The sequence below is a fragment of the Heteronotia binoei genome, chromosome 21 (genome assembly GCF_032191835.1).
Source record: "Heteronotia binoei isolate CCM8104 ecotype False Entrance Well chromosome 21, APGP_CSIRO_Hbin_v1, whole genome shotgun sequence".
Lineage (NCBI taxonomy): Eukaryota > Metazoa > Chordata > Lepidosauria > Squamata > Gekkonidae > Heteronotia > Heteronotia binoei.
The window spans coordinates 16,150,819-16,222,907 of NC_083243.1; the positions used below are offsets into that span (position 1 = coordinate 16,150,819).

A 72,089-nucleotide genomic window follows, 5' to 3' on the forward strand; every position below is an offset into this window, starting at 1 on the left:
AAGTGGAGGAGTGGGGAATCAAACCTGGTTCTCCCAGATAAGAGTCCGCGCACTTAAGCGCTACACCAAGCTGGCTCTCAAGTTCTGTTGACATGCAGTGACATGCCCACATCACTGCCCATGTGACCTAGAATCATAGCTTAAAGCAGGGGTGTCAAACATGTAGTCCAGGGGCCATATCAGGCCCCTTGAGGGCTCCTATCAGGTCCCCGAGTAACTGTCCGTCATCTGCTTTCCTCTCTCTCTTGCTTCCTTCTGCATCACAGCTTGCTTTGCCAGGCTTGCTCTATCGCACAGGAGCTACAGAGAAAAGCCTCTACTTTCTCTATTGGCTAAGGCTCCTCCCTTGGGGAGGAAGGGGGGGAGGGAGAGCTTGCTTCAAAGGAAGCTCTGGCTCTTTCCTTCCTTCCCCAGGAGACAAGGAGGGAGAGGAGCCTCAGCTAATAGAAGGAAGAGAGGCTTGGCTGAGTAGCTCTGCTGTACAACTCGGAGAGCCTGGATTGCGGGGTGACATGATAGAGGTTTACAAGATAATGCATGGGATGGAGAAAGTAGAGAAAGAAGTACTTTTCTCCCTTTCTCACAATACAAGAACTCGTGGGCATTCAATGAAATTGCTGAGCAGACAGGTTAAAACGGATAAAAGGAAGTACTTCTTCACCCAAAGGATGATTGGCATGTGGAATTCACTGCCACAGGAGGTGGTGGCGGCCTCAAGCATAGCTACTTTCAAGAGGGGGTTAGATAAAAATATGGAGCAGAGGTCCATCAGTGGCTATTAGCCACAAAAAAAATTTGCCACTGTGTGACACAGAGTGTTGGACTGGATGGGCCATTGGCCTGATCTAACATGGCTTCTCTTATGTTCTTATGCATGGAAGAGATACAAAGAAAGCACCTTTAAGATCAACAAGTGCTAATCGTTTAAGTTTCTAAAAAGTCTTTGTGTTTGTCTGTGTCCTTTATAAAATTTATATCTCTGCTACCTGGCATTATATTTTATGACATACATGGCCCGGCCTGACAAGGTCTTATTTATGTCAGATCTGGCCTTCATAACAAATTAATTCGACACCCATGGCTTAATGGGTTTCAGGAGCATTTTACCAAAACCCTTTCAAGTATGTCATAATTTTTGTTAAGGATTCATTGCGATTGTGCAAATTTCCTTGGGATAGATGCTTAATCACAAGCACGCACAACCCTATGCGTCAGCTTGTCCAAAGCGACGAACGGTTCAAAACCTTAACTAGAGATTTTAACACATCTTTAAAATAAGGTTTGGGGAGGAAGCTGCGGAACAGGTTTTCGGAGACATGAGATCCGAAGTTGTTTGAATAAAAACACCAAAACGTAGGCCATCTGTTTAGATAAAAATACCACTTGTTTGGCACTTTGTTATCGCCCACTGGTTATCTGCATGCTGGCACGGGGAAGGAAATTAGATCGAGTGAGAAAAGTCACCTTCACGTTGCTAGAGGTTGCTGTTTTTAGCTTTCCATAGCCGTGTTCTGACACATAGACCAAAATCATATACAGTTATTACTCCAATAACACGGCCTAAGATTGTGCCGTTAACCACAGAAGTGGTCACACACCTTCCCCTTTACGGTACAGAGAAAGGTAGAGTCACCAATACCCAGGTGGGCAATCAACAAACAAAGGAGACCTGAGGTAAAATACGTGGCTGTAAAATACAAGATTAAAAAAGGGTTCTTTTCTTATGTTCAGAGTAAGAAAAAGAGCAAGGACATGGTAGGCCCACTGCGAGGGCAAGAAAGTGAAATTGTAACAGGTAACGAAGAGAGGGCGGAACTGCTCAATTCCTACTTTTCCTCTGTCTTCTGTTCTGAGGGAAACGGTGCTCAACATGGCAAAAACAGAACATATAAGGAGGATATGAAGTTCCAACCTAGGATCAGCATAGGGGTAGTACCTAGTTTCTTTAAATGAAACTAAGTCCTCAGGGCCAGATGAATTGCATCCAAGGGTTCTAAAAGAGCTTGCGAATGTAATTTCTGAGCTTCTGGCTATTATTTTTGAGAATTCTTGGAGGTGGGCGAATGTTGTCCCTATGTTCAAGAAGGAGGAAAAAAGAGGATCCGGGTAACTACCGACCTGTCAGCTTGACATCTATACCCGGAAAGGTTTTAGAACAAATCATCAAACAGTCGGTCCTGAAACATTTAGAAAGAATGGATGTGATTACTAAGAGCCAGCATGGTTTTCTCAAGAACAAGTCATGTCAGGCTAACCTGATCTCTTTTTTTGAGAAAGTGACTATCTTGCTGGATCAGGGGAATGCTGTAGACATTGTTTATCTTGATTTCAGTAAGGCTTTTGATAAGCTTCCACATACTATCCTTGTTGACAAGTTGGTAAAATGTGGTTTGGATCCTGTTACTGTTAGGTGGAACTGTAACTGGTTGACAGATCGCGCCCAAAGAGTGCTTGTGAATGGTTCCTCATCCTCTTGGAGAGGAGTAACAAGTGGAGTGCCTCAAGGATCTGTTTTGTTCAACATCTTTATCAATGATTTGGATGAAGGAATAGAGGGAATGCTTATTAAAGTTGCCGATGATACTAAATTGGGAGGGGTTGCAAACACAGAAGAAGACAGAAACAGGATACAGGATGACCTTGACAGGCTGGAAAACTGGGCTAAAACCAATAAAATGAATTTTAACAGGGATAAATGTAAAGTTCTGCATTTAGCTAGGAAAAATCCAATGCATGGTTATAAAATGGGGTAGACTTGTCTTAGCAGTGGTATGTGCGAAAAGGATCTAGGGGTCTTAGTGGATCATACACTGAACATGAGTTAACAGTGTGATGCGGTGGCTAAAAAGGCAAATGCAATTTTGGGCTGTATCAACAGAAGCATAGTGACCAGATCACGTGATGTGATCTGGACACTATACTCTGCTCTGGTAAGACCTCACCTGGAGTATTGTGTTCAGTTTTGGGCACCACATTTTAAGAAGGATATAGACAAGCTGGAATGGGTCCAGACAAAGATGGTGAGGGGCCTGGAGACCAAATCGTAGGAGGAAAGGTTGAAGGAGCTGGGGATGTTTAGGCTGGAGAGGAGGCGGCTGAGAGGTGATATGATCACCATCTTCAAGTACTTGAAGGGCTGTCGTCTAGAGGATGGTGTGGAATTGTTTTCTGTGACCCCGAAAGGTAGGACCAGAATCAATGGATTGAAATTAAATCAAAAGAGTTTCCGGCTCAACATTAGGAAGAACTTCCTGACACAGCGATTCCTCAGTGGAACAGGCTTCCTCAGGAGGTGTTGGGCTCTCCTTCCTTGGAGGTTTTGAAACAGAGGCTAGGTGGCCATCTGACAGCAATGAAGATCCTGTGAATTTAGGGGGAGGTGTTTGTGAGTTTCCTGCATTGTGCAGGGGGTTGGACTAGATGACCCTAGAAAAGCCCCACAGTAACACCAGACTTAAATACTTAAGAACACTTAAAAGAATTAAACATGTATATAAGAACAATATGTGAAATAGCAAAGCCCACTCTAACAAGGGGAAATTCTACTTACATATAATACAACAAAGTAATACAATATAACACAGTGCAATAATCAATACAAAAGCAGGTTGCTCTTGAGAAGTAAATATCAAGCCTGTCCAAAAGTGTGGCTCAGCCAACAATGTTCTTCTCTGGCCACTTGAGACTTGACCACTTAAAGAAGCAAAGCTGTACCGGAGATCGATAATATCCGGTTTCGGGTAGCCTTAAACGTCAGTTTGCATAAATCACAGAGCAATGTCCCCGTTCCTGAAACACATTCCAAAAGGGGGGCGGGGAATGTATTCTAGCTGTAGGGACGTCTATTGCCTTCCTCTGGATTGAAATACGATCCTTCTATTCCTAGGCTCAGCGTCCTTCAGACACTTTTGGACTGGCTTGAAATTCACTTCTCAAGAGCAACCTGCTTTTGTATTGATTATTGCACTGTGTTAGATTGTATTACTTTGTTGTATTATTTGGAAGTAGAATTTCCCCTTGTTAGAGTGGGCTTTGCTATTTCACATATCGTTCTCAATTATACATGTTTAATACTTTTAAGTGTGGTTAAGTATTTAAGTCCGGTGTTACCCTGGGGCTTTTCTTGTATTTAATCCCAGGCGGGGGCAGGGGATTCCCTGGTTTGGGGGCCCTCCTGCTTCAGAGTCATCAGAAAGGGGGGGGGGGAGGAAATGTCTCCATTATTCCCTATGGAGACAGATTCCCATAGCATAGGGTATAATGGAGAATTGATTCAGGAGTATCTGGAGCTGTGGGAGGGGGGCTGTTTTTTGAGGTAGAGATACCAAATTTGCAGCATAGCATCTGGTGCCTTTGCTCAAAACACCCGCCACATTTCAAAAAGATTGGACCAGGGGGTCCAATTCTAGGAGCCCCAAAAGAAGGTGCCCCTATTCTTTAATATTTCCAATGGAAGGAAGGCATTTAAAAGGAGTGCGGTCCCTTTAAATGTGATGGCCAGAACTCCCTTTGGAGTTCAGTTATGCTTGTCACGCCCTTGTTCCTGGCTCCACCCCCAATGTCTCCTGGCTCCGCCCCCAAAGTCCCCAGATATTTCTTGAATTGCACTTGGCAACCCTAGAGAAAGGTGTTCCATGTAGGGGGGGGGGCTAATTTGCGTAATTCTGCCCCCTCTAGAATGGGGACAAAAGATCACAGAGACTGGCCATGTGCTTGATCTGTGGGAAAAGGGGTCATTTCACAGAGAGCCAGTTTGGTGTAGTGGTTAAGTGCGTGGACTCTTATCTGGGAGAACCGGGTTTGATTCCTCACTCCTCCACTTGCACCTACTGAGATGGCCTTGGGTCAGCTATAGCTATCACAGGAGTTGTCCTTAAAAGTGCAGCTGCTGGGAGAGCCCTCTTAGCCCCACCCACCTCACTGTTGTGGGGGGAGAAGATATAGGAGATTGTGAGCCGCTCTGAGTCTCTGATTCAGAGAGAAGGGTGGGGTATAAATCTGCAGTCTGAAATTCAGCTTCTTTTTGTTGTTGTTCAGTCGCACAGTCGAATCCGACTTTGCGACCCCATGGACCAAGTCACGCCAGGCCCTCCTGTCTTCCCCCATCCTCTGAAGTCCGCTCACATTCGTGTTAGTTACATCAGTAATGTTGTCCAGCCATCTCATCTTACTCAGTGTTTTTTCCTAGCTTCGCCAACCTCCAGGCGGAGCCTGGAGATCTCCCAGAATCAGACCTGACCTGCAGGCAACAGAGCGCAAGTTCTCTGGAAAAAATGGGTGCTTTGGAGGGTGGAGTCTATGGCATTGTACACGCACATGAAGTCATGTGAAGCAGCCTTCTACTGAATCAGACCCTTGGCCCAACAAGGTCAGTATTCTTCCCTATGAAGAAAGGTTGGGGCCATAGCTCTCAAGTGCTTGGAGCTCTTTAGCTTGGAGAAACATCGACCGAGGGGTGACATGATAGAGCAGGGGTGGCCAACGGTAGCTCTCCAGATGTTTTTTGCCTACAACTCCCATCAGCCCCAGCCATTGGCCATGCTGGTTGGGGCTGATGGGAGTTGTAGGCAAAAAACATCTGGAGAGCTACCGTTGGCCACCCCTGTGATAGAGGTTTACAAGCTTATGCACGGGACAAAGAAGATAGCAAAAGAAGTAGTTATCCCTTTTTCACAATCCAAGAACTCGTAGACATTCAATGAAATTGCTGAGCAGTCTGGTTAAAGGTAAAAAAGGTAGTCCCCTGTGCAAGCCCCAGTCATTTTCGACTCTGGGGCGACGTTGCTTTCACGTTTTCACGGCAGACTTTTTACGGGGTGGTTTTGCCATTGCCTTCCCCAGTCATCTACACTCCCCCCCCCCCCCCCAGAAAGCTGGGTACTCATTTTACCAACCTCGGAAGGAAGGAAAGCTGAGTCAACCTGGAGCCAGCTACCTGAATCCAGCTTCTGCTGGGATCGAACTCAGGCCGTGAGCAGAGACAGCGCCGACTGCAGTACCGCAGCTTTACCACTCTGCGCCACGGGGCTCTTGAGCAGTCGGGGTTAGAACGGATCAAAGGAAGTCCTTCTTCACCCAAAGGATGATTAACCCTTGGGATTCACTGCCACAGGTGGTGGCGGCTGCAAGCATGGACAGTTCCAAGAGGGCATTGTGGCAACATATGGAGCAGAGGCCCATCAGTGGCTATTAGGAAGAAGGTTTTCAGCTTACAGGTAGATGTGTAAAAACCTTTTCACTGTCAAGCCACAACCGACTTGAACTTGGGAAGGTTCAGTCTGGAGCAGAGAAGGTTGAGGGGTCACGGGACTGCTCTCTTGACGTCTTTGTAGGACCTTCACTAGAAGGAAGGCCGGGAGCTGTTCCTGTGACCAGCAGAGGAGAGGACTCATAATAATGGGTTTAAATTAAGGGCGGGAAGGTACCGGCTGGATAGTAGGAAAAACTTACAGTTAAGCGTTGTTCAACAGTGGGCTCAGCTGTCGAGGGAGGTAGCGACTCAGTTCCCCCTCCCTGGCAATCTTGGAGCAGTAGCTGGATGAACTCGTCACGGATGCTCTATGCCACGAGTGTCAAACGTGCGACCTGGGGGCTGAATCAGGCCCCCAGAGGGCTCCTAACAGGCACCCGAGCAACTGGTTGTTGTCTGCCTCCTTCCCTCTCTCTTGCTTCCTTCTGCGTAACAGCTTGCTTTGCCAGGCTTGCTCAATCGCACAGGAGCTACAGAGCCTCTATTTTATCCATTGGCTGAGGAGCCTTTGGGGAGGAAGGGGGGGGGGAAGAGAGCTTGCTTTGTCAGGCTCTCTCAGTTGCACAGTGGAGCTACTGAGCCAAGCTTTTCTTCCTTCTGTTGGCTGTAGCTCCTCCCCCTCCTGGTCCCCTGGTTAAGGGAAGGAAAGAGCCAGAGCTTCCTTTGCCCAGTTCCCTGGATCCCAGGGGAGAAATACAAAGAAAGCACCTTTAAAACCAACAAGTGCTAATGTTTTAAACATGTTTTAAGTTTTGTTTTTTTAAAATATTTAATTGTGTTTGTCTGTGTCCTTTATAAAGTATTCTATATCTGCTAAAGGTAAAGGTAGTCCCGTGCAAGGACCAGTCGTTTTCGACTCTGGGGTGACGTTACTTTCACGACGTCTTCATGGCAGACTTTTTATGGGGTGGTTTGCCATTGCCTTCCCCAGTCATCTATGCTTCCGCCCCAGCAAGCTGGGGACTCATTTTACTGACCTCGGAAGGGTGGAAGGCTGAGTCAACCTGGAGCCGGCTACCTGAACCCAGCTTCCGCCGGGGATCGAACTCAGGTCGTGAGCAGAGGGCTCCAACTGCAGTACTGCAGCTTTACCACTCTGCACCACGGGGCTCTTTCTATATCTACCTTGTAAGGAAAGCCCCCTACTTTTCATACATATGGACATCGTGATCACCAGTATGGTTGCCAGGGTGCCTGGAGTTTTGACTCTCACACATCTGCTCTAAGAAGTGGACTTTGCTTACAGTTTCTAAGGCTTATGTGGATACTATAAGCCTCAGCTTTGCAGCAGCATTCTACAAATGAGCTGCCAGCTACTCCTTGTGTGTCCAGTCTTGGCCACTGCAGTGGCAGAAGCCACACCACCATGAACTGTACAGGCAAGCAGTTTCTAGCCTGTTTTCCATGAACCAAGGGCTAACACCACTCGTAGCCATCTTCCTGCCAGACTGGACTTCATTCCTTCATAGTGGAAGGCTCACGTACACACCCTGTGTCACCCTTGGCTCGCAAGCAACCCATCTGCCCCATGAATGGATTAACAGCTCAACTAATGTTCCTGATTGCCGGGCAATACCCTAAACAATAACTCCTGCCCAGAAGATGATGAGAAAAGAGGAAGAACTTCTCCTGTCACAATCAAGTCCTTTTGTTTCCACCGGGGATACCTAGATCAATATTTGATTCCCTATTGTCACCTTCCCAGATAAGCCCACTTAATCCCAAGTACCTAGCCATTTCCATACTGACACCTTTGGAGCCGCCCCAGGCCCTGTCGCAACCTGGAAGTTTCCAGGGTGCCCAGGACGAAGGTGAAGTTAATTGGTCAAAGCAAACACCCAATTGGATGTCACCAAAGGACTCACCATTGGCTCTGCTGATGTCCAGCCCTCATGGTCATCACAGAGCCTCCCATCCCCCAAGGGCACAGATGAGGCCTTATAACCTGTGGACTAGCTACCCACAGGTGTGCTTCTATTCAGCAACCCACCTCCCGCTGCATAGATCCATCCCCAATTCCTGATCAGTTTCGGGTCCTCCCCCATTCCCTCAACTGTCGCCTTCCTTGAAGTCTGCGAGAGGTAAATATTACCCTGTCTGTCTACCCTTATATGTTCCCCTATCAATCTATCTGTGTTTCTTAGACCTGTGTGAATGTGTGATTGTTTTGTATTTTTATCTTGTGTGGAAGAACTATTATTCTAAATAAATTACAATTGGTTTTTATTAAATTAGAGTCCTTTTATTGAGCAATTACCCTCTGGATGGTTGAGCCTGGTATAAATTGGTAAAAAGATTCCTAGTGAGCCAGGTGCCCACCTAACTAATTCCCCAACCTCGTTTTGAGGGCATTTTGGCTAACAACCTAATCTTAAATGGGAACACACACGGCCCAGCCTGACACGACCAGGCCCGATAAGGTCTCACTTGTGTCAGATCTGGCCCTCATAACAAATGAGTTTGACACCCCTGCTCTAGGCTGATCCTGCATTGAGCAGGGGGTTGGACTAGATGGCCTCTATGGCCCCTTCCAGCTCGGTGATTCTATGCTTCTAAGACTTACAGCAACCCCTGCGAGGTTGTGGAGAAATGCCATTTTGGGCTAGGGTTGTCTGCGAGTTGGCAGGAGAGGCTGTCAAAGTTGAAGAAGGCTTCACGCGGCCTACTCTCTTCCTCCTCCTCCCCCCTACCCTCCAGTCTGGAAACAGCAATTCTGAGGAGGCCCCCTAGAGAGACAGGAAGTCTTTCAGGCTGGTCTCCCAGAAGGCGGGGCGGGAACTGCATTTTATATAGATTTGGGGCAGGAAAACAGTCAGTTAAAGTTAGCAGTCAGGCAGTTAGTATGGAAACAGTCTGAGGAAGGTACGGTCAAGCTTGCAACCGTCTAAAGCAGGGGTGTCAAACACGCAGCCTGGGGGTCAGATCACGCCCCCGAGCAACCGCTGTCCTCTGCTTCCTTCTTCCTTTCTCTTGCTTCCTTCTGCATCACAGCTTGCCTAGCCAGGCTTGCTCAATAGTACAAGAGCTACAGAGCAAAAACTCTATTTCTCCATTGGCTGAGGCTCCTCCCTTCAGGAAGGGGGAAGGGAGAGCTTGCTTTGCCAGGCTCCCTCAATTGCACAGCAGAGCTACTGACCCAAGCCTCTCTTCCATCTACTGGCTGAGGCTACTCTCCCTCCTGGTCCCCTGGGGATGGAAGGAAAGAGCCAGAGCTTCCTTTGTCCAATTCCCTGGATCGCACAGGAGAGGTACAAAGGCGGCACCTTTAAGACCAACAGGTGTAATGTTTTAAGCATGTTTCATTTTTTAAAAAAAATCTTTGTGTTCGTGTTCTTTACAAAGTTTTATCTCTGCTCCCTGGCATTACATTTTATAGCGCTCATTTTTGTCAGATCCGGCCCTCGTAACAAATGAGTGAGACACCCCTGGTCTAAAGGGCTTGCCTTGCATGTCATCCAGTTAGGGCAAGTATCAGAACAGGGAGAGAAGGCACATTTTCTCCCTACTTGGTTTCTTCTGTTCGCTTTTTTAAAATGCCTGTAAATAGCTGTATATTTTAAAGAAATGTTGCCGGTGTAAAGTGAAAGTCCCTCTGTGCCACCTAGTTCCCCCAAACACTTGGAGTGGGTTGGGGAACCCTGAGGGTGGAGAGATGTGGCACAGCAGCTGGCTGCCAAATCTCCAGGGGAGCCCCAAAGATTCCCTAGGAAGCCCCAAGAAGGGTTTTTAGCGAGTCCAGAGGGAGGTTAGGAGGCTGTCCCGCCTAACCAGAGCCCAGAGAGGGACAGTGGGGGCAGCAAAGTGGAACAGCCCTTTCAGGTCAGGATACCAGGAAGGGCTGGGCAGGGCCGGGGCCATCTAGCAGACGCAGGACTGGTCCGCCACAGAGGTCTTCAAGGTAAGATACATTCAGAAGTGGCTTGCCACTGCCTGCCTCTGCCTAGCAACCCCAGGCACTCTTTGGCGGCCTCCCATCTAAATACTGCTCACCTTTTGCACACCCACCCCTCCAGTTCGGTGTAGTGGTGAAGTGTGCGGACCCTTATCTGGGAGAACCGGGTTTGATTCCCCACTCCTCCGCTTGCAGCTGCTGGAATGGCCTCGGGTCAGCCATAGCTCTCGCAGAGCTGTCCTTGAAAGGGCAGCTTCTGGGAGAGCTCTCTCAGCCCCACCCACCTCACAGGGTGTCTGTTGTGGGGGAGTTAGAGAAAGGAGACCTTGAGCCGCTTCGAGACTCTAAAATTCGGAGTGGAGGGTGGGATATAAATCCAATGTCCAATCCAACTTGTTTTAATGATGTATTTTTGTGTTGGTTTTAACGGCTCTTGAGATGAAAATCTATGTTTCCTTAGCCACTTTGGTGACTAGGGCGGCGGGGAGGGGGACACAGAAAGGTAGGGTAAAAAAAACCCCTTGCTATTAAACACCATAAACAACCCAGTGTTACCCCAAACACTGCATATTCTCAGAATTCACCAATACTACTCAGAAATTTAATGCTGTCAAAAGATGAAGATATACAAAGCAGCATGCATATAGAAAGTTAAAAAAACAAAAAAAAACACCACAGATGTACAAAACAGTAACACCCTCCAAGTTAATGTGGGACCATCGTATTACTTTATTTCATCAGCACACAGGAAACCGCGCCTCCCCCTCCAGTTCAAGAAATAAATAGCACACAATTCTCCAAAGCTTTGCTGCGTTTGCCCCTGAGGTGTTCCAACGTTTTTAGCATTTTTTCTAAAGTTGCAAAAAAAGAAAAAGTGCTTCCCCCCCCCTTTTTTTTGCACTTATGAACGAGGGTGAGACCCCCCCTCCCTTGCTAGAATATGTGATGCACTGAATACATGGATTTAATCTCATTTTGGTATACATAAAATAGCAGTGTTAAGAAGCAGGCGTAACTGACCACAGTGCATTGACCACTTTAAAGTGCCCAAGGTAAGGTAAGGGAAATCTACAAATGCTGAGCCTTCTTGTAGCTCACAACCCTTTAACAGCACTAGTAGTGTGTGTGTGTGTATATAGAATACAGAGGGTTCACTTTGTAGCAGCTCCTTTGCACATTAGGCCTAACCCCCCCCTCCCCCCCGATGCAGCCAAACCTCCAAGAGCATACAGTAGGCCGTAAGAACAGCCTTGTAAGCTCTTGGAGGATTGGCTACATCAGGGGTGTGTGGCCTAATATGCAAAGGAGCTCCTGCTACAAAGTGGGCCCTGAGTATATATATACACATTATATATTTCAGGGGGGGGGCAACGGTAGCTCTCCAGATGTTTTTTTGCCTACAACTCCCATCAGCCCCAGCCAGCATGGCCAATGGCTGGGCTGATAGGAGTTGTAGGCAAACAACATCTGGAGAGCTACCGTTGGCCACCTCTGATATATATATATATATATATATATATATATATATATAGTAGTAATAGTAACTATACATGTATATATATTTAAGGGTGCACCTGTAGCAAGTTTAAAGTACGTGCTATGTCATTATGACACTTACAATTATTGTTTAACATATGGCTTTCTTCTACAATTTTTTTTTTAAGATTCCAAAACTTAAGTTTTCCACCCCGTTTTGCAGTTTTTAGAACTACCACCTACTACTTTCAGATAGGAAAAAAAATTAAGTTTTCTTTCCAGTGCTAAAAGCCGGTTCAGCCTTCCCATATAGCATTTCCTACGGAGCGTTTCAAATGTACGTCTTAATTCATTGCTCGTGAAGCTATGATTGACAGCTCTCTAGTTTGAACTCAGTGAAATGGTTTGTTTCAAGAATTTATTCGCAGATCCAGTGAGGGATTGGTTGCTTAACCCCCAAATTGATAATGCTTTACAAACAGTACTTTTACATTTATGTTCTGAACGGGGGTGGGGGGTGGGTGGGTTACAAACCGAATACAATGATCATTGGGTCAAGCACCCTACTCAAACGAGGAATAAAATAATGTGTTTGCTGGTATAACGCTACCCTTAAATTGAGCAAATTTCTTAGGTTACTGTTTCACTGTTCAGCAATCCCTAATTCTGCAATGAGTTTTAAGGCTATATATACACACCAATGTATATTTCAAAGTTAAGAGGGAAAGACAAATATAGAAAAAAATGCATTATACATCGCTTCCTATAAAAAGGTACATTTTACACCTTTTTACAAAATTTTCTAGCTACATTGCTACAACTTATTCATACTGTGTTGATTTTCCTTTTTTCATCGGGGGGGGGGCCATCCGCTGACTGAACGTCGAGAAAGCTACATATCATACAATATCTTCAACTTTAAAAAAAAAAAAGACACAATACAAGGTGTATGAAATAGTAATCCTGCAATCGTCGGACCAATCCGAAAAGTTACTTTCGTATGTTCTGTAGAAGAAAAGTCAAAATTACTTGTATTATTTCACGGGGGAGGGGGGGGGTTTAAACGTCAATTAAATCTGAACACTTAAATACTCTGAACATGCTGCATTTCAAATGACACATATTGTTAAATCACTAGGCGAGGGGATTTTTTTTGTTCTAAGTCAAAAGGGGAAATATAAAACATACTGTAAAAGGGCAAAACGGTCAGGTTCTGACAAATGAATTTTCATTAATATAAACTCCAGGAGATTATCTCGAAATTAAAAAATCAGGAAAAAAAACCCCCTCATGTCAATAAGATTATTCCATTTTCTCAAGCCATACTACCTACTAACTGGTGGGGGAGGAAGGGGGAAAGAGTTCACCTGCGCCTAGGGCAACAGTTGAGAGTTCTTCCCATTTCAGAAATGGGCAACGATTCAATAAAAAATAATTATCCACAATATGACATCTCATTTACAACTATTTCAGAAGGGAGGCGGGGGGGGGGGAAGGAATTACACATACATAGTTAAATCTTTCGTTGGTTAAATCAAGCTTTATTGATAAAATTGGAATTCAAAACGTTTTACTCAGAACAGCAGCCAACCCAGCCGATCGGGAGAAAAAAAGCAGGGCGGGCGCCCACCGGATACAGAAAGATGCAGCCTTTTATGAACTGAAAAAATTAACTGAGGGTAAAGGGCTGCAAACCCTTGCTGATCTGCTGCGCTCACGGCAGCTCGGCTCTGTGATACAGATCCTGCACCAGGGGAGAGTTCTGCCGTTAGCGGAGCGACAGGATACAACCGAAATGATTTGTTCTTTTAAAAAGGTGCGCATTAGCAAGGCATTTTCAGTCTTCCCCACTCCACTGTCCTCACCCCACCCCGATTTGCAGCTATCACAGCAACGCTGGCAAACCCGTCCCTATTTCTGCTCCAGACCCCGCGCTCCCCCACTACACGTTTCAGTGGGCGCTTCAGGCTCCCCCAGACAAATTCAAGAGGGAGACCATTTTAAAAGTCTGACGGAGAATGAACTGCATTCCAGTTATCTTCCACACTCGAGTTAACAGTGATTTTAGCTTAGGTGTTCCGTTTTTATATAAAATATCCCCCTTTTGAAAAATCTTTCTGTGCGCCTCCTGAGCATTTGAACGCTGGCTAGGCTGCTGTTCCCTGCAATCCAGAAGCACAAATAGGAACGGAAGGGGGAGAGGGGAGGGAGGGGCCGGGTATTTGTTGCGTCGCACAACCAACGTTTCATCTAACCTCGAGCGACATAAAGCCGTTCATTATTAAATAAGCATTTTGTACAACCACAATTGCACTTTACAAAAAAAAAAAAGGAAAGAAAAAAAAAGAAAAAAGAAAAGAAAAGCAAAACAGAAATCATACAACATAAAATGGTTTTCAGAGTCCAATTTACAACATTATGGGTTTTTTTGAGATCACTTTTACAGAAGATCTGGGTTGGGTGGTGGTTGGGGTTTTTTTTTTTTTGCAAAATAAGATCGTCAGTTCTGGGCTACGTCGGTGGCGGGGCTGCTGTTTCCTGGAGAGTCGCCGCCTTCCCCAACACATCTCCTCCCCCCCGCCCTCTTTCAAGTAATCCGGAGGATGGACGTTACGAAGGGTCACTGTTGAGCTGGGTGCGGTTTTCTTTTTTCCATACGGGGAGGGTGGATGTAAACTCCACACAGCTTAGACGGCAGTCTTACCACATTTCATCCGTTGACGCCGAGTCCTTAAAGAAAAGAGAAGGAACCCCTTTAAAGTCTGGAGCGCCCAAAGTTACGGCAGTTTCTGGATAATCCAGACTGGAAAGGGAAGAAACGTGGATAATTTTAGGATTTCGATTTTCCTTTTTTCTTCTTTTTTAAAATGAGCTTTTCTCTGGGGATAAAGTTTTTTTTTCTCTCTCGAGCATTTGGCAAGAGAACGAAGGCACAAGGCTGTTCTCAGTTTGGACCTCGCCTTTAAATGATTAACTTCAAAGCAGGCCATTTTGCAGATGTCAGAGTTAACTTGGCTAATGATTCAACCAAGAAGTTACTCGCACATGTGCCGTCTCAGCTTTTCTGCAGCGGAAGGCTTCAGCGGGCTTCAAAGCGTTTCAGGGACATCAACGGGACAGGCTGGAAAGTTTCAATGCTAGCCCTGTTTAGCTGCTGAGAAGTTCGTTTTAAAATTCATTTTAAAGATACGACACCTTTCCTCTTGACTGCTGCTCCACCCCTTGCTAGCTCCCATTCAATCAACCAGAAGCAGTCAAACCCATATTGCAGATTCGGCTATAAGAAGATGATATTGGTTTTATATCCTGCCCTCCACTCCGAAGAGTCTCAGAGTGGCTCACAATCTCCTTTCTCTTCCTCCCCCACAACAGACACCCTGTGAGGTGGGTGGGGCCGAGAGAGCTCTGACAGAAGGTGCCCTTTTAAGGACAACTCCTACGAGAGCTATGGCTGACCCAAGGCCATTCCAGCAGGTGCAAGTGGAGGAGTGGGGAATCAAACCCGGTTCTCCCAGATAAGAGTCCGCACACTTAACCACTACACCAAACTGGCTCTTCTTCTTATAGCCGAATCTGCAATATGGGTCCGACTGCTTCTGGTTGATAGAATGGGACCTAGCAATGGGGGTGGAGTGGGGGGCAGCAATCAAGAGGAAAGGCGTCGAATCTTTAAAATGAATTTTAAAATGACCTTCTCAGCAGCTATAGCAGAGGGCAGTTGCACTACATTGATGCAACATGCAAGCCCTAAGCCACATGCGGAGAGCCAGTTTGGTGTAGTGGTTAAGTGTGCGGACTCTTATCTGGGAGAACCGGGTTTGATTCCTCACTCCTCCACTTGCAGCTGCTGGAATGGCCTTGGGTCAGCCTGAGCTCTGGCAGAGGTCGTCCTTGAAAGGGCAGCTGCTGTGAGAGCCCTCTCCAGCCCCACCCACCTCACAGGGTGTCTGTTGTGGGGGAGGAAGGGAAAGGAGATTGTAGGCCGCTCTGAGACTCTGTCCTTTGAAGAGCACCTGCTGGGAGAGCCCTCTCAGCCCCACCCACCTCACAGGGCGTCTGTTGTGGGGGAGGAAGGGAAAGGAGATTGCAGGCCACTCTGAGACTCTGTCCTTGAAAAGGCAGCTGCTGTGAGAGCCCTCTCAGTCCCACCCACCTCACAGGGTGTCTGTTGTGGGGGAGGAAGGGAAAGGAGATTGTAGGCCGCTCTGAGACTCTGTCCTTGAAAAGGCAGCTGCTGTGAGAGCCCTCTCAGCCCCACCCACCTCACAGGGTGTCTGTTGTGGGGGAGGAAGGGAAAGGAGATTGTAGGCCGCTCTGAGACTCTGTCCTTGAAAGGGCAGCTGCTGTGAGAGCCCTCTCAGCCCCGCCCACCTCACAGGGTGTCTGTTGTGGGGGAGGAAGGGAAAGGAGATTGCAGGCCACTCTGAGACTCTGTCCTTGAAAGGGCAGCTGCTGTGAGAGCCCTCTCAGCCCCGCCCACCTCACAGGGTGTCTGTTGTGGGGGAGGAAGGGAAAGGAGATTGTAGGCCGCTCTGAGACTCTGTCCTTGAAAAGGCAGCTGCTGTGAGAGCCCTCTCAGTCCCACCCACCTCACAGGGTGTCTGTTGTGGGGGAGGAAGGGAAAGGAGATTGTAGGCCGCTTTGAGACTCTTTGGAGTGGAGGGCGGGATATAAATCCAATATCATCATCATCATCCAAAGAGGGTACGTGGTTACTTATTCGACATTAGAAGCATGCTTGTTTGATTACAAATTCAGAAGTTCTCCAGAGCCAAGACATATGGTCACAAATTAGGGTTACCAACCCCCAGGTGGAGGCTGGAGATATCCTGGGATTACAACTGATCTCCAGGCAACAAAGATTGCCTGGAGAAAAAGGCCACTTGGAAGGTGGAGTCTATGGCGTTATACCCTACTGAGGTGTCCCCCCCCCAGTATTTCCCAACTAAGAGCTGGCAAGCCCTAAGCCACACGCGTAAAAGACAAGCAGGGAGGAAAGGACAAATTTGGAATACTCGAGGGGGAGGATTTTCAGTCATTATGAATAGAGCAGAGCTTTCCTGTACTCCTCCCTTGAACTCCTAAAGAACAGAAAAGAAGCTTTTTTCAAAAAGCAGAAAGAGAGAGATGTGAATGAAAATAAGAAAATGTGAAGAGAGAAAAAGAAAACAGAACAGCTAAATGGACAAATGGTCAGTGGTGAGCTGTTCAGAAGAGCACAACGCCTGGCTCGCGTCTTGACGAGTGACAAGTGCAGTTAGTGAAACTAGGAAATTGTGACCAGTGAATTATGCTCTATGAATGCATGAGGCAAGTGTCAGTTTTTTTTTTTTAAAAGGAGCTGGCATAAGCTAATGTGTACCTAATAAGTTCAGCCAAGAACCTGACTTCTGCTCAACCACTCTATGGCACGACACAGCGGATATTATGTATGCAGCAGCCAAAGACGTTTTCCTACAAACAGTGAATTTTCTTTTTCATGCCCAAAGCCCTGAAGGGATAGTTACATTTTTTTGGTCAAGAGTTTTATGGAAAGCCATGCCTGCATTTTCAGGACAAGTCTGTTGCGGGTGGGGTAAATTTTAAGTCTGGAAAAACAACCCAAAGGGTGATTAACACATGACATTCACTGCCACAGGAGGTGGCGGTGGCTACAAGCATAGACAGCTTCAAGAGCGAATTGAATCAACACATGGAGCAGAGGTTCATCAGTGGCTAACAGCCACAGTGTATTGTTGGAACTCTCCGTCTGAGGCAGTGATGCTCTGACTTCTTGGTGCTTGGGGGGAGGCAACAAGGGGAGGGCTTCTAGTATCCTGGCCCCACTGATAGACCTCCTGATGGCACCTGGGTTTTTTAGCCACTGTGTGACACAGTGTTGGACTGGATGGGCCATTGGCCTGATCCAACATGGCTTCTCTTATGTTCTTATGTCTGGGGCAAGTGATGCTTTGTTTTCTTGGTGCTTTTGCGGGGGGGGGGGCACAGTGGAAGGGCTTCTAGTGTCCTGGACCCACTGGTGGACCTCCTGATGGCACCTGGGTTTTTTGGCCACTGTGTGACACAGAGTGTTGGACTGGATGGGCCATTGGCCTGATCCAACATGACTTCTCTTATGTTCTTAACCCCCACCTTCAAATCAAAGTTAAAACAAGCAGAAAGGACCACCCGGGAATAGAAGCAATACTCACAGTCTCATCATTTCTATAAGGAACCAGTCTGTTATAAACTGCTTCAATCAAACCCCGTCTACAGCAAGGCAAAGGAAAAAGGAAAAGGAAGCTTTAAAGGAAGTCAACATTTCTCAAAAGGCGAACCATAATTTAAGATCCTTAAAACAGAGATACTTTGTTCCCGTATGTTACAATTTCATACCTTTATCAATAGGTTGGATCCTACCAATAGTGAATGCAAAGAGAAAGGATTTTAGAAGCAGCCTTCCCCTATCACAGTTCAGGGGGCTGCATCCGGAAGAACTTCCTTGCGGGGCGTGGGGAACAATATTCCCTCTAAGCTGCTGTCTTGTGGGCAAAAATTCTACTTTGTGAGCTCCTGGCATTAAGATTGTGAGCTACTGCATGAATTGTGCTCTGGAGCCATCCTTCCTGAGCTAAGACAAAAATGTGTGAGCCGGAGGCTAAAAAATCTGTGAGCTAGCTCACACTCACTCAACTTAGAGGGAACACTGGTGGAGGAATCACCCATTTCCCCCTCCTCATCGCAGCCTGTCATACCAAGTGGCTTTGTAGGAACTTCTGACACTTGGCGATCCCTTTTCAAGGATCACAGGAGAACCACTGTGGGAAGGGGAAGGAAGGGGAAAATCCAGGGGTTTGTGCCCAGGGATCTAACGTGTTATAGACTGTTTTGGCAGTTGGGTGGGATGTTAATCACTGTGGCCGGAAAGCCTGAGCCCCAGCCAGTGAGAAGTTCTGATGCTTGATGCAGCTGCCTCTTTTCCAGAAGAATCATTCAACCACTAGACTCGACAACACTAGTAGAAATCAGGGGAGTAGAGAAAAACAGGTTGCTTACCTGTAACTGATGATCTTTGAGTGGTCATCTGTGCAGTCACACACATGGGGTCTTGCCGCTGGCAACGGATCCATACCTCGGAGTCTCCAATAGCTCGCCTAGAGCGTTTTTCTGGCGCACTTTCCGCTCGCCCTGGGGAGCAGGCATCGACCGCGCATGCCTGGAGCGAGCGGGAGGCGCCATTTCCACTCAGTTTCTTCCAGCCGCTACTGACAGTCTACAGAGGTAAAAACCAAGGCAGAAAAAGCCAGCAGAGGGGAAGGCTGGATGGGCTTGTGTGACTGCACAGATGACCACTTGAAGATCATCAGTTACAGGTAAGCAACCTGTTTATCTTCTTCGTGGTCTCTGTGCAGTCCCACACATGGGTGACTGGCCAGCTGAAGTCAAAGGAAGGTGGGTGCTGGCAAGGAAAAAACCATGTTAATAGTCACAACAAAAGAATGCACTCACCTGGGGTGAATTCAATGGAAGATGGACCTGAGGACCGCTTGGCCGAAGGAGGCGTCCCGTCTGGCACGAATGTCCAAGGCATAGTGCGAGACGAACGTGGATGGCGAGGACCATGATGCAGCAGCACAGATGTCCTCTAGGGAGACGCCCTCCAGGAAGGCCGAGGAGGTAGAGACTGCTCTGGTCGAGTGAGCCTTAAGGCCTTCAGGTAAGGGTTGCTTAGAAAGTTCGTAGCACAACCGGATTGCAATGGATACCCATTTAGAGAGTCTCTGGGTAGAAATTTTGCATCCTCTATGAGGATTGCCATAGGCCACAAACAAGTTAGGGTCCTTACGGAACGGTTGTGTAGGAGAGAGATAAAAAGACAAGGATCTTCTGACATCGAGGGTGTGTAGAGCTCTTTCTCCAGAGTCCTTCGGGTTAGGAAAGAACATAGGTAACGAAGTAGAAGCTGAAAGATGAAATTTTGATACAACTTTGGGTAGAAAAGCGGGGTCTGCTCTCAGGACTACTTTGCTGCTATGAAAAACTGTATAAGGTGGGTCAAAGTGGAAGGCACATAAGTCACTGGCCCGCTTGCCAGAAGTGAGAGCGACCAACAGGGTGGTCTTCCAAGAGAGAAGGGCCACAGTAGCCAAGGGTTCAAAGGGGGGTTTCATAAGTTGTGAAAGAACTAACGGCAAACTCCAAACAGGAACAAATGTTTTGATGGAAGGGTGAAGGTGCAACATGCCCTTGAAGAAGGATTTGGATAGTCTATGGGAGAACACAGTCTGACCGTCAATGGGCTCATGGAAAGCAGAAATGGCTGAAAGGCGCACCTTCAAGGAAGAGTAGCTGAGACCTGACACCTGCAGAGACAGGCGGTATTCCAAGATCGAAGGAAGAGGTACAGACTCAGGATTAAGATGGGAAGATGCAAACAAGCAGAAACGCTTCCACTTGCACTGGTATGAGCGCCTGGTAGACGGCTTTTGAGCATTCAGGATAACTTCGGCTACTTTCGGTGGTAAGGATGTTGCTGAATTCTCCAAGCCGTAAGTCGCAGAATTTGTGGGTTGTGGTGCCAGACCTGGCCGTGACCCTGTGTGAGGAGATCGTCTGCCAAGGGGAGGCGATATGATGAGACATTTGAAGGAGTTTTGTGAACCACGGTTGCCGTGACCATCATGGTGCTATCAGTATGCAGTCTGTACCGTCCCAAGCAATCTTGAGCAGAGATCGGGTGATCAGAGGAGTTGGTGGAAAAAGGTAATGAAGAGGACCTTTCCAGTTGTGAAGGAAAGCATCATTGCCTCTCCTTGCATAAAAGAGGGGGCATTTCGTGTTGTCCATAGCAAAAACATCTACTTTGGGAGTCCCGAAACATGCAAAGATTTGATGCAAGTAGCGTGGATTGAGAGACCATTCGTGGTCGTCTATGCGAATCCTGCTGAGCGAATCGGCCAAGACATTCTCTATTCCTGGAAGGTGAATGGCAGTCAGATAAACATTGTGTTGAATGCACCATTCCCAAAGAAGGATGGCTATGCGGCACAGAAGAAATCTGGTACTGCCCTGTTTGTTGACATAGAAGACCGTGGCCATATTGTCGGTTGTGATCTGGACGTGTCGGTTGGTTACAGACGGGAGGAACGATTGAAGAGCCCTGTGAACAGCTATGAGTTCTAGGCAGTTTATGTGCATAACCCTCTCGGACGCAGTCCACAGACCTCTGACAGTCTTGTCCTCTAAGTGGGCTCCCCACCCCCACTTGGAGGCGTCTGTAGTCACGATGACAGACGGAGAAGGAAGAACAAAGGGCATTCCACAAAGTAAATTGTCTGCTACTGTCCACCAGGTAAGGGAGAGATGAACCCTCTGTGGCACACAGAGGACGGTGCTCTGTGATTGTATGTGCGAATGGTAGGCACGAACGCACCAAAGCTGGAGATGCCGCATGCGCATTCTCGCGAATCGTAGAACAGAGGTAGTCACAGCCATGAGGCCCAGAAGACGTTGAATGGTGATTGCTGGTTGCGTTGGGGTATGCATGACCTCCTGAGCCAGGGACATAATGGTACGGGCACGATCCTCGGGGAGCAAAACTAGATGAGGGGATGTGCAGAGATGAGCACCTATGAACTGTAGGTCCTGAGTTGGGGTGAGGTGGGGCTTGGTAGTATTCACACATAGGCCCAGGGAGGTGAGAAGGGAGAGTGTTGTTTTGAGATTCTTCGCCAGTCGATGTGCTGTAGGAGCGATGAGCAGCCAGTCGTCTATATACGGGAACACTGGAATGTCGCAAAGGCGCAGAGCAGCTGCCACCACTGCCATGCACTTCGTAAACACTCTGGGCGCGGTGGACAGCCCGAACGGGAGAGATCGGTACTGAAAGTGATGATGTCCCATGGCAAAACGGAGGTATTTGCGGTGCTGAGGCCTGATGGTCACATGGAAATAAGCGTCCTGGAGATCCAGGGATGCCATCCAGGAGTTCTGCGGAATTAGAGGAAGGGTGGATTGGAGGGAGATCATTCTGAATTTCTTGTAGACTATCTGCTTGTTTAGTCTCCTGAGATCCAGAATGGGTTGTTTGCCCCCGTCTTGCTTGGGCACCAGGAAATATCGTGAGTAGAAACCCATCCCCCGATGGTGAGGAGGAGGAACAGGTTCTATGGCATTTTTTTTGGAGCAAGTCCAGAATCTCTTGTTTGAGATGAGGGGATGGTGGAGTAATGGTGAAGTAGTGGTGGTGAGGTGGCAAAACAAACTCGATTGCATACCCTAGACGGATTATGGTGAGCACCCAAGAGTCCGTGGTGATTGAGCTCCAGGTTGGGTAAAACGGGAGAAGACGTGTCTGATAGCAGGGGTTCAGCTGTGGAGTGAGATGAAGAAGGGAGTCAAAGAGACTGTTTGGCTGGTTGAGCAGACTTCTTTGCAGGCTGAGAGCGAGGCCTTTGTTGGAAGGGTTGTTTTTGCTGGGAAGGCTTCCGCTTCTAATAATTGGACTGCTTAGGAGAGCGCTGACGCCTTTGAAAGGACGGTCTCCAAGATCTGGGTCGATTGAACTGCTGAGAGGCTGGCTGGGAAACTCCAAGGCGCTTTGCCCTCTTGTGGCCATCATCTACGGACATCAGGACCTCATCTGTAGAAGCATGGAAAAGGCCAAGCCCATCAAAGGGTAAGTCCTCAATTTTTTGCTTAATATTGGGTTGTAGGTTGGTCGACCTCAGCCAGGCATGACGACGCAATGCCACCGATGAGGCAAAAACTCTAGACGAGCACGAAACAGCATGTCTAACAGTGTTGATCTGCTGCTTCGAGACTCGTGATAGCTCAGAAACTAGATTGGACACAGCTTTCTGAGAAGTTTCAGGCATGGATGGGATGTGAGGAGTAATTTGGTTGGCAAGGTTAAATGTATATGCCGCAAAATAAGCCAGGTAATTATTGAGTTTAGAGTTGGTTGAGGCAAGGCTGTAAATCTTGCGAGCCAGGGTGTCCAGCTTCCGGCCCTCACGATCAGGTGGAGTAGGGTGCCGAGATGGTTTGGCCTTTGTTGCTGAGTGGACAATTATCGAGTTTGGGGCCGGGTGGGAGGCTAGAAACTTCGAGTCAGGCGCGTGCACTCTGTAGAGGGAGTCAAAGCGCTTCGGGGTTGGTGGGATCGAAGCAGGTTTGTCCCAGGCCTCACGCAAAGCCTCTAGGTGTACTGGCAACATAGGTAGAAGTGATCCTGCTGGAAAATCTGCCTGAACAAGATCGTGGACGATGTCCGAGACCTTAGGTGATTCTGACGGGAGAGTGAGATTAAGGGCTTCAGCCATGGTGGTAATCAAGTTAAGGTAGGCCTTCGAACTGTCTGATGGGGAGAGACAGGTAGGCTGTGTCGAATCTGAGGCAGGAGAAGCAGGAGGGTCCTCGGAGTCTGAATGATCAGAACTGTCAAGTTCGGATTGAGATTCCTCGTTTCCAGGCGAAAACGGAAGCTTAGTAGGTGCAGAAGTGGATGCAAGTTCCTCGGAAGGCTTAGCCTGTTCGGCAGTTGAAGTCAAGGCTGATGTAGAGGTTGCAGCCGGTGCAGCAGATAGGGTGGCAGAAGCTGTACGGGCCATCAGAAGCTCTCTGTACAGTTTCCGGTACCGAGGATGTTCATGGAGTCGAAGGGTTTCACGGCCCCGAGAAGAGAGGTACTCCTGGTCTCTGGAACAAGAAGGCTCACGGTATCGAGGAGATGCGTAGTCTCGGGTTCGAGAAAACTCACGGTACCGAGGGGATTCGAAGTCTTGGATTCGAGGAGTCGATACATTATGAACGTGGGGCTCGACATCAAATTCACGGTACCTAGAGCGACGGGAACTCTCCTCGGAGGGGGAACGGGAGTAACGATGGTAAACCTGGCGGCGTCTGGGAGATGGTGACCTAGAGCGTGAGGAATAATCATATCGGCCACTGTGGTAATAGTCCTGGTATGGAGAGCGTGAGCGGAGATCACGATGTCGAAGCGGAGAGCGGGATCGAACCTGCTGGGTGGAGACTTGAGTGGAGGACTCTCTATAGAGTGGAGAGACACCGATGTCCCGAAAGGATCCAGCCTGTACCAGCAAACGGGAATGCTCCCTAGAGAAAGCAAGGTAGGTGTTGTCCGGGCGGCGGAAAGGAAGAAACTGAGTGGGAATGGCGCCTCCCGCTCGCTCCAGGCATGCGCAGTCGATGCCTGCTCCCCAGGGCGAGCGGAAAGCGCGCCAGAAAAACACTCTAGGCGAGCTATTGGAGACTCCGAGGTATGGATCCGTTGTCAGTGGCAAGATCCCATGTGTGGGACTGCACAGAGACCACGAAGAAGATCCATAGAGCTCAAATTTCTGACTCTTGAACAGCAGACCCAAACCTATCTTGTAGAAAAAATGAGGGGAGGTTCTGAAAAAAAAAAAATCTGTCCGGTAGGGGAATCAAATTTCCCACTGGCCATTCCCAACTAGCTGGGTCTACCTGAAATCGGTTTAGCTAATGGGTCAAACGAATTCCCAACATATCGACCCACTACTGGGAAATGTAGGCCATTACAGCAGGCTACTTTAGACAGGGAAGTTCTACAACTGACTTGGCTTGTTATTACTGAACGGTGAAGTACAGTAAACAACACCTGCAATGTTCTCAAATCATCTCAAATCACTTCAACTGTTCTCTAGTGCAAAGGCAGCCAAAAGGTCTTCAACTTTGGTATAAAATTGCTTGAAATAACTACATTAAGTTAAAAAGGAAACAGCTGGATTGGCAAAAGTGAATGGCCCCGTTACGCTCTGATTAGACAACATAATTGTTTTACAGAGGCAATTCTGACATCATATTAAGTATTTTGACACTAACGGCGTTAACAAGACATCAAAATCTGATCTTGTATATTTTCCTTGGGTTATATATTTTGTGACTAGTTTAATTCTGGAAGCCTTTTAATCCATCTCCAGGATTCTATGCTAAATTGGCCTATTTTGTTGTTCAGGAAAACCAAGTTTGAATCTTGGCAAAAAATGTGAACATACAGAATAAGCATGGAACTTAATGAACATAAAACTAGATTCCTTAACAATTTCAAAGCATAAAAAACCCAGATCTCAACTATGAACGCATGCCACAATTTTGCACTTTTAAGCTCTAAAAGAGGTTAATATTTGAGAACTCTGGCGAAAGGATGAGGCCACCCTTAAAAATAGCATGACCTTTCTTCAGCTACGGCATGACACGGGTTTACTTTTAGAATCCACCTCCCTGTCTGCCACAGGCTTCCATTTCCTTTTTTAAAAATAATCCCAAATTGGAAACAGCTGGTTCGGTTTAACACTCGGTAAAGCCCCATTTTTGTTCCAAGCTATTTTGGGTGGGCTTCCCAACCCCGCCCTCCCTGCTTCCCCCCCCAATAAAATAAAATAAAGCGGTCTTATGCACAAATTTAAAAGCAAAAGCACATTTAGGCTAGCGTAAACTCACTTGCTCGCCAATTCACCTCCGGGTGGAAGATTTGGGATGTTCTCCGTTTGTAATGTGCGCATGACGTGGACTAAGTCTGGTGCTCCTTCCCCCTGCTTCTTGATGATTTCTGGGAATCAGAAGTACTTTCTTTGTAAATTCAGTTGAAATGCAATGGAAAAGACTGCAGTACTTGGGGGGGGGGGTTTATCAAAAGGCAAGCTATAGTGTTAAAGGCTCGTCTTGTAATGCGACTTACAGTAAAGTCAATACTCTCAAAACTAGTGTTGGGGGGTGGGGGGAGAACAATTTTACATGTCATCTTTGTATACAGTCAGTTCCTTTACAGATCTTTCGCACGAGAAATCCTTTGGAACCACACACAGCTTTAGCTTTATTATATCATGTCATAATACCAAGCCTCATGTTCTTATCAGACTGTGAAAGCAGCTTGTGCTAAAAGAACACTAGGACCTGGTCTGCTTATACTGACTGAGAGGAAAAAAAACAAATTGGTTATATATAGACTTCGCCATTAAAATGCAACTGCCATTTTTGGCCAGGGAATACACATCAATAGGCGAGTTTTCCAGAGTTTTATCGCTCGAAGTGTTAAAATATGATTGAGACAGTAAAAGGCATTCCAACAGGAACAAAAACAGATTGGCGAAATAACAAGAGATGCGTTACACAGTGTATTTATGGGGGAAACAATGCAGACAGAAAAGTCATAGAAATTCTTAAGCCCCATTGTATGAAACACTGAACAACCAAGGATCTTATTTCTGCTACAATACTGTCATTCATTTTTAAACAATATTTGAACACTGAATGCATTTACCTACATTTTCAATCCATCTTTCTTTCGAATGAATAGCAAAAAAATCTTGTTACATTCATAGGAAATCAGGTTACCAAGATTTTACAAAATGATTAAATTTCTAATTTTCCACGGTGCTTAATTGCACCAACTCAACTGCTACCAAAAATCTCAGGAAATAATGTCTTAAGATCTTACAGAACTGCTAACAGAACCTCTGGTAAAAGCATCTACCTTAGAACGTTGATTCATTGAGTAACAATCCTATCCTCACTGACGGCAAAAGCCTTTCTTGGCTTCACTGCCAGAGATCCTTTAACTGAAGACATAAAAGGGACCACACTTGGAAATGTTTGCTTGTAAAACTGTCCTGTATTGCTATCTCCTGAAAACCTAAGGCGGCTGGGGAGGGGGGTGGTGGTGGTGTCTGCAACCTTTTTGAGTCTATGGGCACATATGGAATTCTGACCCAGCACAGTAACAAAATGGCTCTCGCAAGATGGCCACCACACGAGGTGGAGACAGCCACAAACGGATTGTTAGAAAAACTGTACAGCCGATTGATTCTCCAATAGCCAATCAGAAGCCTTGCTGGGCAAAAGCCCTATCTGGCCCTACCCACTTTCTGAAAAACACTTGGTAGGTGTCAGAGGGCACCACGTTAGAGACCCTTGGCCTAAGGTTATTATAGTAGAGGTGTTCTTCACAGGGGCAGCATAGTCGTAAACCAGCAGAGTATCTGGGCTTTATATACACAAGTTCCAGTACTATTTTAAAATACCAACAAAAAGATGTTGGAGCTTCTCCTTCTTCCCCGCCCCCCCCCCCAAGATGCAGATTTAACCTTTTAATCAAAATAAAATGAAAAAGGATTATTTACCAAAAGTAATTCTTGAGGGGGGGGGGGAGAAGCAGGGTATAACTAAACATCGTAAAGTTTTTACAATCTACACCAGTGAACTGTATGCAGAACATATGAAAAAAGAACACAGCTAGCGAAGTAATTTTTTAAAGCATCTTCTGTCGTCTTTTTTTTAACTGTTAAGTTTTAGCCATAACTGTCCGTTATGTCATGCATCTGATAGTAAACATGTTGGAAGAAAGTTTTAGCAGCGGCTAATGAGTTTACAGGCAACATTTCATTTAGCTCTAGAACTATATTCCCCCACCCACACCCTGTTCAGCAATAACTGTTAACAGTGGTCAGGATCTGAAGAGCTCGTGGCCAGGGGCGTCCAGTGGGAGTGCAGGCTTCCCCCCACCCCATTTCATCAGCTAATCCCCCTGTCTCAATTTCAAAAACAGTTTGCCATTTGGAGCAAAAAGCTGCTGTGCAAGTGAGAGAGGGAAAAAAAAAGACCCACTAGGTTCATAAAAATGTCATTATTCTTAGGATCCTGGACAATATTGTGAGGCAGGTGCTTTAAATTATGAAGGCAGTTTAAAAGTGAAGCTTACTAAGGGCAAAGATTCGTTTTTCAACACCTGCTGTTTTAAATCCGGGGCGGGGAAGATTTCCAATACTGAAAGCTGAATAAAGAGAAAAGATCTCAGTTTTGTTTCGCCAAGTTCTTTTATTGTGAATTGTGAACATCTAGTATTGTCTACATCACTCTAATGCTAAGTTATCTTTTGTACAAAAATAAAGGGATTTAAAGGGACCTGAACAACAGTTCCAAAACCTAAAGCTGCAGTACATTTTAAAATAACGTTCTCCACTAAAATTAATACAGTTGTACTCAATAAGAGATATATGCACAGCCCATATGAATATTTATGGCACGAATGGAACCAGCATGCTGGCCTTCACGCTGCAATATCTTTTTTTTTGCATCGATGCATATCACAGCTCCTTCTCATTAACTCAGTATATTCAAACTGTGGTACAAGAATATTGAAAGACAGACAGACTGAATGTGTACCTTATTTTAACATGAGGCCATGGTGCTAAACATCTGAGAAACAATGTTCCGTATTTTTACAGTTGTGGGAGATGGTATTTGCATCTAGACAAAAGATCTACTTATCCTCACTTTTCAGAGAGAGACGGAGACAGAGACAAAGAGAGAGAGACAGAGAGAGAGAGAGAGACATCTATAGCTAAACATTGTCTCTTATTGAAGATATGGATAGGTGTATACCACACTAAAATTTACCAAACTCAATGAATTTCTCAAAATACAGACATTTAAATAGTATTCAACATTTGTTTGCTACAAAACATTATTTCAAAACACAGATTTTTCTGACCAAATACTTGTGCAAACTCCTCAAAAATGGAATTTGCACACATTGGTAGCAGATTTTGGGACTAAAATCTGAATAGGGAAAAGTTTTGGAAGGTTTGTTTTCTTAAAAAAAAAACCTGGGCTAGACCCATTATCTGTGGTGCTAACAGGACACTTTGGGACAAAGTTCTCAACATCTGCAATTTTGTGCACTTTAAAGATTACATCCCACATTTAAATGGCTGGTTTAAAAATTATTTCCCACACTTATTCACAACTGAACTTGTTTGACGTTGAGTACAACAAACTGAACAGAGGACAAAAGGCAAGAGAATCTGTTATTGCCATATTCTATACCAGTCAACAGCACAGCTCCTACACAGCAGTTATTATTCTAAACCAGATAGAATTACTGTATTTATTATTCTAACAGCAGCTCTTTTTATAAAATCACTAGCTCAGAAGTACAAGCCCTAACAGTCAGGTCATTCAGAAAAATGCAGCGTGCCCACTTCCGTTTGCCTTGCCTGGATTCCCACGGTTCATACATTCAGAAATACTTCAAATGTTACCTTAATCGTTTCATTTTAGTAGTGCGATGTTAAATTGCTTGTAAACTTTCCTCCTGCTTGGCCCACTTTCAAAGACAACAAATCTTCTATTAACTGGAAGATTTCCCTTCTCAAACAGAACTGGAAACCAGGCACTAAGGTCTCCTTGGATTTTCAGCAGAACCAGCCTCAAGAACCCCTAAATTGTTTTAAACCCCCTCTCTAAGTTAAGAGGAATTTTGCATGAAAGCCATCTAAAGAAAAATATGGAGGAATACAGAGCACGTACATCCCCAACAGCTCCCTTCAATATGTTCTAGCATCAGATTCCTAAAACTAACAATTACATTGAGGAAATTTTAAAGAACAATTCAGGAAATCTTTGCGAGGGAGGGGGACAGAAACAAGAGATGTTTGAAGATGATGTTTCAAGATGATGACGTGTTGGGTCTGCGGTAGAACAGTTAACAGCTTGGTAGCCCCTTAAGAGAGCAACAACATTTGGGAAGTTTTGATTTTCAAGAGATCGTATCTGACAATCTTCTTGGTTGCTAAGGAGCTAGTGGACTGAGATCTAACTGGATCACAGCTACAAAACTTATTCACAGTTAGGGCTTCTTCTTTTTTTTGTAATAGGAGCTCCTCTGCATATTAGGCTACACCCCCCCTGATGTAGCCAATCCTCCAAGAGCTTACAGGGTCTACTGTAAGCTCTTGGAGGACTGGCTACATCAGGGGGGTGTAGCCTAGCACACAAAGGAGTTTCTGCTATTAAAAAAAGCCCTGTTCATAGTCTCAACAATTTCCCATATACAAGTTAAAAACCAAAGAATCCAGGCTCTTTGACAACAGGTTTATACTTTTAATGTTTTTATCTTTCAGCCATAGGGGCTGCGATTCAAAATAAAAAATAAGGCTCATGCATAACTGCACTTTCACCCACCCTGGCTACGAACACGGAAAGGCCACCTATTACCCCTTCTGGCTTCTCAAAGGTAAAGGTAATCCCCTGTGTAAGCACCAGTCGTTTCCGACTCTGGGGTGACATTGCTTTCACAATGTTTTCACGGCAGACTTTTTTATGGGGTGGTTTGCCACTGCCTTCTCAAGCTGGGTCCTCCTTTTTTTTTTAATCGCAGCCAGTTTGGTGTAGTGGTTAAGTGCGCAGACTCTTATCTGGGAGAACCGGGTTTGATTCCCCACTCCTCTACTTGCAGCTGCTGGAATGGCCTTGGGTCAGCCATAGCTCTGGCAGAGGTTGTCCTTGAAAGGGTAGCTGCTGTGAGAGCCCTCTCCAGCCCCACCCACCTCACAGGATGTCTGCTGTGGGGGAGGAAGGTAAAGGAGATTGTGAGCCGCTCTGAGACTCTGTCCTTGAAAGGGCAGCTGCTGCGAGAGCCCTCTCCAGTCCCACCCACCTCACAGGGTGACTGTTGTGGGGGAGGAAGGTAAAGGAGATTGTGAGCCGCTCTGAGACTCTTTGGAGTGGAGGGCGGGATATAAATCCAATATCTTCATCTACCTCACAGGGTGTCTGTTGTGGGGGAGATTGTGGGGGAAAGGAGATTGTGAGCCGCTCTGAGACTCTTCGGAGTGGAGGGCGGGATATAAATCCAATATCATCTTCTTCTCATTTTATTGGCCTCGGAAGGATGGAAAGCTGAGTCAACTCTGAGCTGGCTACCTGAACCCAGCAGAGCTTGGACTGCAGTATTGCAATGTTACCGCTTAACAATCCTGCTGCAAGGAAAGAAGCTCTGGGCCTCCAGAAGCAACTTTTCAAGGAGAAGACCTGCAGCCGGGAAGGGGGGGGGCAGGGCAGGGGGAGCCTGCACCTGGGGAAACCGTCAAATGCAACCATTTGGCAATGTGCCTCCCGAATGGAATTTTAAAATTTCACTGGAAGGAAAATTGGCACCTGTGGACCAACAACAAAACAGAAATGGCCTTTTAAAAAGCCGTTCGTTTGTCAAGCTGGGGGATAAGATGACGACAACTGCAGATTTATACCCCGCCCTTCTCTCTGAATCGGAGACTCAGAGCGGTTTTCAATCTCCTATATCTTCTCCCCCACAACAGACACCCTGTGAGGTGGGTGGGTCTGAGAGGGCTCTCACAGCTGCCCTTTCAAGGACAACTCCTACGTGAGCTATGGCTGACCCGAGGCCACTCCAGCAGCTGCAAATGGAGCAATGGGGAATCAAACCTGGGTCTCCCAGATAAGAGTCCACACACTTAACCACTACACCAAACTGGCTCTCATGGATTTGTGGCACGAAGGTGGCAGCAGAGGCCAGAGAAGGCTCCATTTGTTTATTTCATTATAGTTATATCCCGCCAGCCCTGTAGCTAGGGGCCACTGGGGAGGGGCACATGGGGGTGAGTGCAGAAAGTTGAAGATGTTTGGGGTGGGGGCATCCCTCTCCCTCCTGCATGATTTAAACAGTCTGTAATCAGCTGATTAGTGGTCCCTTTAAATGGCATGAGAGTAGCACTGGCTGCTCCTGCAAGCCCCTCCCATGCAATTTAAATCACAAATGAGGGGTGCAGCCCTGGGATGGGGGTGAGGGCCCCCAAAATACTGTCAGAGGGCCAGGCCCCATGGGCCTCTGGTTAGCTGCGGGCTTGTATTCCCCCCCACCCCACCCCACCCCCCGCAAGCAGGCTCATGGCGGCTTACAACAGGCCCCCAACAAAAACATTTAAAACAGGAGTGTCGAACTCATTTGCTGTGAGGGTTGAATCTTACATAAATGAGACCTTGTCAAGCCTATTTAAGATTAAGATAAGCAGAGATATAAACTTTATAAAGGACACAGACAAACACAATTAAATATATTTTTTAAAAAGCTTAAAACATGCTTCAAATTTAGCACTCGCTGGACTTAAAGATGATTTTTTTTTTTGTATTTCTCCCGTGGGATCCAGGGAACTGGGCAAAGGAAGCTCTGGCTCATTCCTTGCTTCCCCAGGGGATGGGGGGGCAGCAGAAGGGAGAGAGGCTTGACTCAGTAGCCCCGCTGTGTGATTGAGAGAGCCTGGCAAACGAAGCTCTGCCTAACCCCTTTTCCTCCCCAAGGAAGGATCCTCAACCAATGGAGAAGATATAGGCTTTGCTCTGTAGCTCCTGTGAAATTGAGCAAGCCTGGCAAAGCTGTGATGCAGAAGGAAGCAAGAGAGAAGGAAGCAGATGACAGCCAATTGCTTGGGGTCTGATAAAAGCCCTCTGGGGGCCTGATTCGGCCCTCACGCCACATGTTTGACACCCTGATTTAAGATGGCAAAACAAGATGACAGAAAAAAATGCATCAAGATTCCCAGGAACTGTTTGGATGGAAGAGATATTTGGGAGTTAGGGGACATACCATTTGTAGATGGAACATGGAGGATGGGGAGAAGTAGGGGAGACCATACCCAGGCCCCTGCCCCCTCAACCAAAGGCCTTGTGGAACAATTCTGTTTTGCAGGCCCTGTGGAACTGTAGCAAGACCCATAGGGGCCCTGATCTCGCTTGGTAGAGAGAGTTCCACCATATCAGAGCCAGGGCTGAAAAGGTCCTGGCTCTGGTCAAGGCTAAGCAGATGTTTTGGGGGCCGGGGACCACAAGAAAATGTTGTTCAGAAGAGCACAAGGCTCGCTGGGGAACACATGGGGAGAGTCAGTCCTGCACATATGACAGTCCCAAGCTGCACAAGGTTCTGAAAGTAAGTATTAGAACCTTGGACCTGATCCAGTACTCAACTGGCAACCGGTGCTGCCAACAAAGCACCGGATGCATGTGTGTCCACAAAGACAACCCAGTCAGCAGGCGCTCCACCATGTTTTGAACCAGGTCAAGTTTCTAGAGCAGTCTGGAGCAGGGTCAAGGGAAGCCCCGCGTACAGCAAGTTGCAGTAGTCCAACCTGGAGGCGATCACTGTGGCTAAGATGTGGGGGGAGAGATAGGGAACCAGCTGCCTAGGCAAAAGGCAGCAGCTGCTCCAGGATAGAGCAGGGCACCTTCCAAAAAGACAGAAGCAGCCCTATGCAAACCGAGGGAGCGGGGCAAGGCACGGAAGGGGCTAAGAGAACGACATGCCCCACGTCTTCTGACATGGCCCCAGGGACAAAAACGGCCATGTCAGAAGACACAAGAGAGGTCAGGAATGCAAACTGGCGAGTAAAACTGAGGAGGTGAAAAGAAGGAAGCAAGAGGAATCCCTACCTGGTGGAACCCCTACCTGGTGGAATGAGCTCCTGCTGGAGATCCGGGACTTATCGAGGTTTCTCAGGGCCTTTAAGATGGAGCTCTTCCACCAGGCTTTTAATTGATCCAGTGGGCGTCCCAGTATTTCATCATTATGGTGTTATGTTATGCTGTTAGCCATCAGCCACACAGTTTACAGCCTATATCTGTAATATTGTTTCTGTGCTGCTCCTGTTTTGTAATGTCTGCTTTATGATGCTATTTTAACTCTGTTGTTTTATTGTCGTAAGCCGCCCTGACCCCGCTTGCGGGATATAAATCTAATAAATTAAATTTAAATGAAATTAAAGGAGAAGGGGACCCGCGGCAAGAAAACACTACCCAACTGGGACAGGCCTGGTGAACTGCCCCAAGGCAGAAGCACCCATCAACCCCCTGATGTTTGAAGGGACAGAAAAGGAAATGCGCTCATGAGGGATACCTGGGTGGACTTTGCTGCATCCAATAAAGAGGCAGTTAAGGAACACCATTACATCTGGTCTCTGCTGCCAACATAAGTCAATTAGAATTGTTCAGATTCCCCTCCTGGTGGGACACAGGATTGCTTGCAGGCATGACATACAGACAGCAGCACCTCTTAACCAGGGACTAGGGAAAACAATCACATTCCATCCACCCCAGACTCCTATGTATGTCACATGCCACACCTCCGCGAGATGTGACTTCTAAATAATTATATTAGTAACTCTCAAGTGCACTGCTTCTAGTATAAAGCGCTCTCATGTTGCCCTGTAGGGCTACAGTTAGATCTGTGCAAATGTTTAGTGCACCTTTAAGAATAGAAGAAGAATTGCAGATTTATACCCCGCCCTTCTCTCTGAATCAGAGTCTCAGAGCGGCTCACAGTCTCCTTTACCTTCCTCCCCCACAACAGACACCCTGTGAGGTGGGTGGGGCTGAGAGGGCTCTCACAGAAGCTGCCCTTTCAAGGACAACCTCTGCCAGAGCTATGGCTGACCTAAGGCCATTCCAGCAGGTGCAAGTAGAAAAGTGGGGAATCAAACCCGGTTCTCCCAGATAAGAGTCCACGCTCTTAACCACTACACCAAACTGGCTCTCTAAGTTCTTGTTAGGTGTTATGTTGCAGCAGTATGTCATGTGATAATGTTTCCCTCCCACCATTGGGGCAGTTATTTTTCCCTCTCTGTTATTGCTTATCCCAGTGGCATTTCTTCTGCATGTTCTCAAGAAGTATCCATGCTTGTAACACTGAGAAAAAGCTATAGCCTTTTCAGCAAACTTTTCTTGGAGGCTTCATGCCTTCATTGGCTTCCCTGCTAAGCCCTGTTTCACTAATTCTAATCCAGCATATTCACCATGGCAAGGAAAATAAATTTGTCTTTTCACTGGGGCTTTTTTTAAAATCATATGCTAAAATTTGTGAAGAAAGTTTCACCAATAAGGAAGACCTGTGTTGACCGTCTTGCAAACGAGGTCACACCTTGGAGCCCAGAATAGCTATCGTTTTGTTTGTAAAACAAATTTCCCATTCCATAGGCTGTAATGCATACGGGCCGACCAGTAAATTTCAAGAGAGAAAGCACTGACAGGCACTCTTTGATGGAGAAGTATTTCCGTTTAGAGTTACACACATAATAAAGTGCATGAGACATGAAACTTGATCATGGTGGAGATACAGTGCACAGTGTTGACGACGTCCAAACACATACGTGAACATGCCTGGATCCATAACACTGTTTTACCAGTGCAACTGCTCTAATACTCTGCTGAAATACAACACCTGCCATAGTGGGTTTTCTCTGCTCGGGAAACGACTGTTTGTTCCTGGTTAACATCACCCTAACCTTCTTTCATGTTCCAAGGCACGACTGTATCCCTGATTGAGGCACACTTTTAAAACCTATATTCTAAACCAGATTCCATTTCAAACCAGATAGTTAAAAAAAAATTACATAAAACACATTTTTATCTACCATTAAAAATGTATCGGGATTAGAATTTCCTATAGCCTACAGCCATTTCAGGATGACTGTTACAAAGGTGTAACAGAGACCGACACATCGTTCCCTCAACTATAATCGTATTATGACGGCTAACGCGTCTCCCAGCCACCTAAAACAAAAAATCATTTCTGCCCTGGATTTATTGCTGTTCATGGTCTACTGTGAACGCTACTTTCAGACTTTCGTCTCTTGCAGGCAGACCTGCCAGGAACAGGTAGAGGACACCTCCTAGTATTCGGAAAGGACATATTACACACATCCAAAAAAGACAACAAGTAGTGCCTTTTTGAGCGATGTATGCTAAATGTCCTCTGGCACTTACGGGTTTAATAAAAAGCCTGCAGATATCGAGTGCTCAGCTTGTTGGGCTTGCGCTTAGAAATGAAATTACTTATTTTTTTTTAAAAGAGCCACCTTCTACTCTGCTTTCCAGGAACTTGTCCAGCTCTGTCTCCCTCTTCACTGCCTCCGGTAATACCTTTGGTGCATTTGGGAAACAGATCAGTATCACACTCATGTTGTCTCGGCTACCCTGGAGGAGAGGGGAAAAAGAAGGAAAGAGTTCAGATGAGGTCCAATTTTCCATCGCGTTACGCGTTTGCTGCACTAACTTTTTATTACCTTCCAGACTGCACAAGAAAACCATGCAAGCATAAAACAGCCTTGCTCTGTCTCTATAGATGAGGAAAATCTATTTGCTTACAGGGCGTGTCCACTGGGTTCGCACTGAGCGTTATCCTCTTTGTGACTTATTGCGATGGATCCTGCCTTGGCAAAACACGAATTCAAAGTGCACGGCTCCTGAAAGAGGGCAGCCCGCAGGCTTCGGAAATTGTTTACGGGTGTCAAACAAGTTGGGTATTTCTGATGAAACCTATAAACTGCATAAAATGCAGTGGGAATGTGTTCCATTCCCTACCCAGCTATAGGAACACTTAGGCCCAGGACTCTTTTTCTAGCAGAAGCTCCTCTGCATATTAGGCCACGCCCCTCTGATGTAGCCAATCCTCCTGGAGTTTACAGGAGACCCTGTACTAAGAGCCCTCTAAGCTCTTGGAGGATTGGTTACATCAGAGGGGCATGGCCTAATATGCAGAGAAGCTCCTGCTAGAAAAAGAGCCCTGCAGTTAGGCCCCAAATCATTTTGGCTTTAAAAAAAGCAGCTTCAAGGGGCTGAGAGTTTGGGCAAAGGAATAATAGACAGGAAGCAGCAGTTTTAACTTTTTTCTTTCAGCAACTTTTCCATTCAGGCTCCCCTCCCATCTCAAACCTCCCCCCCCCCCAAAAAAAAACAACACTACGGGTTATCTGAATTTTTTTCCCAAAGTGGGGAAGAGGCAACTGGGGGAGACAATGTTGGGGTCTGAGAAATACCCATGAGACAAGCCCCACCCCTTCTCTCACAATTCATCATCCTCTTAGAACTTTCAACCTGCTGAGGATTTCCAAATGACTACATTTCAACAGCGGCACAGGGTAGAAATATTAAAATCAAAATTAAATCTAATGTCCAGATGGCTCTTATGTGATCAGCTGTTCACAAGTAAACATTTAGGGGGAGGGGAAAAAAATTTCCCTAAATAACCTTAAGCACAAATACAGTGGTTAGCAAATACAGTTCAATTTGTAAGCCTGTGCATTTGATATCAGGCCTATGTAGCCCAGTCCACAATCTGCTTTCCAAAGACACTGGCAGAAGTTTTAATACCATGTGACACACAATACTGAACATAGAAGAGTAGATTTGATTTATACCTTGCCCTTCCACTTGGGAGTCTCAGAGTGGCCTACAATCTCCTTTTCCTTCCCACAACAGACACTCTGTGAGGCAGGTGGGGCTGAGAGAGCTCTTTCAGGAACTGCTCTTGATAGAACAGCTTTGAGAACTTGCGAATGAATCAAGGTTACGTCAGCAGGTGCATGTGGAGGGAGTGGGGAATCAAACCCGGTTCTCCCAGACAAAGAGTCTGTGCTCTTAACCCCTTCGCCAAACTGCTCTCCACCAGTTTTCCCTCTAAGCTGAGTTAGCGCGAGCTAGCTCACAGATTTTTAGCCTCCAGCTCACACCTTTTTTTGTCTTAGCTCAGGAAAAACTGCCCCAGAGCACAATAATTTAGGCAGTAGCTCACAACTTCAATACCAGTAGCTCACGAAATAGAATTTTTGCTCACAAGATTCTGCAGCTTAGAGGGAACATTGCTATCTACATAAATCTGCCTTATACTAAATTAGAACCTTGGCCCATCAAGGTCAGTACTGTTGACTCAGATGGGCAGCGGATTCCTTCACATCACCTACTGCCAGGTCCTTTTTAACATGTTAGTTGCACCATTAGGGTGCGCAAGAGGCCACATACTGAGCTGTAGCTGATGTGAAATTGCTGCTGGAGACGCTCTGCGTCCCTCTTTTTTGAAAATTGTGTAAAGAATCTATACAATTGAATCAATATGTAAGTATGATATATTTTTTTTCACTGGAAGAGGGTTGGTGGTGTCTGAATGTCCTTCTGATATTTTTGTATAATATTTTCTTTTGTTAGTGGTCCCAGGTCTGATGAAGACTGGAAAGAAACAAGTACTTAATCGATTGGCTTGTCACCACACTGCTTTGGGACTTGAATATACATGTTTTGGACATTTGGACTGGTTTCTATATACTTCTTAGTAAATTGGTCACTAGTTTGCATTTTTTGTTGTATTATCCATTATAATGACCTCTCTCGGAATGTATTCTATTCCATTTTGAGAACATGAACATTCTCAATTTTCTCAACCTGTGCACTGTGGTCTCCCGAGTGTTGTAATCTCCAGGTCAGGGCTGGAGATCATTCAGAATTACAACTGCTTTCCAGATGGCAGAGATCAATAAAATTTATTATTATTATTATTGGCTCCTCTTGAGGTGGAGGGGGGAGTGAATGCCTTCACTTGGGTGGGTGGGTGTGTTATCCATTATAGTGACTTCTCTTGGATTGTATTCTATTCAGGTCCTTTTTAACTGCAGGTGCCAGGGACTGAACCTGGGACTTTCCGCCTGCAGAGCAGATGCTTTACCACTGAGCCATGGCCCCTTTCCCCATACATGTGCTGCAGGGTGACGTATCTTACAAACTCTTCAACTTTTAAGTCGCACACAGTCGACTGATCTGAACAGATTCCCTTGTAGAATTCCTAATGAAAAAGTGCAATGATTACCACCACACACCGCCCCCCCCCCCCAATCATCTGGCTACCTTGTACAAGCAGGTGTCGACTATCTCATTGCAAACTCTCTCGAGGTCGTCAGTGACTTCCAGCCTCGACCTTACAAACTCGCACAGCTCTTCATTTCCCATAACATCCCAGATACCGTCACAAGCCAGAATGATGAACTGATCTTCATCTTCCGATCTCTCGATTTCATAGACTTCAGGCTCCGGGGAGACGAGCTGCTCTGTCGGGCCCTTCCCGTGGACGCATTTGTAATCAAAGTCCCCGAGCGCTCTCGACACAGCAAGAGAGCCGTTCACACGCTGGATCATTACCGAGCCGCCTGCATTCTGTATGCGCTCCTTCTCCAGCGGATTGCTGGGCTTGTGATCTTCCGTAAAGAAATAAACCTTCCTGTTCCTACAAAGCAAACCTCTAGAGTCTCCGCAGTTGATAAAGTAGATGTGCTGGGGAGAGATCAGGACGCCTACAGCCGTTGACCCGCTTCTGTCCACGCCGTGTTTCTTCTCGCAGATGAGCCTCATTTGATCATCGATTTGCAGGAAGCCTGCCCGGATCCCAGCCTTGACGTTTTGCACGGACGGCGGGCCACCACCCATCAGAAAATCATCATTGTGTGTGATGTGATACAACAAATGCTCACAGCAATATTTGGCAACTTGGGATCCGGCGTGCCCATCGTAGACAGCAAAGAAAGACCACCGATCGAGTCCATTCGGTAAGCCGATCACAGCTGTGTGCGCATCCTCCATCTCCACTCGCCAACCTTGCATGCTACTTAGTCCGTAACGTAGTCCGTTGCCCTGCCCTTGGGCATTGTGCTTCTCCATCTTTGGCTTATCTAAAAATGCTCCCATGATGTCCTTTCAGATCTATGGAAACAAAAAAGGCCTGTTAAGCTGCTTCTAGGGAAGAGTCAATAGTTTTAGTTTCACCCTGCTTAAAAAAAACAGGCAAGCTTAAGACTGAACGGCAACCTTTCGTGACACAAAACATGGCAACAAGGAATTGCACGGGGTCTGCCTTAACTTGGAGCCCAGTAACTTTGCTTTTGTGGACTTGTGCTCATAAGCGTACTTGTTATATTTTATAAATATTTAAGCTGTTACTATGAGAGAGGAGAGTTTACACTACAATTAATGTGCCTTTTATCAAAACATCTGCGCTAAATGTAAATAAATCAATCCACCCTACCAACCGTTCAGAAATAGAGCTCCCTAGATTATCTGCCGAGTTGAACTTTTTCGGATGCTCAATTGTATATCAACAAGTAAAAGTCAGATCTAATTAGATCGAACATGTCACAGGCTTGGACAGCTGACCTCACCGCAGTCTAAGGTTTTCCGACAACCGTCAACCGGAAAGCACACTTTACACAATTTATACGTGGAGCCTCTATTCTGGCCTAAGACAAACTTTTTGCACTACACTGGATATAGGATTAGACCAGGGATTCCTAAGATAGTGCCAATGGGCACCATGGTGTCCACCAACACCTTTTCTGGTGCCTGCCAAGTGCTTTTAGGAAGTGGGTGGGGCCAGGTAGGGCTTCTTCCCAGCAAGGATTCTGAACAGCTACTGGAGATCTGATTGGCTGTGCAGTTTTTTTTTTTAAATGCTGTTTTGGCAGCAGCTTCCACCACAGCTCAAGAATCTTCATGGTGTTAGTTAAGTAAAGCTATGGCAATCGTTTTGTAGCTGGCCCCGCCTCCTGCGGCAGCCATTTTGTGGCTATGCTCACCATGCTGTGTCAGAGTTCCAAAGGTGCCCCCAAAAAGGTCGGGGACCCCTGTCCCAGGTGCCTGTTCTTCCATTTACTTAAAACATTTCTACCCTGTCTTATTTCCTGGGACTGCAGGCAGCATAAACCAAGAATTCACTATGTTCATTCTCAGCATAGGATTTAAAGCTGTCGCGACTACGTTTCCAGTGGATGACTGATGAATCCAACCAACAAATATAAACCTAATTTAGAAATAGTAGAATATAGGACTCCTTGGTTAGATTTTGAGAGGTTCCTTACAAATGACTCTGAAATAATTTGGTCTTGGCAAACCGGTCTCAATACCTCAGCCTTTGCTATATGGAGTAATAACAGCTGACTTTAGAAAGTTAAGAACAGAAATATGAAAAGCCCAACAAATGCTTTAAAAGTACTATATATATCATATCACCACCCCACATACTTTCACAGAACCTTCTTTTTCATATTAGGTCTTAACATAAGAACATAAGAGAAGCCATGTTGGATCAGGCCAATGGCCCATCCAGTCCAACACTCTGTGTCACACAGTGGCCAATATATAGGTCTCGCACAAAGCAGACAAGATTCCTCTTGGCCCGAAAAAGTAAGGCACTAATAAAATGGAATACAAAGCAAAGGAAGAAGAGATGTATTTTTAATTTGCAGGAAATGCACCTTGCTGACATGTAATCCCTGGCCTGAAAATCCGTCTAGCCCAGGAATGGCCAAACTGTGGCTCAGGAGCCACATGTGGCACTTTCACACATATTGCGTGGCTCTTGAAGCCCCTACTACCCCGTCAGCTGGTTTGGAGAATGCATTTAAAGTTGCTTTCTTTCCACTTTTCCCTCCCTTCCATCTATTTGCCTTCCTTCTTTCCTTGAGGTTCTCAAATGTCTGATGTTCATGTCTTGTGGCTCTCAAACTTCTGACATTTATTCTGTGTAAGTCTGGCCACGCTAGCCTCAACTAGGGCTAGGGCTTTTCAATGCTGGCCCCAACCTGATGGAATGAGCTCCCACAATAGCGGTCAGGGCTCCGCTGGGTCTTCTGCAATTCCACAGGGCATGCAAAACTGAGCTTTTCCAGCAGACTTTTAGTTGAGGCATTGAATATCCAATACTATCAGCCCCTCCTGTTCCAACTATTATTTGAACAACTTGTCAGACTGCTAGTATAATTGCTGATGGCAGGAAACATCAAACTTAAGAAGCCACGGACTAAGCCATACCCAGTAAAATCTAAAACATAAAGACAGTATAATCTTTTTTTTAGAATGCCATTATATTGTTGTTAGAAATAGAGTTGGAAGGGACCTCCAGGGTCATCTAGTCCAACCCCCTGAACAATGCAGGAAACTCACAAATACCTCCCCCTAAATTCACAGGATCAGCATTGCTGTCAGATGGCCATCTAGCCTCTGTTTAAAAAACTCCAAGGAAGGAGAGCCCACCACCTCCCGAGGAAGCCTGTTCCACTAAGGAACCCCTCTAATGGTCAGGAAATTTTTTCCTGATATTGAGCCGGAAACTCTTTTGATTTAATTTCAACCTGTTGGCTCTGGTCCTACCTTCTGGGGCCACAGAAAATAATTCCACACCATCCTCTATATGACAGCACTTCAAGTACTTGTTGAATTCATGTTTTTAAAATTTTTTAACACAATTTATGTTATCGCTTTCTATGGTGTAACCCGCCCTGAGCCCACTCATGAGAAGGGCAGAACAGAAATCAAATCAATAAAACAATTAATAGGAAGAAGACTGCAGATTTATACCCCACCCTTCTCTCTGAATCAGAGACTCAGAGCGGCTTACAATCTCCTATATCTTCTCCCCCACCCCAACAGACACCCTGTGAGGTGGGTGGGGCTAAGAGGGATCTCACAGCAGCTGCCCTTTCAAGGACAACCTCTGTGAGAGCTATGGCTGACCCAAGGCCATTCCAGCAGCTTCAAGTGGAGGAGTGGGGAATCAAACCCGGTTCTCCCAGATAAGAGTCCGCACACTTAACTACTACACCAAACTGGCTCTCTCATGCCTGTGCATTTCAGATGAAGATTTGCTTCCAGCTCCCTCAGCAAGCAAAAAAGGAAGGCTTTATTCAGATGCCACCAGTGATTTGTTGTACAAACCCCAATTAGTCTACCAGAAAGACCACAATTTTTATTTGATTTGATTTATATCCCGCCCTCCCCCTTTTTTTAAAAAAGAAAAAACTGTTTCACAATACCTGCAAGCATTCAAACATTGCAAAATTACCACCCTAACCTTCTACAGGCATTCTAAATCCTTATATTAATGATGCAAAATCCTGTAGTCTTGCAAAATACTTAAACACCATTTCCAGATCACAGCTTCATCATTTTTCATTATGAAGTTTCCATGTCTCATATATCATTTCTCATTATCAAGCTCTTCCAGAATCAAAGAACTATTAGTAATAACTTTCTAATACACAATTTTTTCTATCAGCACTATTTTAAGAGGCACAGTTCCAGTCTTAATACTTCTTAAACTTGATTAGTCTCACACTTACTTGTATGTGTTAAAAATCACAGTCTCAAATTACTAGTAACCAAGGTCTTAAAAGACTTATAACATAGTTCAGTCATGTACATGTAAATTGCCTTATTTAACATTAAGTTATCCATTTGAGAATTTACCCAGTAATACCTTAAGTTATAGCATTAGTTTTCAAGTTATAACTTTAAACTTTAAAATCCTTTAAATTCATTAAAATACCAACTACTAAATACCCATATCTAAAGCAATATTAATTTCCCATGGTCATGTAAGTTAAATATCATTGTAACTACCTCATACCTATATCCAAAACTCATTTACATTCATGTTACTACTCTTGATATTTTACCTCCTAATTAAATTTACACTGCTGAAGACCCCCCATTTTTAGCAACACCGTCAACATTCACCTTTAAGATAAATCATAACCCTAAATTTTTTTTTTTTAAATTTACACCCTCCCCTCAGGGCACCTAACAACCAGTAAAACAACCTCAAAATATAAGACTTAAAACAATACTGTGCAATAAAACATTCAGTAAAATCACAGCAACTATCCAGGGTCTTTTAACGGTTGTGGTGCTCATGGTGCTAGTGCAGTGGTGTCAGCGGAGACCGTTCAGCTCCGTGGTGTAGCGGCTGTCTCCCATTATTCAAACGCAAGGTGAAAAAGTTCAGTTTTGCAAGCCCCATGGAAATGTGGGAGGTCCCGCAGGGCTCTGATGTCATCAGGGAGCACATCCCACCATGTGGGAGCTGCCACAGAGAAAGCCCTGGTGGTAAGTCAGCAGGGCTTCCTTCACCACAGAGATCATTAAAAGATCCTGAGATCCCGAACGCAGTGTTCTAGGATTTATAAATCCATTTAGTCTGCAGCTTGCCTTCCTTCCTTACCCCAAGGCAGAATCCCTAAATATTCCCCAGAGCTCCCTTGCACTGCCCAGTTACTAACAAGGCATTGCCACATATGGCGCTCACTCACCGTTGATCATAACAAAAAGCCAAGGAAGTGTAGGGTAAGACCAAGCCTTCACGGAGGTTTATGGGCCACTATGTCAAGCCAATCATTACGTGCACAATTAGCCAACCCTTCCCATGTCTGCAGCGCTGGCTTCCTACATGTCTTCAAAAATACTATGCAACAGAATAGACACTTTAGAAGATAGAAGATGATGATATTGGATTTATATCCCGCCCTCCACTCCAAAGAGTCTCAGAGCGGCTCACAATCTCCTTTACCTTCCTCCCCCACAACAAACACCCTGTGAGGTGGGTGGGGCTGGAGAGGGCTCTCCCAGCAGCTGCCCTTTCTAGGACAACTTCTGCCAGAGCTATGGCTGACCCAAGGCCATTCCAGCAGGTGCAAGTGGAGGAGTGGGGAATCAAACCCGGTTCTCCCAGGTAAGAGTCCGCACACTTAACCACTACACCAAACTGGCTCTCCCTTTAAAGCCCTCCTTCTTCCCACTCTCCAATGAATAGCTACACTCCCCATCCTTTTATTTCAGAAATAGTTAAGTGGTTGGGAAGAAGCATATGATTACTAGCAGGTCACTCACTCATTAGTTCTCCCCTGGCATTCTGGGGGAGGAGACTCCTATGGGGTAGGGTGAAATATAGCAGTAGTAAGTGGTTCGTCAACGGCTGCTGACTGTAACAATGGACTGGATCCTATGGGCAAACAGCGTTTCACTTTTCCGTTGTAACAAGGATCTCTGCAATGAGAGACAGCTCCACTGTTAACAGAGTCATGGGACCAATTCAGCATTTTTGCATGGAGGAATTTGTTGCGTATGTTGACTGACTGATTAAAAGCACGTAATTAAACAATATGTAACCTATTCACTGAATTCAGCAGCTGTATGAGAAGACTGTGAGCAGCTCTTTTACGCAGAGAGTGATTAAAATGCGGCAATTGCTGCACGAGGATATAAAGAAGAAGAAGATATTGGATTTATATCCCGCCCTCCACTCCAAAGAGTCTCAGAGCGGCTCACAATCGCCTTTATCTCCCTCCCCCACAACAGACACCCTGTGAGGTGGGTGGGGCTGGAGAGGGCTCTCACAGCAGCTGCCCTTTCAAGGACAACCCCTGCCAGAGCTATGGCTGACCCAAGGCCATGCCAGCAGCTGCAAGTGGAGGAGTGGGGAATCAAACCCGGCTCTCCCAGATAAGAGTCCATACACTTAACCACTACACCAAACTGGTTAAGTGTGCACCACGGGAATAGATCGTATTGAAAGGGAAATAGACTCGTAGAGGAAAGGTTCATCAGGGGCTATTAGCCATGGTGACCGAGGGGAACTTCCACATTCAGAGGCGGTAAATCTCAAAATCCCAGAGCTAGGAGGCAATATCAGGAGAAGGTCTCGGCCTCTATGCCCTGTTGCTGGTCTTTCGGAATAACTGGTTGGCTACTGTGTGAGACGGGAAGCTGGACCACTGGTCTGATGCAGCAGGGCTCTTCTCAGTGTCTTATATTTCTTAACGTTTTTGACATCTCTCTCTTCCTCGGGAGAAACTGGAGTTACACAGCCCTGCTTGATGAGTCATCACTAGCAGGGAAAAAAGCATAGGCAGAGGGGGCGTGTCCCACAACAGAACTATGGTTAGCCTACTATCACCGCAGCTACTAGCTTCCTCTACTGTTCTATGCAGCGGACTCTGTAGGAGGCTGAGAAGGGTGGCGGCTAATGAACGAAGATTTCCAAATTCAGCCGAAACAAGAAGCCGCTTGTAATACTAATTGCAGTTAATAAGTCGGGTACAAGCCGTAGCATAGAAATTGTGGATTACTGTGATGCTTGAATGCAGCCAAATTATATAAAATAAGCTACCATCCCCACTCAGTCTTTTCTGTATGTTGAAATCGCCTTAGGGTGCCCCTACATCTCCATGTCACGCTACTATAATGACAGGAAGGAGGAAATGCAACGCTGGACTTGCCATGATGGTTCCTTTTGTTTGAGAACAAGGATAACATCCTGGTGCATTTGGATACTCCTCATCCCATCATTCTAGGAGGCAGGGACTAGACTGCTCTTTCCACTGCCACTCCAATGGGGAGGGGATGCCTGCCCTCTTCAGCTCAGGGGCTTCCACAGCTCCTAAAGAGACTACTCCGTGTGTCTCAAACCTTCCTCCAGCCTGACCTTCTGAAACAACTTTGTCAGGAACAAAACTTCAGCAGGAATAAGGGGTTTTTTTTGTAGCAGGAACTCCTTTGCATATTGGGCCACACACCCCTCATGTAGTCAATCCTCCAAGAGCTTACAGTAGGCCCTGTAAGAAGAGCCTTGTAAGCTCCAGGAGGATTGGCTACATCAGGGGTGTAATATGCAAAAAAGTTTCTGTTACAAAAAAAGCCCTGGGAATAAGTAATACCATAGGAAATAGAAACAGGCAAATAGCAACAGTTTCACAGACTAACTTTCCTGTTGGCAAGACAGTTCCTCCACCACAGGAGTAAAAACAAAACAAACCCAAAAACTTTGGGTGGGTCCAGGATGTGTTCCTCCTTCTCAAACAAAAGGAACCTTCACACTAAGTCCTATGTTCCATTTTCCATTGACACACATGGGAGAGTGTCAACACTTCCACCTGTCCAATGGGAGGGTCCCAACTGCCAAAGCAAATGCAGGCCTGTCTACACCACATGCTGCAGCACCCTTTGGCCAAAGGATGCCCCTGCCGTCGCCGTAGAGCTCATTTTGTAATGCCTGATGAATGCTGACTTGGATGCCCAAGTTGCTGCTCTCCATCTGTGTTCCACAGAGGCATCCGTATGGAAGACTGCCATGGTAGATGGACTTCTGGTAGAACGCACCATGATTCCTTCAGGCAGGATGAGGCCTTGCATTGAGAAGGCCATTAATGTGTACTCTTTCAGCCACCTGCTAAGAGTAGCTCTAGAAACCGTTTTGCCCCACACTACTGGGTGGTATGCTACAAACAAGGTCTCCAGTTTTCTGGTTGGTTTAGTTCTTCAAATGTATATATATGAATAAGATGATGATACTGGATTTATAATTTATATCCCGCCCTATACTCTAAATCTCAGAGCAGTCACAATCTCCCCGCCCCCACAACAGACACCCTGTGAGGTCGGTGGGGCTAAGAGAGCTCTCACAGCAGCTGCCCTTTGAAGGACAATCTCTGCGAGAGCTATGGCTGACTCAAGGCCATTCCAGCAGGTGCAAGTGGAGGAGTGGGGAATCAAACCCAATTTTCCCAGATAAATAGTCCGCACATTTAACCACTACACCAAATTGGGTCCCATATGCAAGGCCCTGCATAGATGAAGCCAGTGCCAAGGTTTTTGTTTTTTGTTTTCTTTTGGATGTGGTGAACTCGGAGAGAATGATGGTAAGGATAATTGCTGTGCCGTGTGACAGCCTGAATTTACCTTAGGAACAAAGTAGATCTGGAAATTTTGAAAAACAAATGTTCAAGAATTTTAGATCCAAGACTGCTCTCTAGTCTTCATTTCAATATGGAACTGTGAAAAAAAAATCAGTGAATTCCTGAGAACCTTTGTCACAATGGTACTTTTGCCTCTACTGCATCTATGTCCAGAAGGTGATTTATTGCGTATGCTGTCATTTCAGTGGGCGGTCTGAGACTGAGAAGTTCAGGAAGCAAATGGATGGAGGAGCAGAAAACCCTATGAAATAACCTTTTGAGATATTTGGAGCAGAGAGTGGGATATAAATGCAATATCATCTTCTTGTCTCCAAGGAATGGTCATGTGGCCACATTCAATTTAGAGAGCATATCCGTTGGCCAGGACTTCAGTCAGAGCTGCCTATGCACCACCACATCGGACGTCACAGCCCTTGCTGAGAGTTTCATGGAGTCTAAGGCTGGCATCAGTCATGAAGGCAGCTGCTCTCTCCAGCCTATGACAGAAAGCTAGGACTTCTTGTTCAAGTCAGAGAACTCTCTTCGCAATCTTCAGAGCCATATATAATAGAGACGCTGGCCATGTGAATTTGCAGCCGCTGCTCCAATAGACAAGAGTGATGGCTTCATACAGGTTGCACAGAACTGCCTGACTCTTCCCGTCAATGACATCTTTCACAGTTAGCCTTCCTCTTCTTTAGGAAGTTCTACTCCTGATGTCTAGCTGGCTACCAGGGCATCAAAGACTGGACATTTAAGAGGTTAGATACTTTAGGAGAAAAAGGATACATTCTTTCAGCTTGCACCACCATGTGAATGCTGATATGCTGTGGAAAGGCACCTCCTAACACCTCTGGTGTTAGGCAAGACTTCAGGGGATCCATCCTTCTCTGTGTCCTCAGGTTGTTGTACTTTGGGAGAGAAATCTGAAGAATTTATGGGTCCTGAAAGACAAGTGAGATCTCAAAGATTTCAGGTTTTCACGGCTGGTAACATCATTAGGGTTTGTAGAATCTTTCAGGATCAAATGCCGTGTTCTACTGGAGAAAGCTTTCCTTCCAGACATTTCGTTCTCAGCTGCGGAGAACATCCTCAGTGGCGTTGCAGCCGGAGCAGGCGCTCAGACCTTCTTGGCTACTGTGCATTGAGTGATGCACAAGTGAGATCATTCCTCCTGTGAAAAGTGTTAAGACTGCTGGCTTTGTTGAGTAGGCTCCTCCTCTGATAATTGCCCATCCTCTCCATCAGAATCCTCATTAGAGAGGTCAAAATCTGTGAATGGAAATCCTGCCTCTGATCTGCAGGAGGGAAAGAGGAAACGTCTGCCTTGGTGGACCAGGAGAGTGAGAGGGAATGTCTGCCTTGGTGAGCCAGGCAGGGGCTTTGCTGGTTTCCAGGATTCTTGCAGCCTGAAAAGCATATCCTGTAAAAAGGTAAAGGTAGTCCCCAGTGCAAGCACCAGTTGTTTCAGACTCTGGGGTGACGTTGCTTTCACAACATTTTCATGGCAGACTTTTTATGGGTGCTTTGCCATTGCCTTCCCCAGTCATCTACACTTTTCCCCCAGCAAGCTGGGGATTCATTTTACCGACCTTGGAAGGATGGAAGGCTGGACCAAGTTCCATCGGGATCGAACTCAGGTTGTGAGCAGAGCTTTGGATTGCAGTATATCTTGTAGGGGGGAGGTAAAGAGCTGCCTTATTAGCCTCACTGTGCCTCTTTCTGGAGGCCTGTTTGGGCTTACTGGAGTGTTTTTCCTAGTCCAGCATTCTGTCACACACTGTTCCTCTGGAGGGCCAACAACAGCGCATGGAGGCTGAGGCCTTCATTAGAACATCAGAAGAGCCCTGCTGGATCAGACCAATGGTCCATCTAGCCCTGCCACCTGTCTCACACAGTGGCTAACCAGTTCCTATGGAGGGCCAACAACGGGGGTAAGAGGCCGAGGCCTTCATTAGAACATCAGAAGAGCCCTGCTGGATCTGGCCAATAGTCCATCTAGCCCAGCATCGTGTCTTGCACAGGGGCCAACCAGTTCCTGTGGATAGCCAACAAGAGGGCATAGAGGCAAAGGCGTTCCACTGATGTTGCCTCCTGTCTCTGGGATTCAAGGGTTTCGGGCCTCTGAATGTGGAGGTTCCCCTCAGTCGCCATGGCTAGTTGCCATTGATAGACTGATCCTCCATGAATCTATCTAATCACCTTCTAAAGCTGGATCAAGATGGGTAGCCATGTTAGTCTGTCTGTAGCAGTAGGAAAGAGCAGGAGTCCAGTAGCACCTTAAAGACTAACAAAATTTGTGGCAGGGTATGAGCTTTCGTGAGACACTGCCCACTACTTTTAAAAGCTGTTTACTCCTGCGACCATCACTATGTTCTCTGGAAGCAAATTCCACATTTTCTTCACTCTCCGCATAAAATAGTATAATACGGATTCCATTACAGAGTATGTGCTTTCAGATACAGCCATAAAAATCCAAACTTTTCAACACCCACCTTTACAAACACAACTGTGGATGAAAAAAAAAAAATCCAACACATTTGATATGGATAAAGTCAGACATATGTATGTGGAGGGCAGAAGAAGAGTACCTCAGTACTGTCCTGTAGGTAGCACTATTCTGGACTATATTCTGTTGCACTACACGTAGTTCTGTCCCTGCTTAAATCAAACACTTCAAATGTCTTATTTGATCTGTCAACTGATTTTTAAAACCAAATAACCTTGTAAAATTCAGGCCTTGAATTCAGCAGGAGCTCACAGGAGCACAGCTCCTGAACCTTTCTGATGGTTCCCCCTCCTCTTCCCCACCTTGTCCACTGAATAAGTAGGTGCAGCTGCATAACAATCCCTGAATGAGCCCCACCACCTACGTATTTTTCTGCAAAACGACCCGTGATATTCAATCTGTTTCAGTTATCAAATCCTTGATGCCTAAGTGTAAGAGAAATGAAACAGAGTAATTTCCCTGTTGAATAGACTGAGATATTGTTCCAAAACAATGCATGATTCAAGTATTAATAGTCAACCAAAAAAAAAAAGAAGGAAAAAATGGGGTAAAGGGAAGCGCTACATATGCACTGGTGGTAACTCTAGAATAAAGCAGAGGCAAGCAAACTCTACAAAACAAAATATAAGAATGCCTTCACAATTCTTCAGACCAGGGTTACGTATAATTCAAACGAAAGTACAAGGGTTTTTTTTTTTGCAAGTTCACCCTTAATCAGTGATTTCTCACACTACCGTTTATGTTTTTCAGCCTTGTACACCTCACGTATACTATCGCAGAGATGTCTCAGAGTTGCGTTATTTAGTAGGAATCATTTTTTCCTCATTATTCTATGAGGAAGCTAAGATACAATCACAACAGTGCATATATCACAGGTCAAAACATAGCTGCTGCTGTTGTGTAAGACAGATAGCTAAGTTCAGTCTATAATAAACATACGTCATACAGCTGTGATATGGTACAGACTTGGAGTATATATCTGTTACAAGTATATAATTATCAAGAGTATATTACTGTTATTAGTACACATAAGATTGTTCCCAGCCCCAAACAAGTTTATGTGACCTTGGGGAAAACAGAGGCAGGGAAATGGTGAAAAGAAAGACAGGTAGCAATAGATAAATGCAGGCAAATTCAATTACTCATATGTAGACAAGAAATCATTATTTTTTTGTTAATAATATAAAAGAAGGCATGTTGGATTGGGCCAATGGCCCGTCCAGTCCTGCACTCTGTGTTACACAGTGGCCCAAACCCAGGCACCATCAGGAGGTCCACCAGCAGAGCCAGGACTCCAGAAGCCCTCCCACTGTTGCCCCTCAAGCACCAAGAATACAGAGCCTCACTATCCCAGACAGAGTGTTCCATCTATTAAAAAAGGTAAAGGTAGTCCCCTGTGCAAGCATCAGTCGTTCTCGACTCTGGGGTGACGTTGCTTTCACGTTTTCGCGGCAGACTTTTTATGGGGTGGTTTGCCATTGCCTTCCCCAGTCCTCTACACTTTCCCCCCAGCAAGGTGGGTCCTCATTTAACTGACCTCAGAAGGATGGAAGGCTGAGTTAACCTTGAGCCGGATATCTGAACCAGCTTCTGCTGGGATCAAACTCAGAATGTGAGCAGAGAGCTCCGACTACAGTACTGCAGCTTTACCACTCTGCTATCTATACCTTGCAGCTAACAGACACTGATGGACCTCTGCTCCATATATTTATCCAGTCCCCTCTTGAAGCAGTCTATGCTTGTAGCCCCCACCAATTCCACGTGTTAATTACTCTTTGGATGAGGAAGTAAAAGTGGTTTAGGATCGCAGGAAAGTATATATTTCAACTGGCAGAGACTGACCAAGAGAGAGATCTTGGGGTCGTGGTAGAGAACTCACTGAAAATGTCAAGACAGTGTGCGTTTGCAATAAAAAAGGCCAATGCCATGCTGGGAATTAGTAGGAAGGGAATTGAAAACAAATCCGCCAGTATCATAATGCCCCTGTATAAATCGATGGTGTGGTCTCATTTGGAGTACTGTGTGCAGTTCTGGTCGCCGCACCTCAAAAAGGATATTATAGCATTGGAGAAAGTCCAGAAAAGGGCAACTAGAATGATTAAAGGGCTGGAACACTTTCCCTATGAAGAAAGGTTGAAACGCTTGGGACTCTTTAGCTTGGAGAAACGTCGACTGCGGGGTGACATGACAGAGGTTTACAAGATAATGCATGGGATGGAGAACGTGGAGAAAGAAGTACTTTTCTCCCTTTCTCACAATACAAGAACTCGTGGGCGTTCGATGAAATTGCTGAGCAGACAGGATAAAACGGATAAAAGGAAGTACTTCTTCGCCCAAAGGGTGATTAACATGTGGAATTCACTGTCACAGGAGGTGGTGGCGGCCACAAGCACAGCCACCTTCAAGAGGGGTTTAGATAAAAATATGGAGCAGAGGTCCATCAGTGGCTATTAGCCACAGTGTGTGTGTGTGTGTGTGTGTGTATATAAAATTTTTGCCACTGTGTGACACAGAGTGTTGGACTGGATGGGCCATTGGCCTGATCTAACATGGCTTCTCTTATGTGCGTATGTTCTTAACTCCTCCCCCTTTCAGTTTTTTTTTCCTTGGGGGGGGGAGCAATTTTTCCCCTGTGGCTTCAGAATTTCCAGAATTTTTATCTCTCTACACAGGGTTTGCATCATCAAGGTCAAACTACTTCAGATTTATTTACAATATGTATTTAGCACTTTACAATTTGAATTTCACCTACAATTTCCAAGGGTTTAGCAACTCCCCTCCTCAAACCATCTCCCTCATGCTCCAAGAGCAGCATGGGGAGGGATGGTGGCTCAGTGGTAGAGCATCTGCTTGGGAAGCAGAAGGTCCCAGGTTCAATCCCTGGCATCTCCAAAAAAGGGTCCAGGCAAATAGGTGTGGAAAACCTCAGCTTGAGACCCTGGAGAGCCGCTGCCAGTCTGAGTAGACAATACTGACTTTGATGGACCAAGGGTCTGATTCAGTATAAGGCAGCTTCATATGTTCATTTCTGGGGACAATCTGACTGCCAGAGAAGAAGGCTGTGAAAACTGCACCTTCTCCCTGGGCATACAGAAACCATAGCCTGAATCTAAGCCATAAACTTTTAAAGCTTTCAAAATGATTGCCAGAATTGCACTACTCAGTTTCCCCATCCAGTTGCCCATAGTTATTTTCGGGGGGGGGGGGGGGGGGACTCTGTTAATCAAAAAGGGCAGCATGGTGAACACACTAATAATGAACAAAGCAGGAGTCAAGTTTCACCTTTAAGACTGTAAAGTGTGCTAAAAGCACACTTCTTCAGCTTACGTTCTGAATAAAAGTTCGTTGGGTCTTAAAGGTGCCACTTGACTCCTACTTTATTCAACTGCTTCAGACCAGCACGGCTGCCCACTTGGATCACACTAATAATGATACTACACCAAGATTGTCACAAGAATGTGCACACACATCGCTACCACAACCATCTCTTTGCTGCTAGTTTGTGCAAACTGCCGCATGACTTTTGTAAACCTAGCTAAGGTCCCAAACCAGCAGGTACAGGAACACGAAAACACCTTAATGAGGATATAGTAATGGAAAAGTTTTCCAAGTGGTAGAGAATTTCTTTTCAGACATCATACTTACTCCATGACAACCGACCGCATGATGTGTCCAATGTTATCATCAGTTTGTTTATGGAAGCAATACACATGCTCTTTTAATATGGTGCTAATGTTGTCAGCACCAGGTATTTGTACATGTACACAAATCATCAGGTATTTTCAAATAAAGTTTTTTATTCAGGTACAAGTTTTTGTTTTTAACTCAATCTAACACTCTCAGGGTTTGCTGGGTAGACAGAGAAGTACAATTTTAAAAGTAACGTATACCGAAAGATATGACGAAGGCACCCAAATATTTTCAGTGTTGCCTATCGTGCTATAAAGTGATGTGATGACAAACTGTTATAAAGGATATTCCAGCGATTGCATGCATGCTTTGTGGAGGCTGCCAACACCGGAGAGTAAATATAGCTTCTAAAAGCACCCCTCAGACAGGAAAGCGTAGGAATATATGGTCAATGGCATCATACCACAAGATCAACAGGGTATCTTAAGCTTTTGCTCCAAGGCAACTTCTTTTAACCATACGCTCACACGCTATACTAAGACACAGTGATGTGGCAAAATCTGCACTCCATGTTAGCAAACAAGTTAGCTAGCGAGCAAGTTCTAGTGCGAGGGGTTGGCAAACTGCGGCTTGGGAGCCGCATGTGGCTCTCTCACACATATTTCACATCGTCCGACTTGGAAAAACCATTGCCGCTTTAAATTACTTCTCCAAGCCAAGCCAGCCGGCAGCTTGGAGAAGTCATTTAAAGTTAAAGTTGCTTTCTTTCTACCTCTACCTCCCCCCTTCTACCTCCCCCCCCCTCCTTGCCTGCTCTCAAACATCTGATGTTTATTCTGTGTGGCTCTTATGTTAAGCAAGTTTGGCCACCCGTATTCTAACAGCATCAGTAAGGTCAGCAGAGGAAGGGATGCCTGGCTGCAATTTAGCTAAAAATCTACCCCTCCCTGAGGAATATTCTGTACTGACCTTTGTATTAGATTCTGACTCTTGTAAGCCACACTGGATAAAGCAGGATTTATGTTTAATTCAGAATGTGACCCTAGACATGGGTCGCTGAATCTGCAAATTAGGGCCATATACTGAAAGGGGAGAATCTTTCTAAGAAAGAACTGAATGACGAGAAAAGATGACAGGGATTTAAAAATCCCCAAACTTAAAAAGAAAAGACAGAGACTGAGGACATCACAACATTTCACCGGCCAGCCTGAGTTGCCAAGCAATGCTAAGATGCTTTGGCCACTGGGTGGGGCAGGGGGACACTATTAGAATGGAAAAGACAAATGGAAAAGGACAGGGAGCACGAGTGCTGGATGCTACCTGGGTCTGGACAGCTACCACTGTCCTCAGCCTCCCCCCCACCTCTTCCTCACCACCAGGAGAAAAAGAGGGGAGCAGCAAGGAAAAGATGTTGTCAAACACGAGTCGTGTTTGGGCTCCTACTGCTGCCCCCCTCCCCACCACATTCTCCTCCTAGCTGCAAGCGGGAAAGAACAGAACATCCGGAGACGGTGGGCACTGAGTGTGGTGGGGCTATGAGGGAGCCTTGGCATCGGTGGTCAGCTCCCATGTTCTGGCAATGTCCTCCCCAGTCAGTGCTGCAAACTAACTTGGGGGCAGTTGAGCCCCAGAAGTGCTTGGTCTGGGAGGGGGCCTGCAGCTGCCAAGATTCCACCCCCACCCCCGCCAGTTTGAAACACCGCTAGCATTCAGCCCCCCACCTCTTTTCCTTCTAGCAAGAGAAGGGACATATCCTCACAAGTCCTTCACAGGTCCCCATTTGTAAAAATATAATGAAGGAGTAACAGTCTCTTCTCAGATGGTAAACATAGTTTAATACTCAGAACGTCCACCTCCGCAAAGGCTCAAAAGGCCTTTCCTTACTCCTAAACCTCACACAGGAAAGGGAAGCTGCCTACTGGGTTGTGCTGACCGTGGAAAGGAATCTCCCACTCTCCAGATCCCTGCTTTCTGAGGTGCAAAAGCTCAACTCCTACGACGATGAATTGGGCAAAGGAAATTTCCTACAGACGTGTCCTATGGGCAATCCCCATGCAATGTTTGGCACCCACACAACTTATGTAAAACATAAAGTGGCATTAGGATAGGGAGGGAGAAAGCGACACAGAATGCAACGGCTCTTGAGTCTGACAAGATCAGGTCGGAACTAAACATTACGCACCACTCTGTGATCATTCTGACCAGCCTTTTCGTTTTATTCAACAGGATGCAGACGCGTAGTGTACTATTTAGTGAGGAAAAAATCAAGTAACCCGAGGCCCTACTTTTTGTGCTGAAAATCTCTACCCTCATGTCACTTTTACCACCACTGAAGAAAGCAAATGGGAACACACAACTGTGTAAAAGCAGCTTATGGATACTGGGTAATTTTCAGCAGTGAGGTTGACCCGGGGAGGGAGGGGTTGAGCTTAATTTCTTTCTTCACCTTTAAAATGCAGCCCTCAGACTTCTGGGGAAAATGGGAACCTGAAAAGGAATGCTGTTAAATGTTAAAGGCATTTTACCAGCTCCATTCACGGAGGTCAATGAGGAAGCAGAGTTCTCCAGAATGTACCTGACTGCCTTGGGTCCAGGCTTTGGCAAGTTCTCTGCACGTTAAGGGACAGCCACTGAGAGCACATGTTCAAATGCTTCCCGCAGGGCGTATTAAAGCACCAGGAGGAGAATTTATATTTCTAACCTCACCTATTCCCCGTTGGGGGAGACCCAACTAACAGGTGAATCCACAGGGATCTGATTTTATTAGGCTCCAGTAGGATCTGAGACCGTCAAGAGCAGCAGAGAGAAGGTAGACTTTTTTACCTCCAAGAGGGGAAAACTGATGACTCTTCTACTTTGCCACAAAGAAGTATTTTTCAACCATCAAAAATGTACATAGGTTCTAAATGGAATGGCAGTAATGCCAGACAGGGCCCTGAATAAAGTTTCCAAAGATATGCCTCTACCATCACAAGAAACACTTTTCAGGTACTCTCTAAGGGTTTCTCTCATATTGAATATTTCCCTCTTACTGATTCTCTTGCTTTTGTTTAATACACAACTACTTTGTCTGCCTTCCTTTCACAAACATTACCAGTGTGTCTACATGAGCACATGCCACAATCCAACCAGTCATATATACTCTTTACCCGTGTCTCTTTTTGGAATGCACCTTTCCCCCATAACAGCCTATCCCCGTGATGTTCCTTCTTTCTCTTCCCATCTCTCCAAGACAAATGCCGCATTCGTTCTTTGATACCCTTTCAAGTCTCCATCTTTATTTCTGCCCTTGCAACTTCTTTTAATTTCATCCAAGAACTGAGCATAAGTTGTTTATAGGGCAAAGCACTCAGAGGTCCCCAGAGCCCTGAGAATGTAACCAGAGCAAGTCGAGTTCACCAGCTCCATTCATGGAGGTCAATGAGGAAGGAGAGTTCTCCAGAATGTACCTGACTGCCTTGGGTCAGGGCTCTGGCAAGTTCTCTGCACGTTAAGGGACAGATGGGCAGAATAATTAGAAGGGTGTTCTTCGCTGCTCTGAAAGATTATGATGCAATAACTGAGGAGCCGTTCTCCTACGTAAGCTGGCCTAAAAGGTTTATATAGGTCAACGCCACCACCCTGAATCATGCCTGAAAGAAAATAGGAAGTCAGCTGAAACAGTGATGCAATGCTCTCTTCAAGTTTCACCCACAATCCCATATCAGCAAGTGGACCACATTTTGTAACCACTGAGGCATTAGATCGCTTTATCAGTGTAGCCCATTATAAAGTTTACTATGTCAATATAACCTCAAGATTGCAAAGATGCGTATCTTGGAGCACGGATGGACTGTAAGCTAAGTACAAGCAGTCAGTGTAATGCAGCGGCAAAAAAGGCCAATGAAGTCTTGGTGAGTATCAACAGAAGCACAACATCCAAATTGGAAGATGTCATAGTACCGCTGTACACCGCATTGGCCAGGCCATACCTTGAGTACTGTGCCTTGTTCTGGAAGCCTCACTTCAAACAGGATGGGAGCGGAATGGAGTGGATGTAGAAGAGGGTGACAAAAGACAGAAAGATAGCTTGAGGGACTCGGAAATGTTCAGTCTGGAGAAGAGGAGATAGGGGGAGGGGGACATGACTGTCCTCTTGAAGTATCTGAAAGGCTGTCACTTAGAAGAGAGCACTACTGGGTTTAAATTAAGGGTGGAAAGATACCAACTGGATACTAGGAATTTTTTTTTTTTAACAGTAAGAGTAGTTCAGTGGTGTAACTGGCTCCTTAAGTGGTGACTTCTTCAAGCAGCTGCTGGACAAGAACTTGTCAGGGACACTTTAAGCTGATCCCGTCTTGAGCAGGAGCTTGGACTAGATGGCTTGTCTGGTCCCTTCCAACTCTCCAGATTCTACGGTTCTATTCTAGAAGGTTAACATCAAGGACTGACTGAAATGACTGCAAATTCATTTAGTGATAGATGTGGAAAATACCATTTTTGCAAGTCTGCCAAGATAAAATAAAAATTAAAAAACGTATGAGTTCAATGGTTTCAAATGTTTATTAGTAGTGACAAAGGAAGAAGAGCAAATCGCAATACATAAAAAACCAATCAAAATGTCTGAAGACATCAGAAAACCAGTAAGAGGGGGAATCGCTATCTTCAATGGCAAAAAAAAGTAAAATGATCCTGATGCTAGGAAATACAGAAGGCAAAAGAAGAAGGGGATGGCAAAAGATGAGATGGCTGGACAGCGTTACTGATGTAACAAACACAAATTGGAGCAGACTTTGGAGGATGGTGGAAGACAGGAGGGCCTGGCGTGACTCTGTCCATGGGGTCGCAAAGAGTCGGACTCGACTGTGCGACTGAACAACAACAACAATTATCATGCAGAAGACCACCAAGATTCAAGCCCTAGCATCTTAACAGGTTCAGCTAGTAGGTGAAGCGAGAAACTTCAACTTGAAGCCCCGGAGAGCTGTTGCCAGTCAAGCAGCCAATGACAGACCCTTGTTCTGACTCCATGTGAAGCAGTTCCATGTGTCTGAGGGCAGATAATACATGTGAAATTGCAAGCCTGCTTTCTTGGCTGCCTTCCAATCCATAATGAAGATCTTGGATCTTTTAGTTCATTGAGAATAGCTACAGTTAACCAAAACAGCCATTCAGCACTAGGAAAAAACTTAAATATCATAAAACTGTTATATAAGTCTGTGGTTCAACCGCATCCAGATTTTTGCCCATGTTGCTCAATCCAGCCAGAAAAGGCAAAGGGCAACCACACAGATCAAGGAGTTGCCGCATTTCTCCTATAAGAAAAGCTTAAGAGGTGATGGCTTCTCAGCTTAGAAAACAGTGAACTAACAGATTGACATATTTCAAATGGGGCAGTGGGAGAATTTTTACAGATATGTTGATCATAATACCAGGACTCAGACTTTGATGTGTCGCCACTAATGCACATGCCTCTGTTTTCTGGCAAATATTTCATTCAAGAACAATTGCTGTACTGCACACTTAGATTTCCTCTCCTCCCCACTCTCTAGCTCAACTGCACTGGCAGCTGCTGCTCAAAGGCAGAGAGGAAATGGAGTATGATAACATAGGGAACATCTTGATGCTCACCAACAGGAGTATGCAAAAAAAAAAAAAAATTGGGGCATTTTTTGGGTTCAGGTATACTGAACCTGAAAAATATTGGTTTCCCCAATATTCTCAACTCCCAATATTAGCATGGTTACTAAATAAAAGTATTGAACATACCGGGATATTTTAGATTTTTCTTTTTTTCTTTTTTGAGTTTTTAACTTTTTATTACATTTAACAACAACAATAACAATATATATATATATATATATATATATATATATATATATATATATATATATATATATATATATATACATACACAAAACATAAACTTAGGGATGTAGACAGCGGGATGCATTATATACTTATATCATTAGAATACAAATCCTTTGTTCTAACCTAAACCAAATCATACATACTACAGTTAACCCCTTTTTACACTATATTCTTATTATCTTTCCCCCATAACCATTCATACAATAAGTTCCATTTCCCTTCTGTTTGTCTATTTGTTAATTTCTTCTCTTAATATCTCCATCAGAGTATCTACCTCAGCTCAGTCTAGAACCAACCAAAAATACTTTCTTTCTTCTACACTGTGATCCAAAAGAACATTTGGCATTTCAAGTCATCTTACTTTATTTATAAATTACACAGTATCAATTTAATTCCCTGCAACAACAACAACAAAAAAACCCCAGCAAGTTTGGAATACACTTTAATACAATAAGTTCTGTTTTCCTTCTATCTAATTGTTAATTTCTTCTCTTAGTATCTCCATCAGAGTATCTACCTCAGCTAAGTCTAGATTTTTCTCAGGGTGATTGTAAAATGAAAACGAGAGTCTTTCTGTTACAGTTGCCAATAGTTTTTCTAAACAAAATTATTAGGAATATTTATACTCGATAAAAGGATGGGTAGTTTTGATCTACAACTGTATTTGAAACAGAATTGTGTACAAAATGACCAACTATTGCTAAAATGTATAAACGTTCGTTGAAATTTGAAACAGAAGAACAGGTAAATAATGTATGATAAAGTGGTTGAAAAATTTCGGTGATTCAATGCAAATGGAAGGATGGGAACATTTATGGCTCAATGGTCTAAAATTTACTTCAAGTTCTAATTTAAAAGAAAACTTTTATAAAATCATGCACCAATGGTATATAACTCCAGATAAGCTAGTTAAAACATATAAAAATGTTATAAATGCTAGAAATGCCACCATCATGAAGGCACATTTTACCATATATGGCGGACTTGTAATAAGGCTATAAAATTGGATACAAATACATTAATGGATAAACAACTTGAGAAGACGAATGGGACTTTATTTTTGCTTATAACAGCAGCAAGACTGTGGCATGCTCACAACTGGAAAACTGTGTGTGTATATCTCCAATAGAGGAATAGATGGTCAAGATAATGGAATGTGCAGATATGGCCAAACTTGCATCTTTGATAAAAGATAAGATTTTACTTACGGTAATTTTATACCTATATGGAAACTCTTTATGGACTTTTTGCATGAAAAAGAAAAAAAATGAGTTGATGACTTATGGTTTTGGAAATTAAAAGGCAAAGAGAGTAAATTTATACAGAAAAGTGATAAATTTCCTTTGTTCTGATATTGGACTAAGGTTGTAACTAGTAAATGTATGCATTCTGGCAGCAGAAAGAATCATATCATTCCTTCTTTTTTAGTTGTAGTACCTGAATTATATTTCCCCCTCTTTTTTGTAGGGTTAATCTATTTTACCTCTCCCCCTTTCCTTCCTTTTTCTTATCTGTATAAAAAACTCTAAATATTATTTTTTAAAAGATACTGGGATCCAGGAAATAATCGGGATTGCCAAATTTATGGATGGTCCCTTTAAATGCCTTTTGCAAGCTGCGAGGTGAGTGAACCCAGAACTAGCATAAGATAACCCGGAACTAGCATAAGGTAAGTCATCAGTCCTAGCAACAAAACCAAATTATGTCCCCAGCACCTCCAACTATTAGGAGACTAATAAGGAGTTCACTTGCAGCTTGGCCAGCCAAAGGAATTTAAAGGGTTAAATCGCCCTGCAGAAGAAGTCGGCCCCAGGATCTGGTGTGCGAGGTAAGGTATCTCCCCCCTACACACAGACGTAGCAGAGAGAAGATCATCTGAGGCAGCAGGAGCTCTGAGCTGCTACTGCCCCAGCCAATCCTCAGCTTGCTCCTCTTGTATCTTGGTTTAAACCAAGCTTCAAAGGAGCCAGCCAGTCCCAGCTGAAGCCGCATGGGGCTCTCAGCTCCCGCTGATCCAGATGATCTTTCACTGCTCAGAACTGCAAGAGAGGATTTGCTAGTGCCATGTCATCTCACTGGTGCTAGCTCGGTATAGCTGTACCATACCCGAATAAAAGCCAAATAATATCAGCTTTTATTTGGGCTCAGCTATATTGATAGTTGAGTACAGATCTCTAATCTCTATTTGGCTGAATAAATACCCCCAAAATACCAATAAGGTATTTGGTATATACTGAGTGTATACTGAGCACACACCCCTACTCACCAAGCAGCATTTAATTTCAGGTCATACAAAAGAAAATGCTTCTTCACATAACATAACCAGTTTATGTTTACTACCACAAACCATCTAACTAACTTAAAGTCACTTTTAAACCCAAATGATTATACAAACTAGCATAAGATAAATCATCAGTCCTAGCAACAAAACCAAATTATGTCCCTTGGTAGAATACAGCACCTCCAAGTATTAGGAGACAAATAAGGAGGTCATGAAGGTGAAATCTTTCCTTGCTTGTTAGCTTCCAGAAGTCTCTGTCAGCCCACCAATTAAATTATTTTAGTCTTGTTTTTAAGCAAGTCAATTGTTATACAGTCCACAAACTCAGTACTACTGCTTCTGGATGCACGAATTTCCCCTTTTCTTAGTGCAAAATTTTAAATGTGAAGTAAACCCATTTCACAAACCTTACCCTCTCTCACAAGTACTCAGTGTGTGCTTGTGTGCGTTAAGCGACATCAAGTCACTTCCAACTTGCAGTGAACCTATCGATTAGTGTCCTCCAAAACATCCTATTGTTAACAGCCTTGCTCAGGTCTTGCAAACTGAGGGTCATGGCTTCTTTGATTAAGTCACTATCTCATGTTGGCTCTTTCTTCTTTTCTTGCTGCCTTCAACTTTTCCAAGCATAACTGTCTTTTCTTCTCATACTGCAACCAAAGTAGAATCGCCTCAGTTCGGTCATTTTACAAGTACATATAAAGTATTCTAAAATCTTAATAATCAAGCAAACTGATTTCACCTTCTACACAAATCACTGAAAACTGCAGGACTGATACAGCTGTTCATCGCAGTCAGTAATAAAGAAAATATATCAAAAGTGAAATCCGAAAGTTAGTTTTGGGCATTTGGGACAGAAAATGAGATACTGTACTTCTCTGTCTGATGTCTATGAATACAACTGCTACTTTAACACTGCAGGGAAAAAGTGAAATGAGTAGTTTTGTTTTTAAGTCCAATGCTCTGCTACATTCGTTTCACTTAACGAGAACCACAAAGGAGGTTAAAACGATCTCTTTCACTAGAGGATCTAGTAGCTTGCTGATCCAATAAGGTATTAATCTATGCTAAGTCAATCATGTTTTAACTAAGCGCTTAACAGGGGATTATCAGTCATGATGAACACGTTTTGTCATCTGCTGCCAGGTTTTCAAGCCTAAAGCCTTCCCAGCATTGATATTTGTTTGTTTATTCATTCACATTTCTATCCCGCCCTCCCCAATGGGCTCTGGGCGGGTCACATCAATTTTTTTAAAAATTACATATTTCTAAAACAACTAAGCATAAAATCAAACAAATTTACTAATTAAAATCCACTAATTAAAAATACAGATGAATTTCAGATCAATCCAAAAAACACATAAATAAGAAATTAGGAGTAGGTATTTTAAAGTCAGTGGAAGTTTTCACATACATTTAAGTTAAAATGTGCACAGCCGAATAAATGTTTAGTCGAATAAAAGCTGAAATGAGATACATCACTTTACCTATGCTATCAACTCTTATCAGATAGATATTAAGAAATTTCATCATCTGATAGACTAAGTTGGTAATTTCAGAAGATGGATAGCTACGTTCATTTCAGTTTATGTTCATTTTTTCATGGAAGTTTTAAACGTACTAGTTACCAGTACAATGCTTTAAACATGGATTGCTCAACCCAGGAACTAAGGAAGCATTCTGACCAAAGTCAGTGAACAGGGAAATTATTTCTATGACAGGAAGTATTTTATTTCGATCTCTGGACATGTTTGAAAAGGTAAAGTTTGTAGAGTTTTAATACAAGCTGCAGAAATTCTGAAGTAAATCTCAGTAGGAATTCAAAGGAGGTGAAGGAAGAAAACTTTGGGAAGAAAGAGAGATCGATGCTGTAAAGGAAGGCGTACATAAAAATAGGGATGTTGAACTCTGGAGCTTTCTACTTTTAGGCCCAGTTCTATGAGGCTCCCTCAAATGTCCACGTGACTTCTCAGTAGCTATTTTTAAGAGCAGATAAATCCTTTCCATGTGCCTTCTGAATTCAGTCAATAGCCTCTTCCCCCCAAAAGACTCTTAGCTCTTACAGCTGAGCTACTATTCCTCCACACCTCAGAACCCCCATATTCTTTTAAGATGAGAATATTTTTCTATGAAGTGACCCACTGAATCAGATTCAGCCCCACAAAACATTACACTGCCTCATAGAAAAGCAGCCTCCACTGTTTTAAGATTCTGAAGAACTGATAAAAGGAAGTACTTCTTCACTCAAAGAGTGATTAACACATGGAATTCACTGCCACAGGAGGTGGTGGCAGCTGCAAGCACAGTCAGCTTCAAGAGGGGAATTGGATAAACATATGGAGCAGAGGTCCATCAGTGGCCATTAGTTACAGGGTATTGTCGGAACTCTCTGTCTGGGGCAGTGATGTTCTGTATTCTTGGTGCTTGGAAGGGCAACAGTGGGAGGACTTCTAGTGTCCTGGCCCCATTGATGGAGCCTGGTTTTTCTGGCCACTTTGTGACAGAGTGTTGGACTGGATGGGCCACTGGCCTGATCACACATGGCTTTTCTTATGTTCTTAAGATTTTATTTATTGACTTCATTTATACCCTTGCCTTTCTCTCCAATGGGACCCAAGACAACACTATTTTCCACTCTGTTTTACTTTCACATACTTTTGGTCTAACCTGTGATGAAAGTTAGGCCAAGAGTATGATAGGCCAAGAGAGCCAGTTTGGGGTAGTGGCTAAATGCGTGGACTCTTATCTGGGAGAACCGGGTTTGATTCCCTACTCCTCCACTTATACTTGCTGGAATGGCCTTGGGTTAGCCACAGCTCTGGCAGCGGTTGTCCTTGAAAGGACAGCTGCTGTGAGAGCCCTCTCAGCCCCACCCACCTCACAGGGTGTCTGTTGTTGGGGGAGAAGATATAGGAGATTGTAAGCCACTCTGAGTCTCTGATTTAGAGAGAAGGGTGGGGTATAAATCTGCAATTCTTCTTCTTCTAGTGACCCAAGATTGCCCAGTGAACTTCCCAAAATCTCCACTGGCACCCAGGAATTTCAAAATATTTTCCATTGTAGTTCAGCACTGTCACCTTACAAGCTGATTTTGGTGATTCCGATATCAAGGGAATTTAAATAATTTACGAGTCCTGTGATGACTGTCCAATTATTACCTTTTCCCCCTACATTACTTGCAAAGGCCTCTCTTAAAACCACTAAGAAGAAAAAGCAGCGAATGATCTCACTAGGAAGTGGAGGGATGTGATTGTATGATACATACCTGCAGAATGCATTTTAACAACTGAGAAAACCATTGTCTTAAGCCCCACTGCGACATCATCATTTCAAACATTACAGCATATTTACGGAGAGTTTGATTTAAAGCAATTTTAAAGGTTAATACCTGCCGCTTAGTTTTCAGGCATTGCGTTTCTCAGGTTCAATTATTTGCTTGTAATATAAGACAGCATGAATTGATATAATACAGCATATAATACAGCTTGAATTGATAAAGGTACATTTGCTTAAATTTGTATATGCTTCTAGTAACATATTATATTACATGCAGCATACTATTGTTTGTATCCAGCAAAGGCAATACATATGTGTAATCAGCTGGAAATCCATATACCCAGAATACAGTCACACACACACACGCTTTCTGCTCAACCAGCAGGTTCCACCTCTGAAGAGGCAAAACATACCTTCCAATTGGCTTTTCAAAACTCTTCTGCTTCAAATGCTATATATGCTGCTTGTGTGATAGATAAACCCCATGAGAAAAAAGAACAGTACAGAAAATAACCTGTGAACCAAGCTGAAGTATGGATTGTAGAATGCTTTCTGCTTATTTCCCATCACAGCTCTAATCCATCCCCATTAAGCAACTTCTATGATTACCATCATAGATGGCCTTAAGAAGAAGAGTTGGCTTTTACACCCTACTTTTCTCAAAGGAGTCCCCAAGTGACTTACAATCACCTTCCCCACAACAGGACCTGGTGAGGAACGTGGAGCTAAGAAAGTGCATGTGGAGGCATAAGGAATCAAATCTGGTTCTCCAGATTAAAGTCCTCTGCTCTTAACTACTACACCGTGCTGGCTCAGAAGTCGCTTCTGCCTTACACAACCCTGACAGCAACAATGCAAACTTTGCACAGCTCTACCTTTGTACTATATTTTGACTCAGAACATGTTTATTGTGTCTGTATACTATTGCATAAGTTGACAGCCCTCACACAGCACTTCCAAGGGAATAAGCTTGTTCTTTTCTTTAAACAAGAGCAGGTTCAGTTGTTTCAACCTAATTTATAATAGTAATTCACTGCCTATTTTATAAATCAGATCGAGGTTTAAATCTATTTAATTTCTTTTAACAAAACCATCCACAAAATCCTCTAAATTTCATCCTGCTTTGTATCCAGGAAACAACTGTTAAATAAGTTACACCAGAACACTGATTTGAGCCAATTTGCTTCTCAGTTCTAAACATACTGAACATAAGGTTGAACCACAGGCTCAAAACTTTGCAGTGTCCCTGCAGAAGATGGGAACGGCAGTGTAGTTTCAAGGTCTAACGTACTATCCCAACAAACACATAGGCTGAAATGCGACTGTTACACCACATCAGCCTATGCCACTCAAATGAAATGACCCCAGATGTTGTGACAGCACTGCAGTCTACTCTAGGCATTTGCACCTCCTTAACACAGAGTCCAGTAGCACCTTTAAGACCAATGGAGTGTTATTCAAGGTATGAGCTTTTGTATGCACGCACGCTTCTCCGGACACATGAAATGTACAGATGCACATGAAAGCTCATACCTTGAATAAAACTTCGTTGGTCTTAAAGGTGCCACTGGATTCTAACTTTATTCTGTTGCTTCAGACCAACATGGCTGCCCACCTGGATCTATCCTCCTTAAAAGCAAAGCGTCAATAGACAAAACTCTAAGCCAACATATAGTCAAGCAGGATGAGGGCACTGCAAGGGCAGAATGGGACAGAACTTAAGATGACAACTGACACCATCCTAAGGGCATTTTAATCACCCCAGAACCAGCCTTTACAGCATACATTATGAACCTAATATGTCATTAACATAGGATTTCCCATTACATCCAAGACGGTAGGAGAGATGAATTCCATTTGCCTCTCAGAGGGATGCCAAAGCTACATTGAGTCATATTGCTGTGTCCCACAGCAGTTTTATCTTCAGGATGAAGTCAGAAATGTTTGACTCTAAAAATATTAACCTGAAACTGCCCTCAATTGGGATTAAGTCTGTATTTCAGACGAACTGTAAAGAACCCAAAACCTAAGCCAGCCAATGCTCAGCCAGCTATCTGACCAGACTACGTCTTGTCTATGCAACAGATTACACATGTGATTCTCCCAATTCCTCCTCTTCTGTGTTCGGCTTTGGTGATCAGTTACGCTTGGAGAAGGAGCCTTGTCAACCCGAGCTCTGGTGGACACCATCCACTGCTTTACCTGGTTCAAAGGTTAGAGGGATGCAAGGATCTCGTTCATGCCACACTGCACTTCGATGGAACCTTTTTGTTGTTCAGTCGCACAGTCAAGTCCGACTCTTTGCGACCCCATGGACAAAGTCACGCCAGGCCCTCCTGTCTTCCACCACCCTCCGAAGTCCACTCAAATTCATGATAGTTACATCAGTAAAGTGTCCAGCCATCTCATCTTTTGCCATCCCCTTCTTTTGCCTTCTGTCTTTCCCAGCATCAGAGTCTTCTCCGGTGAGAACTCCCATCTCATTTGGTGGCCAAAGTATTTGAGCTTCGGTTTCATCATCTGACCTTCCAGGGAACAGTCAGGGTTGATATCCTTTAGAACTGACTGATTTGATCTTCCTGCAGTCCAAGGGACTCTCAAGAGTCTTTTCCAGCACCACAACTAGCCTTTTGTTACTGTCCATGGGGTTTTCTTGGCAAGGATACTGGAACCTGGAAGAATGTTTTCAAAGCTCAGCATGACTACAAATCACTGCCTACTCTGTACACCGTACCCGATTCCTCGTCTGATGAAGTGTGCTTAGAGCACACAAAAGCTTAAATTCTGAATAAAACTTTGTCTTAAAGGTGTGCTTGACTCCTACTTTGCTCTACTACAAATCATTCTTTGCCATCTGTTGCTTCTCCAAGCTTTGGAAAAGGACAGATGTTAATTGTTTCATTCAGCCAACTATCCATAGTCTTATATCCACCTTGACTTTGATGCAAATGCGTGGAAGTAAATTATCCCCAGTTAATACAACCCCATCAGGTGCACTTTAAAGACTTAATGACTTCAATGCGACAATTAAGAATGAGACTCCTTCCGTGTTCCCGGAAATTATTTGGAGCTAAGTGCTCAAGTTTGGCTGGATCATGCTCACTGTATTTTAGGTAATGATACCAATCTCACATCTGTGGCGCTGGCTGCCTGAACAAATCACCCGAGAAAGTGTCATCCCAGTGTGCTACAGTGGTAAAAAAAAAAAGGCAAACTCCATGTTAGGGATTATTAAGAAAGGGACTGAGAATAAAATGGCCGATAGTGTAATGCCCCTGTAAAGATCTGTGATGCGGCCTCATTTGGAATACTGTGTACAGTTCTGGTCACCATATTTCCAAAAGGACATTGCACAGCTGGAAAAAAAAATACACAGGAGGGCAACCAAGATGATTAGGGGGTTGGAGCACCCCCTTATGAGGAAAGGCTGAAGAGCCTGAGACTTTTCAGTTTAGAAAAGAGATGACTAAGGGGTGACATGATAAGAGATTTATAAAATGGTGCGTGAACTTGAGGACATTCAATTAAGCTGATCAGCAGCTGGTTCAGGATGGACAAAAGGAAATACTATTTGACACAGTGAGTGATTGCAATGTGGAGTTCGCTGCCAGAAGATGTCATGATGGCCACAGGAACAAATGGTTTTAAAAGGGGATTAGATAAATTTATGGAGGATATGTCCATCAATGACTACTAGCCATGGTGACTGAGGGGAACCTCCACATTCAGATGCAGTCAGCATCCAAATCCCAGAGCCAGGAGGCAACACCAGGGGGGAGGTCTCAGCCTCTATGCCCTGTTGGTGGCCATCTAGGGACTGGTGGGCCACTGTGTGAGACAAGATGCTGGACAAAATGGACTACTGGTCCGATCCAGCAGGGGGGGCTCTTATGTTCTTACAATAGGACACAGTTACTATTGTACTTGCAGTCCATTGTAATCTCAAGCCTACTCCATTTGACTATGCCACTAAGTCCTCTCACAATTCACAAAACTCATATTAGTTTTTAAGACAGTCAACTTTAAGACCCAGCAACTCAGATTTACCTTAGTTTACAACTCTAGCAATGAAGGTTCAAGTTGTGTGAATATTACAGAAATAAAAAGACCCCATTTAAAGAACACATTACAAAGCAAGAACCAAGTTTGGCAAAACTTCAAGGGTGAAGTACTAGTCAGCTAGCTGCCTATTACTTGTCTATGGCTGTGTACTAAAAAACATTGCATGGAGTCCAGAATAGCCTTGTGCAAGTAAGGCTATAGCAGGGTTGGCCAAACTTGTTTAATGTAAGAGCCTCATCAAATAAACGTCAGCTATCTGAGAGGCAGAAGACATGAACGTCAGAGGTAGGTAGGTAGGTAGGTAGGTAGGTAGGAAGGAAGGAAGGAAGGAAGGAAGGAAGGAAGGAAGGAAGGAAGGAAGGAAGGAAGGAAGGAAGGAAGGAAGGAAGGAAGGAAGGAAGATGGGGAGAGAGGTGGAAATAAATCAACTTTAACTTTAAATGCATTCTCCAAGCTGCTGGCTAGCTTGGCTTGAATAAGTGATTTAAAGAGACAAATGCCTTCTCCAAGCTGGCCAATGGGGCAGTGGGGGTTTTGAGAGCCGCACAATATATACGAAAGAGCCACATGTGGCTCCCGAGACACAGTTTGGCCACCCCTGGGCTACAGCATTTTAAACTGCATCATGGTGTCTTCCTAATAAAGACAGGACCTTTCTTTGTTCTCCCCCTTGAGAAATGTGAGTACATGTACAGACTCAGATAGAAGTAGGCATTCTGCCACTCCCCTTGCCTTACAGCCCCATTTAAGAACCAAATATATCTTCAGTATTGTTCCATTAAGTTCACATCTTAAATACCACACCAATCTTCAAGTCATTTGAACAATCATACTGAGGAAGTAATGCACCAGTGAAGAAAAGGATGAAGCTCTGAAAGCAAACCTATTAAGTGGAGCCTTCAAGATAGAACAGGGGGCTAATTTTTCATCCTGCTGTATCTAAGGAGGATAGTGGGGATGAAAAGTCTGAATTCCTATCCCAGGAAGAAAGGAAAGCAAAGCCGAGTTTCAACCACTCCCTAGAGGAAAACACCTCAAACTCTCCTATTCCCAATGCAACTGTAATGCTTCCAACAGCAAGGATAGCAGGGAATGAACAAGTATGACCCAGAGCAGAGAAGTGAAGGCCCAGAAAAAAGTGAAAAATTTAGGGGAGATTTTTTTTCCTGATTCTCTTCTTTCAAAACCCTCCAGGTGTACTGTTTTTAAAAACTCTTTTGGAATGAGGGATTTATTTATTTTATACCGTGCTACCCACTTTGTTTACATTTAAAAATATAGCATGGCTTAGTCACTCAAAATGCCAAACTGTTATTTTCAAGAATGTTTTGTTTCATTCACATTTGCTTTCTTTTTGCTGTAATCAGTATGTTTAGGATAATTTCAAAAGTTCAGCATTTTCAAAGTTATAGTTTTTGGTATCTAAATATGATTGATTCACTTCCTACCAACTGTTACTATATCACTATTTTTGCCCAAATGCTACACTCTCTTACTACAATTTTTAAAAAGTTCTTCTATTTTTTTCCAACCTCTGAAATGGCAAAAATTAAGATACATGTCGCAGGGTGGCACAGGAAGCAACTGTGTGTAGCTCTCTCTCTCTCTCTGGTGTTGGGTATATTTGAAGTTTTGCTTGTAGAAAACAGCTGCATTTTTTAACTTTTAAAGTTCATAAATATGTCAATTAGTATGATTTCATATGCTACCAAGTTATAAATAATGCATTTTATGTTGTTAGAGGAGGAAAATATGTTCAGGTTTGATAGGAAAATAAGATATTTTTCTGTCCTCCCCCCCAATTCCATCTTTTTCCAAAGAAGTTTTCCCATGGGTCTAAGATTTCTATAAATTTTAAATTTCTAACCCGGGAGGAGCTCCATTTCCATATCATTTAAAATATACCATATGTATATATTTATATTGTTATTAAAACAGCAGTTAACATTAACCCAGCTTACAGGGCTGTTGAGACCAACCTCGCAATTACTCTCATAGAGCAAGTAATTTGCTCTAAGCAACTACTGTACTGGATCCCTTACTTGAGGAAAACTGTAACACACATGTACATGTAAAATGGACATCTACTCATCTGAAAGGATGGCTAAGAGAACAAATACAGAAAGCACAAAGAATCAGTGGGGGCCACTGCAGTCCCACTGGCTAAGAGAGACAGTTTTTCACATAAGAAAATTCTGTCTACACCAGGAGTGGTCAAATTGTGGCTTGGGAGCCACATGTGGCTTTTTCACATAGACTGTGTGGCTCTCAAAACCACCACCACCCTGTTGGCCAGCTTGGAGAATGCATTTAAAGTTAAAGTTGCTTTCCTTCCACCACTCCCTCCTCCATCTGTTTTCCTTCCTTCCTGTCTTGCAGTTCTCAAACATCTGATGTTTATTCTATGTGGCTCTTGTGTTAAGCAAGTTTGGCCACCCCTGGTCTACACATACGCAACAAACTTAGCTTTCAGCTATCATTCAAGCTCAGCTCCCCAGCTATGAAATGGGAATATCCTACCGCACTAGGTTAACAACTAAACTAATAAAAATGAAACACTTTTTGTACATAACATACATAGTCTTGGATCCACTGCGGCATTTCCAAGGATGAAAAAGATTGCTGCTAATGGAACATGATTTTCTCACTGCCCCACCCAATGTTGTTCCAGCAGAGGACCTTCAGAATGTTTCTGGGAGTTTGGGGGGCTGCAGGGGAAGGGAGAAAGGCATGTTGTGGCAGGAAATTCTTCTGGTGGATGCAAGCCATGACAGTCACTATACATTTTATGCCACTTTCCAATTTAAAAAAAAAGTTCTTAAAGCATCCCATAGGGACAAACCCCCACACGAAACTAATTTCACTGGGAAAATGTTCCTTGCAGAAGAGATTCCAAGCTTAGCTGGATTCAGATATCGCTGAGGGCTACCTGGCTGCCCTCTCTCTGATGGCCTTACCAATGGCAACTGGAAGAAGGGTAGGTTTCATAAGAGCTAGATTTGGCCAAGATGGAGGAGCATATATGGCTGCTTCCTGCCCTTCCTCAGAACCTTAAATCCTAAATATACTCGTTGGGATTGAAGACAATACGGTTTGACCGCCAGAGAAATATTTCATGTCAGGGTGTTTGAAAATGTGCAAGATTTAAAATGGGAGAAGGAAAATCTGCCACTTGGGATCTAACAGAAGAAGCCTCAAACCTAGCTCCAATGGGTAGAAAGTAGCATGAGGAGAGTTCTAAAATTATTTTGCCATGTTTAACATTAGTCTCTAGCTGTCATCTGTATGTATAAATATTCCAACCATCTGGCTCTTGAAAGAAAGCAGAAACACATGGGAAGATTACCTGGCCTCTTTATATATTCCCATTTTCCTCCCAGATCTTACTTCCAAGTGCTTGTTTCTATAGCTTCTTGCACCTTTATGAGAGAAAGAAAACTGAACAGACACTGACAACCTACTGCTTCCTTCAGGGCCCTGGACAGGCAAGGCCCAAGAGTATCACAATCTTAATTTCATTCTTAGAGCCCGACAACGCCTTTAGCAGCACAAGCACTGCAGCACTCTTGGTCTGCAGACACAGGGGAAAAAAAACTGCTGGGTCACATTTGAACTCCTACTGTTTAAGTTTCATAAACAGGTAAAGCCAGATCACACAAAGCCACACACACCAACAAGAAAAGTCACGACTTTAAACAAACATGTTAAATTACAAATTGTTTCAATAAAGG

General features: G+C 44.6%; 1 protein-coding gene across 1 annotated transcript; it reads right to left on the reverse strand.

The window, feature by feature from the left end:
• Positions 1 to 10,851: 10,851 nt before the first annotated feature.
• PPM1A (protein phosphatase, Mg2+/Mn2+ dependent 1A) lies at positions 10,852 to 38,945 on the reverse strand. The gene is made up of 5 exons (XM_060261517.1): positions 38,103 to 38,945; positions 35,285 to 35,402; positions 25,083 to 25,191; positions 17,810 to 17,867; positions 10,852 to 14,348 (listed from the first exon to the last, which is right to left on the reverse strand). Exons 1-5 carry the CDS (start codon positions 38,934 to 38,936, stop codon positions 14,319 to 14,321), a joined length of 1,149 nt encoding a protein of 382 aa, XP_060117500.1. The 5' UTR covers positions 38,937 to 38,945; the 3' UTR covers positions 10,852 to 14,318.
• Positions 38,946 to 72,089: the final 33,144 nt, after the last annotated feature.

Bases quoted from the DNA above. Each gene is read 5' to 3' on its own strand.
- PPM1A (XM_060261517.1), bottom strand. From the start codon at position 38,936: ATGGGAGCATTTTTAGATAAGCCAAAGATGGAGAAGCACAATGCCCAA. The intron at 25,192-35,284 runs GTGGCTCTTTTA...TCTGATTCCCAG, and splicing joins CCTGGAAAGCAGAGTAGAAG to AAATCATCAAGAAGCAGGGG. The intron at 17,868-25,082 runs GTGAGTTTACGC...GCCTTGCTGTAG, and splicing joins GGAGGTGAATTGGCGAGCAA to ACGGGGTTTGATTGAAGCAG.